At 36.4% G+C, this 72,089-nt stretch overlaps 2 protein-coding genes across 2 annotated transcripts; one reads left to right on the forward strand and one right to left on the reverse strand.

The window, feature by feature from the left end:
• The first annotated feature begins 16,623 nt into the window (after positions 1-16,623).
• Positions 16,624-53,282, forward strand: LOC131144859 (mannosyl-oligosaccharide 1,2-alpha-mannosidase MNS3). Its single transcript, XM_058093770.1, has 6 exons — positions 16,624-16,932; positions 33,701-34,659; positions 43,694-43,955; positions 51,876-52,073; positions 52,243-52,391; positions 52,499-53,282. Exons 1-6 carry the CDS (start codon positions 16,855-16,857, stop codon positions 52,794-52,796), a joined length of 1,944 nt encoding a protein of 647 aa, XP_057949753.1. The 5' UTR covers positions 16,624-16,854; the 3' UTR covers positions 52,797-53,282.
• On the reverse strand, positions 53,220-57,461 carry LOC131144858 (potassium channel KAT3-like). The gene is made up of 11 exons (XM_058093769.1): positions 56,935-57,461; positions 56,640-56,855; positions 56,376-56,531; positions 56,217-56,274; positions 55,802-56,119; positions 55,244-55,483; positions 54,918-55,016; positions 54,807-54,839; positions 54,544-54,729; positions 53,671-54,418; positions 53,220-53,454 (listed from the first exon to the last, which is right to left on the reverse strand). The coding sequence occupies exons 1-11, from the start codon at positions 57,111-57,113 to the stop codon at positions 53,300-53,302; spliced, it is 2,388 nt and encodes a 795-aa protein (XP_057949752.1). The 5' UTR covers positions 57,114-57,461; the 3' UTR covers positions 53,220-53,299.
• Between the last annotated feature and the right edge of the window lie 14,628 nt (positions 57,462-72,089).

The following is a 72,089-nucleotide window of genomic DNA, read 5'->3' on the forward strand; positions in this document are numbered from 1 at the left end:
AGCTAGATGAGCATATCAGGCTCGAAGATAGAGGGGATATTTATACTACCCTGTCAAAAGGGTAAGTGTATACTAAGAGATACATTTTGTGTAAATACTATATGATCTAGTTGTGAGGACTGGAGTGATATATATGTTTATATATGTGTGTTTTGGGAAGATACTGAATTCTGGTATTGTAATTATGGTTATATGATTTTATGTTTTCCGCTATATAGGTGTGTGATTTTATGAATAGGTATTCCTCAGTGCCCACTTTGGGTTTGAGATGTTATTGTTGATGTTATCAGGGGTATTAGAGTAATATAGTTTATAGCTATAAAAAAAAAAAGTTAGTATGAATTTTTGGGTCGTTACACTCTTGGTGAGCGAAATGGATTTGTTCACGGTTGTAAAGGCTTCTCCACCGGTGAAAAAGCTTATAGTGAATTGTGGAATCCTTGAGTGTGTCTCAAGATGTGGACATAGGCAAGAGGCCGAACCATGTTAAACATCGATGTTAAGCTTCTTTTCCCTATAATCTTTAATTTACATCTTGTGCATAATTTACATTTTATTTATTGGGATATAATTTCTTGTATCTTGCCAAGAATTATATTTTGTAGAGAAAAGCCTAAATATGCCAAAGAGTCCATTCACCCCCCACTCTAGACTCTACTCAATATTCAACAAGTGGTATCAGAGTCAAACGCTTAACTTTTTGGAGTAAATTCCAGAGAAGAAAGATTAGTGGCGTATATGGTGAACACCTCTTCTTCCCTAGGATGATCCATATATCAATCACTGAAGTGCGAAGGCACTAACTACCTCTCGTGGAAAAATTAAATGACCATTTTCATTGAATCATATGACTTAGATTTATGGGAGATCATCTCAAATGGAGACTTCTCTTTCACAAAGAAAAATGACAAGAATAAGGATATTCCGAAGACTATAATGGAGCTATCAATGAGCGAAAAGAGGTTAGTACAACTCAATTTTAAAGCAAGACATTGTCTTAACTGTGCTTCAAATGATGTTGAATATAGTTGTATTTGCGGATGCGAAACCGCAAAAGAAATGTGGGATATGCTTCAAAACACATATGAAGGTCCATCTCAAAATAAACAATAAAAAATATGCATGCTAGTTAAAGAATATGAGATGTTTAAGATAAATGATGGTGAAACAATTTCATCTATGATCACTCAGTTCACACACCTCATAAACAACTTAAAAGCACTCGGTAGAACTATTCATTGGAAGAAATTCAAAAGTTCTCCAAATTTTACTTGAGTCATCAAAAACCATTGAAGAAGCAAAAAGTTTAGAGAAGCCTAAGAAAAAAAATAGGTATTGCCCCAAAATCATCAAGTTCTACTCACAAAGACATAATAAAAGAAGATGAAGATAGTGAGGATGATGTAGAATTTTTCACAAGGAAACTTAAGAAACTCTTGGTTAAGAAACAACAACTTAGTAAGAAATTTTGATGAGAAGGGTCGAGCAATTGTGATCGCATTAAATGCTACAATTGCAATAAGACTGGGCAAGAAATGATAAATTGCCCCCTAAACCAAAACAAAGGGAATTTTCAAAAAGGAAAATACAATGCCATAAATGCTGCTACTTAGGATGAAATCGACGGATTATTCACTAATGATGAGATAGAGAAAGAAGCATATTCTTGCTTCATGGCTAACGAACAAGAGGAGGTAAGTTATGATGATGATAATTATGCTCCTTCTCATGATGAATTAAGGATCACCTGTACTATAATATATAATAAATTAACCGTGATCAAAAGAAAGATAAAAAATCTTGAGAAAGAACTTGATTTAATTAAACAAAGGGAATCATCCTTAAATGAAGAAAATATCTCCCTTAAAATTAAGATTGAGGAGCTTACTTCAAATACTCAAAAAGACCATGAAAAGTTTCAAATAGAAGTAGGAAATTTGAAAAAACAGATGGAAAATATTTTAAAATGAAATACTCTTTTGGAAAAGAAAAATGAAGATCATAGTAAAACTATTGAAAAATTCACAAGAGAAAAAGAAAACCACAATAAATTCTTAGGAATAAGAAGAAATCACCTTTACAAAAAGAATTTAAGTTTCTCTTATAAATCACATGGTTATGTCTCATCAAGCAAAAATAAGGTAAATAAAAAAAAATCCTTCACATGTAAACAAGACTTGTTTGTATTGTGAACGAAGGGACACATTTGTTATTCTTGCCCCTTTAGAGGTGCTAGAGGCAAGGAAAGGAAGCTGGTATCGGTAGTTAAGAAGACAAACCCCTTGGAACCCAAGGAAGAATGGGTACCAAAACAAATTACATGATTTTTAGAACATTACTTCCTTAGAACCTAGGATTAGTAAATAGGATTTAGGTAGATTTAACCATACCTAGGTAAAAATGGATTGTGATGACTAAGTGAATTTATATAGTACAAAATTAGAGACACTTACCATAATTGTGCTCAAGGTATAAAATCCCAGATTATGCATAATAATTTCTTGATTACTATGTTGGGGACTTTAGAAAAATAAGTCAATATAATGAGTTCAAATGATAAATCCAATATGATATTTTAATTGTGTTTATCCTTATTGATTGGTTAATTTCTATTTAAAGTATTGACTATAGCTTATGGGATAAAGTAGCATGGACACCCTCACAAGTTATATACTTAGGTTTGTTCTTTAGGACTAGAAAGGAGTGAAACAATATTTGCTTTCGTGAGACATTAGATATCATTCCTCTAAAATGTACAAGGACTCAGCTTGTAATGCCTTAACCCTCTAAGTGGGCCCGAAGTGCTACTAATCCATTCATTTACTTGATAATTCACATTCTAATATCATGTACGCAGCTGAAAACATAAATATAATCTCCAAAAATATAATACTAAAGTTTACTATTTCTATCTATAAGCCAAAATAACTATTCATCACCTGTATTCTCATATATACACATATCTCCAAAAACATTCAATATTCACAAACACTAGTATGTTTCACAACCATCCAAATCTCAGAAGACTTAAAACATAAAACATAAAACATAATTTATATACAACCCAAAATATTAGCTAAGTATATACCCTTTCTTTTCTATATCCCAAAAATGCTACAAACACCTCAAGCTCTCAAAGCTCAATCTTGTGTAGGTCCTGAAAAAGATAAGTTCATGTTCAGGTGAGACACATCTCAATAAGGGAAGAAACAATATATTAAAACAGTGTGTGGCTAACATGAGATTACTTAAGGATAGAGGCGAATACCCGTCCATACAAGTAGCACCCCTCTACTCTAATACATTAGGCAACCCAAAGGTCACAACTGAAGCATACCAGGGCACTCACCTTACTCAGTAAGCCCTCAAGTGATAGACTAATCTCGTACTCATATAGTTCATACAAAACTTTACCAACGAAGGCCCCGAGAAAAGGGAAATCTACCTGCCCATACAAGTAGTTTCTCTCTGCCCTAGTACGTTATGCAACCTACTACTACACTTGATACTTACCAGTGCACTCGCCTTTCTCAACAAGCCCTCGGGCGAAGAGTTTGCCCCGCCCAAACGTAACATGTTCTACTAGCATAAATATTGATAATATCATAATACATTATTTTGTCGATCATTATTCTATAATTCTCATCTATTTATGTTCTCAACTTGACATTTCGTAGCGTTTCACTTTAGGTGGCTCTTTCCCATTTTGCATCATTCACATTTCACATTTCATACCATTTCATTCATTTTTATTTCATACTCATTTTTCATTTCTTTTCATTTCATAACCAGCATCTTTTCAGTCGTTGTTAATTAATCTCGACATCTTTTCAGTTGTGGTTAGTTAGCTTTGGCATCTTTCAGCCATGGTCAACATCTTTTCAATCATGGTTGGTTAGCTTCGGCATCCTTTCAGCCGTGATCAACATCTTTTCAGCCATGGTTGGTTAGCTTCCGCATCCTTTCAGCCTTAGTCGACATCTTTTCAGCCATGGTTGGTTAACTTCGACATCCTTTCAGCCGTGGTTGACATCTTTTCAGCCTTGGTTGGTTAGCTTCGGCATCCTTTCAGTTGTGGTCGACATCTTTTTAGCCGTGGTTGGTTAGTTTCAACATCCTTTAAGTCGTGGTCGACATCTTTTCAGTCATTGTTGTTTCCATGGTTGAGTTAACACTCATATGCAACATATTTCATATATCATTTTCATATTCAGTTCATTTTTTGTATATCTTGCATCTCATATATATAACATAATTCCACACAAAATTCTATTTTACTCATGCCACACAATTTAGCAGTAAAATTTATACATATATTTCCTGTAAAATAAGTCAACCCACATTTAACATTTGTATGCTGAAAATATACCTTTCATTTCTTATATAATTATCCTAAAAATATATTTCACTTTCATCAATTCATTTTCTCATATACATATCTAATAAACAGCCCTAAGTTTGGAAAACATAATTTAAATGGTTGGCATTTTAAACCCATACCGAAACATATACACATGTATATAACATAATTCATTTTCCATTAAATTCATAAAAATTCTGGTTTAATATATATTTTTCCCCTTACCTGGTTTCTTGAACTACGCCAACAGGGACCCTGAAAAGATGCCTGCGGCGCTCACCTGAACCCTGATTCAATAATCCTAGTTCAATTAAATTAATCCTAAATAAAATACTATTTTAATAATTCCTAGGTCCTTAAATTCCAAATAAATAATTATACCCTCAAATATAACAAATTCACTTATTTCCCCAAATTCCACTCTCGCTTTGGAGTGGTGCCTAGGATACCCAAATTGAAATTTTACTCCAGCCAAAATGACAACGATCATAACTAGGACCCCGTGGTGGTGTCTGATTGTCGATTTGGCTGAAGATCTAAGGAGAAATTGAGAAAATAGGGAAAGATTACCTTACCCTAGGAATGGTGCCTACGCTACTCCTACGACAAATCCGCTCCAGTAGAAATGTCAGTGGTGAGTTAGGAACCCAACAGTACATTCCGCTTTCCGATCGCTCGAATATCGCTAAGAAATTGAGGAGAGAGAGGAGGAGGACGAAGGAGACGACGAGAGATTGAGAGAACGCTGGAGGGGGGGGGGCTCTATCTGTTTCCAATTGAAGTTATGGATTTTAATTTGAAATCCAAAGAAGCTTCTAGCTTTCTTTTTCTTTTTTTCTTTTTACTTTATTATATATGATAATAATATTATATATATATATATATATATATATATATAACTTATCCTTATATATTTAGGCATATTTATCTATAACCATCATATTACTTAACTTAATTAATTCAATTTAATAATAATAATAATAATTAATTAATTGATTAACAATGAATAATTTTAATTTAATTTAATAATGTATAATTAATTAATTGATAAATTATATATATATGTATTATTATTATTATTATTATTATTATTATTATTATTATTATTATTATTATATATATATTTTCCCGGGTTACTACATAGCTAATCTATTTTTGGGTGAAAGTAGAAACTTTGTATTTGTAATATGAATTACTTAGGTCTTGACTAAATTTTTAGAAGCATGTTGTAGTAAGAAAACCCATCTCTTATGGACCAGAGATGACTTCCTTAGTTATATAATTTTTGATGATATATGCTTAAATTTGGATACTAGTGAGTATATCTAAGGTATAACATATTTTATCCCTTGCATAGGATTGAGTTCTTGGGAGAGTATTTCATGACATCATAGGTACTACGTGCCATCCAACCCTAAACTCGTCTCAGAGTATTGACATTGAATACTTGATCCAAATTCAAGGGCATTCATAATGAAAATTCAAGTCATCACAAATAATATAGCAAAACCCTACTAGTAAAAATTTTCTAACAATAATCTACTAGTGCTTACCAAAAGATTTCCCATTAGGATCATTTAGAAGTATCTACTAGGGATTCTTAGCTATATTGACTCAAGATAGAGTATTCCCTTTATGCTTGACCTATGGGAAAATTCCTAACCATTGTTAATGAAAAAACATTCTCTTACATATGAAATAACGAATCACAATCAATTTGATCTCTTCATAGTATTATATTCTTGCTCAAAATTATAAGTATATACTTAGTTTATGGTACTTTCCCATTAGTGGCTAATTGGGAGAATATATCTCCTATCACCAAGAGCATTGTTCAAAAAGGCATCGTATACTTCAGAATGCTCATTGCCAAAGAGTACGAACATACTTATCATGCTTAAATCAGGAGCATGAAATCTTTATGGAAAATATCCACTTATGATTACTTTGGAATTATGTACTGAATTGGCAAAATAGCTATCGAGCTATACTCAAATCTAATAAGCATCCCCTGCTAAGAAATATATGACTCATTATTTTGATGTTGATCTGGAAGAAATACCAAAGTAATTTAAGAAAAGGTTATTTTAACATAGGTTTAATCTGCCAAAAATTCACTTTAATTAAATAAAGTGTAGCTTTAAGAATCAAATAAGAAACTTCATAGGATGAAAAGAAACATTTTAGATCCTTATACTCATTCATGCCAAACATTAAATAGATTCATCTTATCAAAATCTCAAAGCAATAATAGGTTATCTAAATAAACATTCATGATTGATCAAGAACCTATTTACCCACACTCAACCATGAGCATCAATGTGTTTGTGCAATGCGATTAGTTGTCGAGTATGCATTGACTTATGGTTGATTAAAAAAGAAGAAAAATTTCTTCTTCTACTCTTATTTATTCATTATTGAAGATACCATGTAAGAGTGTCTATTCCACACTACCGTTAAAAGCTCCACTCATAAGTATTTAATTAATCCTTAATTAATCATTTAGAATCGTATAATCCTTATTCTTCTAATTGTTGTAAGATTATCATAAAGTATGGAAATAATCATTAAAGCCAATCTAGTACTATAAATGGTTTGGTTCTGCACAACACGATCGACGGCTTCAAAGAAAACCATCAACGAAAATCAACTAAGGCAGGTTGACATTTTGGTTCAGCATATACTCGCTTCACCAACATAGAAACTGGTCTTAATAAGCTTTTAGTGCATTTTAAGCTAAAGTAATAGTTCCTCTCTTTTTGATGATGATCAAAGGGGGAGAAGTAGGTTGGTGTTAGTTGGTGTTGTAGATTGGTGCATTAGGTGCTGTAGATTGGTGTATTAAGAACAAATCTGGAGTGTTGCTTAAATGATTATACATGAAAGTTCAAATTTGTTGTTTAAAATTATTTCTTAATGAAAGTTCAATTTGACTTTTAGATTACAATTCTGTATGAATGGAATGAGTCTTTTAAATTGCAATTCTATGATGAAAGGAAAGAACTTTCTAATTTTTGTATTGCATGTTGTATAGCTCTAATGAATATGAAATATATAGTTGAATAATTTAATTGTGCCTTAGAACTTTTTTTCTCGATCAAGACCTTTCACACATGATAATTCGCTAATATCAAGTTAATTATTGACACATTATCATGTGGGAATTGGATGCCTTCTAGGTCTGCCTCAGTAAAGGTGACCTCTTACCCCCATTTCCTCCTCGGTGTAGGTGGCTTATTATTGACCTAAAAAATTTGTTGGGCATACCTTTTTTTAGCTGAGCGTCTCTCTCATTCATTCATTGTTTTTCCAAATATCACAAAAATCTCCCCTGAAAGTCAAGGTGTAGCCCCAAGAGGGGGGTGAATTGTGTTGACTTTTTGAGTCTGATCTCTGGTTTTGATTATGACAAACTGCATATTACTAATGTGTGTGCCTAGTACTTGAACAAGTCATTAATTCAGTGCACACACATGAAAAAGGATTGGTGGAAGCCTGAAAGACTTAAAGATCATACTCCTAGAATATTCAATGGGAAAATGAGGGGCAAAAGAAGAAGACCTGCTTATGCTTCATTTGTAATGCATTTATTATATTTAGGTCTATAATAATTTATATCGGTCTGTAATAATCTCTAAATTTCATGCATGTAGGTAATTGTAAGCTCAACATGACCATAGATTGACCATAGGAAACCAAATGTCATTAGGGCACCCTTAGGTTGACCGATGCCAGGTTTTTAGGCTCAATTGAAAAGCCCAGACCGTAGACGGACTATAGGTCCCTGCACAAACACATAAAATAGTCCCCATTATCACTTACATTATTAAGGGAAATAATTGAAGTAAATAGGACTTAATAGGCAGAATAGTGAGAGGTTGGGCGATTGAACCCTTAGTGTTCAAAACACTTCGGACGACTGAACCATTGACCGATCAGAATGTTGACTTGGTCTTGGGCAGCCGAACTTAAATGAACGCATCATCCTCGGGCGACCGAACCATAACTCTGACCTTTCCCACTAACTCGGCAGCCTGAACTTCAAGTTCAAAATAGCCTTGGGTGACCAAACACATGAGTTTGGTTAACTGAACTCTAAACCGGGAGACTGAAACAGGAACAGAATGGAAATCGCCTTAGTTTAGCAAACCGAGCCCAAATTTGGGCACCCGAATGTTCAAAAATGACTTTTTCTACTGAGTCTATTTGGGCGATCGAACATTGGATTGGGCACCTGAAAGCTCTCGGGTTGTTTTATTTTCACCGAGGTTAATAATGGTTAAACAAGGTTATTGTAAGAAACCAACCCGAGATATGTAGATTGAATAAATGAAAAAGGGTAAAAAGGTAAATTTTGCAGGCTTCGTCAACGAAGCCATTGTTCTCGTCGATGAAGGCACTCATACTCTTCGTTGTTGAAATTCAGAGCCTCATCGACGAAGAGATACCAAACATGTTGTAAAATACCGGAATAAGGTTTGTCGCCGAAGGAGCCGGTTCGTCAACGAAATGTATGGATGATTAATCAACGAAGGCGCTAACTCATTGACAAAGTTGGTTGGGTCAAAGGGGCTATAAATATCCATTTCTCTTACTTAGTTGCTAAGAAACCTCAAACACACACACACACACTCTCTCTCTTTCTCTAGAACCAGCGAGATCTCTCTCTCTCTTTGATTCTTCGCTGTTCGTCGCCTAATTCAACGATCCGATGTTATTGTGTAGATCAGGGGAGGAATCTTTTTGAGAATAGTGGATTGAAAATTCGTTTCGAGGATTTTCGAGTTTTGACCCAAAACCGAGGTAAGGGTTCAATTTCAATTTCTTTTCGAAATATGTGTAGTCGTAAGAATTATAGTGAAGTATAGTTCTTCATTGTTTAGGTTTTGGTGACTCGATTCATAGTTTTGGAGACATAGAGTTCATGTTTTAATATTCGGGAAAGGTAAGGGGATTTTGTTTATATCAATTTATTTTTGAAATTGGGATCAATAAACCTGTAGTTTACGATTGTATGTATGTTTTGGTTACTTATTTAGGAAAATCTATTAGATGAAAATGCGAAATTTTTGGGTTACAGTTTTTTGGAAAATTTGGGGGTTTCGGGTATCATCTTTATTTTTTTGGGGAATCGTATGTTGTATTAAAATTGTAGTATTGAGATGACCGTACCCATATTTATATTAAATTGTATTCTTGAACTGAAAAATGATATGATTTGTTGTATACTCAAATAAGTGTGGAATGAAATGTTGTATGTAAAATGTTCCAGGTTTTGTAAAAACAGCTAGGGGTGGCTAATTATCGTACGCTGATGAATATAGGGACATGAGTTCCAAAATTGTTTCAGGTTTTGTAAATCAACTAGGGGCGGCTAATTATCGTACACTGAATCAGTTAGGGGTGGCTAATTACTATACGCTGATGCCATGTCTCAGCTAATTACCATGGGCGAGAGTGTCCGGCTCTAAATCCGAGGGTGTGAAATATTGCTTGTTCTTTTCAGCTAGTCACCAATGGGTGTGCGCTACATCGTAGTGGCAATGATATCACTGTGAGGCTTTGGTTATTGCAAGTTGTTAGGTGCTCTTATTGGCAACATTATCGCTGTGAGACTTCGGTTATCGCAAGGTGATTGGGTGCTTAGTGTGACGACACTAACCATATGTTTGGGTATCGTATGTACTGGAACTGAATTGTGAAAATACTAAAACTATATTGAACTATATCGTACTGTATTATATTGTGTTATGTTTTATGCTGAAATAACACTCGTATGCCACATATTGATATAACCTGCTTTCTTTCTTACTAAGAGGTGTCTCACCCCGAATATACAAATGTTTTTCAAGTCCTTTGAGTAGCCGAAACTAGCATCCTAGCATCTGGAAGCGGGGGTGTTAGTTAGTTGCATTTAGTACCTGTGTAAGTACAAGTTTTGTAACCGGGTTGTCATCATTGGGTTTTGTAGACACCCAGAGTATGTATTATATTGTGGGAACATATATTCTAGTTTTGTATAGACTCTGGTATGGCATGATGTATTTATAGAAAGAACATTTTTCGCTACGTATTTGATGAGTATGGATATGTATGTGGATGTGTATAGGATTTACGTGTACCCCACGGGGTCAGACCCTCATTTAGTATTGTATCATGTATGTTTTAATTGATACAGAGACAGGTTAGATTACTATATTCACACTTGGGACCCATTTGCGAGTTCGGGGCATGACAGTTATTTTCCCTGCATGGTTTTAAAACAACTTTAATAATGACTTATATGTCCTTAACGGTTATAATTTGACCCACTTCTATATATAGGGGCTCATTTGTGAAAATTAAGGAGAGATTAGCAAGATTATTAAGCAAAAAGTCTTTTAAATATTCCAAACCTATTTTGCCTATACCACTTCCAAATACTCTTATACACTCTTTTCTTCTATCATCCAAGCATTGTGAGAGTTCTTATTGTGCTAGTGCTCTATTGTAAATTGCATAAAAATCTCATTTGTGCTATTGTGATCGTGTTTGATTTTGGAGAGTTAAGCAAAAGTTAACCCACAAATTTAACTTGATAAATCTTGTGTTGGGAAAATTCATTAGCTTGAGGATCTTAGCATTGTCATTGCAAGATTCCTTAAGCAATAATTTTTGTGTGCAAAGAATTTTACAAACTTTATTTCAAACTATTCTTGTGCTTATTTCATTGAGAAAAATCTTTTGAGTTAGTTTGAATATTTTTATCAGCATCTTTGAAACCCTAATCTAATATTGAGATTTGTTATATTTTGTTTCAAAGAATAGCTTGTTTGAATACTCTTGAGCATATTTAAGACTATACATTACTGTTTGTTTGTTTGCACAAAATCACATCACTGAGCTTACAATTCCTATACTGTTGATGTGTGGTTGATTGATTATCATTGGTTGTATCTGCTTGATTGAGAAGCATAATCACTATACTTAGTTTGTATTGTGAAATATTGTTGTATTCCAGGCGTGGGTCTGAAGAGGGAGACTAGTCCTATGGAATAGTCCCGGATTGGCTTAGACCTAGTTAGGAAAGTTAGGTACACAATCCTGGTAAGGTGTAGGTTAAGGTTAGTCTCGTGAATTGACCTAATTGTAACCGGTGCCGCTCCACACTTTAAGTGAGCCTATAGTGTAATCCTTGTGCTTGTGAGTCAAGGCGAGGACGTAGGCAATTTATCGAACCTCGATAACATTTTTAGTGTCGTCTCTATTTACTGTTTTATTGTGCATGCTTAATTAGGCTACTTGTGAAGTTAAATTTGCACTGAATATATATTGGTTTATTTTATATGCACTAGATTAACCTTAGGCTTGTGTAATTGCTAGTTGATTGACTTAGGAGATTAATTTTTAAAATACCAATTCACCCCCCCCCTCTTGGGAATACACCAATTACAAAAAATTGAGTTATTAAAATTTTTTTTTAATTCTTTTTAAGAATCTTTAACTTCTTGTTAATTCAGCAAGTACACAGCAAAAGCTTAGTTATTTAATCAATCAACAACCACACTTAATCTTAACACAAGTAAACAATAATCAAACAATTCAATCAAACACAATATACTCAATCAAAAATAAGATGTAGCACTTTTTAGCTTTAGCAAGAACTCAAGGTAGAGTTTGTTTGTAGCCCTACTTGTTTCAAGCCCTGTAATGAATGAAATTTGCTTGCCCTATCTCAACTAAGATTTCCACAAACGATTAAACAATGTACTCCCTTATGGGTTTCCGCAAAAGTTTAATCAAACGTACTTTCTTAAGTTAAGAGTCTTCTTAATCTTGATTTTTAATTTTCAGCAGCCTGTACTTTGCATTCACACAACACAATGTATATATATGCTGAAAGTAAAGAGAAGGGTAAGAGTAAGACCGAGATTTTTACAAGATTCGACTTATCCCCATCCTATGTCCTCGTCTTAGGCCAATACCACCTAAGGATTCCACTATAGCAATCCTTTCTGGGCAGAGCAAATCTTTACAAATCCCTCCTTAAGGGTAGAGCCCCCTCTTCAAGTGATACCCCACGCTTGGTCTAACGATCCAAACAATCCTTGAATCATCAACAACTACAAGAAAGACAATAGATAATCTGGTGTACAATGGCACTCTCAAAAGAGCAGATTAGTATAATTGAAAGCACTATATACTTCAATACAAAATATCAAAGGAAATAGAATTGAAGCTCAATAGTGATTTCACCAAATTTCTTCTTTAGATGAGAATCAACGATTCAGAAGTTTAGAACTCAGAAAAGGATGATTCAGTACTTCAGAATTCTGCAGCAATTCAAAGTTGCAAGAGTGAGCAAGAGAGATCTTTAAGAGAGCAAGAGGGCTTTCGGCTTTAAAATAGATTTTCAATTTCCTGGTCTAGTTTGATTTGCTAAAACATGTATTTATAGGCTCATAAAGGTATTTTCATGTTGCCCAAGATTACTTGGAGTATTTCCTAAGTTTTTATGAAATTTAGGGTACAAGAAACTTAAATTTGAATTTTAAAACATTTAAAAATTATAGCCATTAACAGTGTTCAGTAGACTGAAGTATCAGGTTCAGTCTTCTGAAATTCTTTAAAACACTGAAAAACTAACTAGAAACAGGGTCAGTCGACTGGGCTAACATGGTTCAGTCTTCTGAGGCTATGATGCCTCTTTAGGATTTCAACAAGAAATTCTTCAGTAGACTGAACTTAATCTTCAGTCGTCTAAGGAAATTCTTTAGTCTTCTGAAATTACACTTCAGTCGTCTAGGCAATTAAAAAAATGCTGATTTTTCAGCTTGGTTTTTCAAAAACTTTTTGCCCTCTTGCTTTGATTTTTTATAAAAAAATTTTTTGGGGTTTTTAAAATAAAGTTTCTAAGTCACAATAGCCCCTAAAGAGCTTCAACATATCTTCATGTGATATTTCAACATGAAGTACTTACATCATTTTTCTTAAAGCCTAAAACACTCTAAGCTTGAAGTCTTCCTTGGTATTTTTGCTTTGGATCCCCTTTGACTTGAGCTTGAGTCAACTTTAGATTTCCACATACTTTAATCATCTTGGTGTTGCTTGAGCTACCTTTGAATCACTTTAACTATGAATATGGCTTTCAGTGATCTTTGAACTCTCATTGCTATTCTTTCTTTTGAACTTTGTCTTTAAGCATTCCTGAAACATCATAACTTTAACAATATATGTTAAATCAACTTTTATTTGTTATCATCAAAACAAGATTTGAAAGCCATGTTAGGCCAACATCCTCTGCTAAGCTTTCCTCCATTGTTTGCACCATTTGTTGTCTAGTTAATCCCGAGGTGCTTCTTCTTCTTTATTCATATAACTTTCTAAATAATCTCTTTGCACCAGGTTTTTTAGAAATATTTTAAGATGGATACAATCTTTGATATCATACTTATGGTCTCTATGGTAGCTATAGATCTTTGATCGATCTGATCATTCTAGAGGAGCTTTTATTAGGGTTGGCAACTGAATAAAATTTGCATTTGATCTGCATCAACACCTGTGTTTAAGCATATTTAGAGGAGTAAAATTTGAACTTATACTTGTGGGAGGTTTGTGCTTCTTGCTTTTCTCCTCTCGAATATCCCCTCACCTCTTTAAATTGCTTTGCACGGCATTTTGACTATTTGACTTCCTCCTTTTTTGTTCCTCCCTTTTCTTTTCTCATTAACATCATCTATTTTAAATTTATGTATTTCTACATCTTCATGATGAGTTCTCCCATAGGTACAAGTGTTATCTTTCCCAATGATAGGGGAATTCAACCTGGATTTAGAGCATTGATGAGTTCTGCGAAGGAAACTCTGAAAATCTAGGTTTCTTACCTCCAATGCTGTCGCAGTGCAGTGCTTCGTGAAGTCTTTTAGGTTCTTTCCATCTCCTTGAGCAAGATTCATAAGACTAGTAGAGGTTCTCGTCATCTTCTTGCTGCTATTGAAGTGGACTGCAAACTTCTTGCTAAAATCAATGAAATTACTGATTGTGTGAGGTTTAAGGCTTTGATACCATGACTATGTAGAACCCTTCAAAGTTGTTGTAAAGGCTCTACACATGATTGGATCTAGGGCGCCTTGGAGGAGCTTGAGCGACCTAAAGGTATTGAGGTGATCAATAAGGTCTCTGGTTCCATCATACGACTTTGTTTGTGGCATCTTAAACTTTGCAAGCATTGGAGCTTCTCAAATTACAGTGTTGAGCGCCAAATTTTTTTGCTCCACACCTAACAACTCCTATTGTTCTTTCCCTTGTCTCATCTTCTTTGCCATCTCTTCGAAGTGTTCATTCATCTCTTTGAACTTTTAATTGATGGTTGAAAATTAACCTCCTGCCATGCTCGTTTTATTTAAAGGCTTTTCCATTGGAGCAGTAGCCACTTTAGGAATTGGGCTAGTTGATAGTTCTTCTTCTCAGGAGCTATAGTGTCCGCATGATGTGTTGGCAGTAATGCTTGCTGGTTTTGTAGAATCTCCTTGAGGATCCCTTAATCCTCATTTGGAATGAGGTGAATTGGTCATGGGTCATTGGTTAGATGATGTAGGTCGTAGAAGACCACTTGCCCTTTGACTTTGAGTGATTCAGCCAAAGGGCTAGTTTGCTTCTTCGAAAGTGACTTTCTTCGACTTTGTTAACAACATATCTAAGGTTGTAGGGTTGACTATGTCAGTCCTTAGGGAAGTTTGCCAATTTTGTTGATACTTGAAAATAAATCTATGCTTTAGAGGTTGATTAGGTAGAAAGTTGGTGAAGAATCTTTTCTCTCTTTTGATATGCAAAATCAAGAATGGTCTCTTAGGAGGTCCCAATGGCCTCTATAGGATCTCTTCGATGCCTAACTTAGCCAATTGCTATCATATCAAAGTATGAAAAAGAGAAAAAAAAATTGAGAGAATGGAGAGAGTGAAAAAAAAATCCCCTTCCTCATGAGCTTTCCTTACCTTTCGTCCTTCGGCCTCTTTCCCCCTAACTACCTTCGCTACGTGACCCTCCCTCCTTATTTGGACATTGTTAACTCCCTCCTTCCATTGCGGGGATGTGAGTCTCTAGTAAGAGTGAGTTGATTAACAGTTACTATTGTGAGTACGCAGGTTCCTTTATTAGGCAGCGAGAGTGATTGATGTATTGGATAGATGAGATCAACCAAGGATTGGTTAGTTTGAGTGGTGGCCCCATGAGAAGGTCAATTTGGGGAGAGGTGAGGTAGCTCGGTTGGTGGGCCCCATTAGTAGGTTAGTTTGGGGAGAGGTGAGGCAGCACAGTTGGTGGGCCCCATGAGCAGGCTAATTTTGGGAGCTTGGGAGGGCAGCTCGATTTTGGGAGCCTAGAAGAGTAGATTTTGGGAGTGTAGGAGAGCAGCTCGATTTTTGGAGCCTAGGAGAGCACCTCAGTTTTGCGAGCTTAGAAGAGTAGCTTGGTCTCTATTTGATACCTCTACAATTTTTTTTGAAGTAAATAAAAATTAACTTAAACAAAAAAGTAACAAAGTAAGCCACGTTATCATTATTTGATGGTAAGCTTCCAATCAATTTCTTTGATATTACTTCTGTTATATTTTTCTTACTTTAGTAAAATAAAAATAACTTTTTAACTACTAGCCAACATGAAAATGTTAGGAGCTGTGTGGTATCATTGTCAAAATTTATGAAAATAAAAAATAGAAACGAAATCTAAAAATTAAAATAGAAATTAGAAATAAAAAATTAGTTACCTATTTGGTAAATATTTGTAAAACTAAAAGAAACTAAGAATGCTCATTTTTATTTTTTATTCAAATAATAAAATTAAAAAATAATACAAATTAATAATTTTATAATAAAAAATTTATATAATTATGTTACCTTAACAATATTTTAAAGTTCACTTTATAACAACAATCTTTGCACATGATAATTAAAAAAAAAAAAATTTATAATTATATTATATTTTATTTTTTAAAATATTTATGAATATTTTATGGACATTTTTATTTTAATTTTATTTTAAATTCATATGATTTTTTTATTTTAATTTTTAGTTAATAAGTATGTATAAAAAATAAATTATTTAATTAAATAAAATTATAAATTTTAAAATTTTTAAAAATAAATTATCAAAATAATCGAAAGTCATAAAATTCAATTTTTTATTTTTTTTCATAAGCTAAAAATTAGCGATAAAAATAAAAAATTAACAATATAAATATAAATGTTTTTATAATATATATATTTTTATCGTAAAAAACAAAAAGTAAAACAGAAAACAGAAACCGGCATTAGATTTTAACCAGACATTGGTCTCGCTCGTCACCTCTGCGCAGAGAACCAGTACCCGACACGGCATCTCTCCTCTCGCTCTCTACAAATCCAGCTGACTTTGTTTTAGGGTCTTCTATGACTTTCTTCTCCATTTACTAGTCTCTCTCCCTGCTTGAGTCTTTCAGCGGACCCAACCCCAAACCCTAGCTCGTCGCTCGATCGAGCATGTCGAAATCGCTGCCATACTCCATGAAAGATGTTCACTACGACAATGCCAAATTCCGCCATCGATCCCTCGTCAAGGTAAGGACCGCTTAGATCGCTTGCTTTTTTCGCATTTCCTGCATTGAATTATTTTGTGATGATTGATGACTGATTTTTGTAGACAATGCTGCTTGGTTTTGAATTTATTTATATTACGCGAAGGAATTATGATTTGTGCGTGAACGTTTTAAATGCGCGTGTTGGAGTGAAGTAGAGATCTTTGTCCTGAATCGCAGGGAACCATGTAGAAGCTTTGCTCGTGTGCTTTTTTCTCTCAATATAATGAAATTGGTTTACAATTTTGTAAATTTGTCATACAGTTTTTCATTCCATTCCACTCTAATACATTCCATTCAAGTGCACCAAACATAGGGTAAGTTCTCTGCACGAGTTGTGCCAGGGGCTGATGTTTTGAGCAGAATGGTATAAAGGGTTGTGCATAGAGGTTTAGTGAAAGACCTTAAAATGGGTGGGGAGGAGATCAAGGTGTTGCACCTTCAGTTTGCAGATGATACTATCTTTTTTCTAGAGGATCATGAGCCCTATTTCATTAATATTTGGGGCTCCTTAAAATCTCTGAAAAGGTTTCGGGGCTTAAGATTAACTTAGGTAAGACCGTGAGAGTGGTATTGCAGCTATTAACATGCATGCAGAGCGCGTTAGGGATTTAGCCATGGAAGTTGGGTGCGTTGAGCTGGGTTGGCCGTTATCCTATCTAGGGATTCCTTTGGAAGGTAATCCTAGATCATCTAGTGTTTGGAATCCTGTGGTGGAGAGACTGTCCAAGCGTTTAGATGGGTGGAAGGGAGCCCTTTTTTCTTTGGGAGGGAGGAGGTTTGTCTTTCTAGTATTATGTTATATTTTCTTTCTATTTTTAAAATTTTAGGAGTCGCTAGTAGGATTGAGAGAATTATTAGAGATTTTCTTTGGTAAGGGATAGCGGGTTCTAGGAATCATTTGGTGAGTTGGGAGGTAGTTTGTAGGAATAAGAGGGAGGGTGGTTTGGATCTTGGAAATTTGGTGTCTAGAAACACGATTCTTCTGGCTAAGTGGCTCTGGTAGTTCTTGCTAGAGGTTTCTTCATTGTGGCATAGAATTATCTGAAGTAAATTTGGACTTGATGGGAGTGGACGGGATACTTATTTGGGTTTTAGATGCTCCTCGGGAAGTTTGTGGAAAGCTATATCTTAGATTTACCCTCTCTTTATTCCCCATACCAAATTTGGTTTGGGTAAGGATTGTGATACCCGTTTTTGGGAATACCTATGGATGGGGAATATTGTTTTGTCCACTTCGTTTCCTCACCTTTTTCAATTGATCTTAGGGCAAAATGATACCATTTCTTTGTTTAGAGTAGACTCGAGTGGTCCTTTACCCTCTTGGGATTTCCATTTCAGGAGAGCCTTAAATGATAGGGAAACTATTGAATTGTCTTCTTTATTGATTATGTTGAATAATTTTAGGGTATCCTCCGAAAATGATAGCTGAAATTGGTTGTTGGATTCTTCGGGAGTCTATTCTTATAAATCTTTCTTTGAATTCTTGTTTCGGACAAATTCCTCTTTTCCTCTTTACAAGGTTATATGGAAGGTCAAAATTTCCCCCAAAATCATAGCATTTCTTTGGTTGCTAGTGCTTAATTGGATAAATACTATTGACTTGTTGCAGATTAGGAGACCTTTGAAGGCTCTCCTTTCTGATATTTTTATGCTGTGCTTTAATTGTTTAGAGTCTGTTTCACACCTTTTCCTGCCCTGCGATTATGCATGGAAGGTCTGGAACAAGTTATTCAATTACTTTGAAGAAAGCTAGGTTTGTTCTAGAATAATGGGGGAGTTCTTGGCAATTTCTTTTGTGGGGTTTGGGAGGAAGAAGGAAGGAATTGCATTATGGGATTGTGCTATATTTGCAGTGTTTTGGGGCTTGTGGAAGGAATGTAATGTGTGCATATTTGCAGGGAAGAAGTTACCATATTGGTTGGTGTGGGAAAAGATTTTGTTTATGGCCTCTTTATGGTGAATGGGCTGCGTTTCAGAAGTTCAGTGCGATTGGAAGTCTCTTATAAGGGCGTCTTGAGTTTTTGTCATTGTGTATTTTTGCAATTTTCTTTTTGGTTGTCTTGAGGATTATCCGACTTTGTTTAGAAATGTCCTCTGTCCTGCTTGTAAATTCTTTCTTTCTCTAATGAATTTCTTTTGCTATCAAAAAAAGAAAAAGGATGCATTATCCCAAGCCTCATCAACTCTATTCATTTTTTTAATTTTTAGTTATTAAATTTGAAAGGTTTTTTGGGTATTTATTATTAATTCTAACAGGGAAGGTTCAGTTTAGAATGGTGTGCTGTCCAACGGAGGTTTACCATCCTTGTTACTGAAATTTAATATTACTTTATATATATATATATATATATATATATATATTATTCTTTAAGAAATTGCTAGTATTGCCATCTCTTTTAGAATTTGTGTGTTGAGGTGGAAAACAAATGAGGTTGTAAAATTGTAAACATACTTAGGTTGTATTATTTTGATAATAGAAGAGATTTATTGAGAAGACGAGAAGAATTGAGAAAGCACACCAAAGACACATGGAAAAACAAATTAATGAAATTAAGACCTCCAGTCTCTTTTCATATCCTTCAAAGATGCTCCTCTAAAGAGACCAGCAGCGGAGCAGAAAATTGAAGTAGGAAAACTATCCTATTCTGCCGAAGATTGGAAGACATCCCTTGTTATTTGTGAAAATCCTGATTTTGGAATTCCAACTCTATTGATTCTGAAAATCCTGCTTTTGCAGTGGAATTGTTCTTGTATGTTTGAGGTGTATGTCATTTAGTATTGATTTTCATTTCCAATACCAATGCCTTATCCGTGCAACTAAGAACAACTTGTCCTTAATTTATGAAGAATAACATAAGCTGACTTAGGCCTGTCTTTTTGTAAGGAAGAATAAAAAAAGGCAAAACAAGGGGCAAAAGAGGTCCTCTAGTAGGAAAGGAAAATTACTAGAGGTCACCCTCAATGCCTTTGAAAAACTTTCAAAAAAATATCCTTAGACACAATGGAAGCTGGAGTCTGCACTGAATTTAAGAAAACCGCTATATTTGAAAGCAAATCAAAAGCATAATTTGGTCCTTAAAGGTTCATTTGTTCCTTTCCTTCCATAAAATTCAAAGGACAAAAAAGCAAGTAGGCAAGTACATTGCGATAATACCCCTTTTTTACAAGAATTCCAAACCTTCAGCTATAATTCACCCACATCTGTTGAAAAATTGGCAAATAGACACCCAATGGCAAAGGGCTTGGGCCTTTCTAATAGAGAAGAAATGGGTTGTTTTAGCAGCTAGGGTGTTTGTTGGGGGTGGGGGTTACTGACGTTTCTCTCGTTCAGATTTTAGAAGATGATATGAAGGGAGGTGGGCTTGTTGATTAGCATCGGGATTGCTTGCAGCAAAAGGAAGTGAGTTCCTCCATTGGAGAAACATCTTATAATAGACAAAACTTATTTCTGTCAGTAACATCTTTTCTCCTTGATTTTTTGATTTGAGGGAGGATCAGGGGGATATGGAAGATGGAGAACCAGAGGAGGTCTCATCATCTCTTGATTTGGAAGATGATCTGAGCAACTTTTTTGATTTTGAGAAGGTTTTGTTGGTCGATCATTTAGAGCTGAATATGACTTCAAGGGGACGATTGTGCGTCATAACTACGAGGGTGGTTTCGAAACAAAATCTGAGCCACGATTGGAGCGGAATGATACTTTCTTAAAGAAAATAAAATAGCTTGGGAATGATTGTCCTAATTTGATCTCTGAAACTACACAAGTGGGTGAAGATTATACTAAGCACAATTTTGACTAGACAAGAGCATTGATTGATGGGGGATCTTTGTCCTTTGTTCCTAACCCCATTTTTAATTTGGTTGACATCTTGGGTGTTTCTTCTTTTGTTGGGAGGGAAAATGCTGAAGAGGTAGATATTCTATTAGAGGATCTGAGTACTTCTAAGCCTGAAAAAGGTATTCGTCCTTTTTCTGAACAATCCATTCCTTCTTCTTATGTTCTATGCCAATGGGAGGGCCTTTTTGGGGGACTTGCATTTGGGTTTAGCTTGGCAGGAAGTGAGAGAGACTATAGAGACCTATGAGACCTTTTTGTGCTCGTAGAAGTGAAGATGCGTGGCTTAGTGGTGGGTTTCTTTTGTGTTGTCCTTTTAGACCAACTCTTAGGAGTTCTTTTTGGGATGATATTTATTTTTCTTTTGGTTTTTGCTCCCCTAATTAGATTGTGGGTGGTGATTTTAGTTCTATTAGGTTTCTCGGGGTGAGAAAGAAGAGTAGCATCTTTGACGCACTTATTAGGGAGTGTGGTTTGAGAGATCTCCCCTTGGGAATGTCAGTTTTTCTTGTTTTGTCGGTGGAGCAAGGGTGGTCGCTAGTAGGCTGGATAGGTTTTTTTTTTTTTTTTTGGTAGTGAGTGAGAGGACTAGTTTCAACCTCTCTCAAACTGTTTTTCCTAGATCTATGTCAGATCATTTTCCTATTTTGCCGGATCTTAGCAAGGTTTCTTGGGGTATTACTCCCTTTAGGTTTGAAAATATGTGGTTGGATCATTATTCATTTTAGTTGGTGGTTAGGAATTCTTGGAGAGAGGATGTGGAGAGAGGTTGGGAAGGGTTCAGGTTTGTGAGGAAGCTTAAGTGGTTGAAAAAGAAGTTAAAAAGTGGAATAGGAAAGATGTTTGGAGATATAAGGATTAAAAACGCTATATTTTAGGTGTGTGTTGGACTTTTTAGATAGAAAGAAAGAAGATATTAGTCTCTTTTAGAGTGAGGAGGTGAAAAGGGCCTTGTTGAAAAATGAATTAGAAGATTTGATTTTCAAGGAAGTGAGAAGTTGGAGACACAAGACTAAGTTGAAATTGGTTAAAGAAGGTGATTGCAACCATAGGCTAGCGAATGGGAAAATGAGGAAGAATTTGATTAGGGAATTGGATGCAGGCATGGGGAGATTATTTCAAATCCTAGTCGAATTGCTTCTGAGATCACCAATTTCTATTTTAACTAGTATACTGAGGACGATGCCTCTAGATCGATGATTGAGGTTTTATAGTGGGATCCCATTTGTGGAGATTAGATGTCTTGGTTGGAGAGACCTTTTGAGGAGGAGGAAGTTGGGGGTACAATTAGATGATATTAATTGGCCTTTTTTCAAGATTGCTGGGAAGTGATTAAGGGAGAATTGCTTGAGGTTTTTGATGAATTTTATAGGCATCATATTCGGTGTAAGAGTATTAATTCCAATTTGGTTACTTTGTTGCCAAAGAAGAGTAGAAATATCAAGATTGCAAACCACTGACGTATTAGTCTAATTTCTAGTTTTTATAAGACTATCGTTCTAGTACTAGCTAATAGATTGAGTGTGGTGCTTGATAAGACCATTTCTAAGGCTCAAAGTGCATTATGGGGGTGGACAGATCATGGATGCCATTTTGATTGCTAAAGAGGTTGTAGAGGATATTTGAAGGAGAAAGAAGTGGCTCATTTTTAAATTGGATTTTGAGAAAGCTTATGACAAAGTTAGTTGGAATTCATTAAATAAGAATTTTGTTGGGAAGGGGTTTGGAGAGAGATGGTGTTGTTGGATGAGGGGTTGCACGTCTAGCGTGTTCTTGCTTATTATAGTGAATGGTGAACCTAAATCTTGGTTTATTGCCTCAAGGAGTATTAGACAAGGTGACCCACTCCCCCATCCCTTTTTTACCCCCTTGTTTTCATGGCTAATGTTTTGAGTATGCTAGTTGATAGGGCAGTGGACGGGGTTTGGTGAAAGGTTTGGAAGTGGGGATGGAATGTGTGGCGGTTTCTCATCTTTAAATTGCTAATGAGACTATTTTCTTATTAGATAACCGTAGTCCTTTTATGAATATTTTGGCTGCTCACCATACTTTTGAGAGGGCTGTCGCGACGTCCCGGGAGCACGTGTGCCCCGGGCGGCGAAATAAAAATTAGTTTTAAATTTTCAAGGAAAATATGGGAATATCGGAGTCGCTACTAACCTTTTAGTGTGGTTAGAACACGTGATTACTACCCCGTTAGGGGTAGAATGGGTCTACGTTACCAGAGTTAGGTTTGGGAGTTCGGTTACGCGAGGGGAAGGTACAAGCACCCCCTACGCGCCCGTTCTTACGAACGGTACCTAATTAATTTGAAATTATCCCTAAGTTAATCTAATAAGTCTTTAAATTACTCCTTTTTATGAATTTATAAATACACATAAAAAATAAATAAATAAATAAATACAATATATACATATATATTCCCTCAGAGCTTAGGGTACGTGATGCCCGAAGGCTCATACCCCCCCATTAAAATCATAGGGATAAAATCGAAAATAATGTACAAAATACACTCCCAAAATTTGGAAATATTATAGAGTTTTTCTAAGTATGAAAATACTAGCTTGGGAGGTTTGGATCCTATTTGGGATGAAAAATTAAAAAAAAATGATTTTCATGCCCCAAAATATTTTTCCAGATTTTTCTATTTTATTTTACATTTTTGTATATATCCCGAATTTTGAACAATTAAATAACGAAAGGACAAATAATGAAAGTCAAGTCAAAAATATTTTTTCAAATTTTTTCTAATTTCCTCTTTTTTGTTCTTTTCATAGTTTTTTTTTTTGGAAAAAAAAAATAAATAATAAATAAAATAGTATAAAAATAAATAAAGAAAATAATACAATACCCATAACATTTTATAATACTACTAAAGTAATAACATTACCAATATGTATATATATATCATTGCACATAACTACTAATAATAAATACTGCTAGAATAATAACGAGTATACATCATAATTAATAAAAATACAAGCCCTATACAACTTTAATCCGATCATAAACAATAATAACAATAATAAGGAAGTAATCAAACCTTAAAAAGAAATCAATGTGTAACAAAATGGAAACAATAAATACAGATATGGGATAATATAGAAATAGCCGAACTAGGGAAACCAATATGTGGCAAAATGGAAACCCTAAAAATCCAAATAAGGAAACCCCAAAGATTAATATGAAATTTAATACTAAATACAACAAAAATATAAACTTATACATTAAAACAAATTTTATTATACTTTTAAAAATCCTACAACTATATTATAGACATTTTAATGTATAACATAAGAGTTAACATGTAAACTAAATATGTATTACACTAAATAAAACATTACAAGGAGAAAACTCAAAATATACCTGCATAAACAAAAACAACAAAAAAAAAAACCCAAATATTATATATTGATACAAACCAAAACCAGCACAGAAACAGAAAAAAAGAAATAAAACGAAATAAAATAAAATGGAATCACGTGTCCGTGTGTGTGTGTTCACGTGTCTGCATGCAGAGGGGTAGAAGACTCACCATCGGGACTGAGTATGGATCGCCGGAGTCTTCTATGACGCCGTGGTTGTCGAATGGCCGCTGGGTTTGTCGATGTTGGCGCTGCCGATGGTGGTTGCTGGTGTGGATAGTTCGGGCGACAGCGACGGTGAGAGGCGTAGACGACGGCGACGGCGACAACGTGCTGGGAGCCGCTACGGAGATCTGGTGGCCGCTGGTGGTGCTCACGGTGGTTGGAGGCGGAGCTTTGGTCGTTGGTATTGGGCGTCTCGGCCGTGACTGGTGCTGTCGGGTCTGGCGCTGCCGATGGTGGTGGCTTCGTTGCAGCGGGGCCGTGCTCTGCTAGCAGTGGGGTGGACGGAGATCGCCTCTGCAGTAGGGAAGACTTGGGATAGCTGTGGGTGTCCTCGACGGTTTTGGCTGAGATGGCTGGTATGCTGGAGTTGCAGGAGTAGCCGAGGAGGTTGCAGAGGGATGGATTACAGCAGGCTGGGTGGTGGCCCGAGTGGGAGTTATGGCTGGGTGTGGGCGAAGAAGAAGGAGAAGCTCCCGGCTGTCCTCTCCTGTGCGTTGCGCCCCCTCTTTATAAAATTTTCAACCCTAAAAAATCCTTCTTTTCTTTTCCTTTTTCATTGTTATTCTCTTCATACTTTTATGGTAATAATATATTCAATAATAATGATAATAATAATAATAATAATAATAATAATAATAATAATAATAATAATAATAGTGGTAATAACAATGAAAAATAATAATAATCATAAATAATAAAAATAATGGGGCAATAATAATAATAATAAATTAAATATAATAATAATAATAATAATAATTATAATAATAATAATAATAATAGTGGTAGAATAATAATAACTAATATTTGAAAATAAATAATAATAATAATAGTAAATATGATAATAGTAAAATGGTAATAAAATAATAATAAATGAAATTTAAAAAAAATAGCAAAGATAATAAAATAGTAATATAATAATAATAACAATAGCAAGATAATAAAGTGATAATAATAATATTTTAAAAATAATAAAAATAATAATATTAAAAATAATAATAAAATCAAAATAATATTAATAATAATAATATAATAAAATAAAGATAATAAAAACACTAATAATAATAATAATAATAATAGTAATAAAAATAATAATAATATTAAAAATAATAATAATAATATTGGGCCTGGGTAAAAATGGGGTGTCTATAAGGGTTTTTGGGCTTAAGATTAACGTGGGGAAGAGTGGTCTTGCTGCTATTAATGTGTCTACTAATCAAGTTAGGGAGTTGTCCCTTACAATAGGGTGTGATACGATGGATTGGCCCTTGTCCTACCCAGGGGTCCCATCGGGGTGAAATCCTTGGTCTATGATCTTTTGGGATCCGTTTGTGGTGAGGGTGTCCAAGGTGGTCGGAAGGGGGATTTGTTTTCTCTTGAGGGTAGAATTACTCTTATTTATGTTTGTCTTGCTAGTATGCTGTTGTGTTGTTTGTCTATTTTTAAGTTTCTGTCGATTGCTAGTAAGATTGACAGAAGTATGGGAGGCTTTCTATGGTCCATGGGGGGTTACAGCAGATGTCATCCGTAGGTCGAAATTAAAAGGGTGGTTGGGTCTTAGAAATTTGGTGTCTAAAAACACTTGTGTCCTGGATAAATGGCTTTTGTGGCTCCCCTTCGAGGATTCTTCCATTTCGTATAGTCATTAGAAGTAAGTTTTGTCTGAATGAGGACAATGGGATACCAATTTGGTATCTAGATGTTCTTCATAAAATCCCATGGAGATCTATCTCTCAAATTTATCTCCCTTTCATCCCCCCCCCCTCTTTTTTTTAAATCAGCAAGGAGAAATTATGTTAAAAGAGGCATCAAGGGATGCCACCCAAGTAGAAAAGGAACAATGAGAGAGAAAATAGCAAGAGAATGAGGGAGATAGATATTCTTCGTTTCTTATTAGATTTGATCCCTTTCCAAGCCCAGAGTTTCACCTCCCCTGTAGCTACAGTGACCTATGTCTGATTTACAATGGAGATGGCTAAGTTCCTCAATTTCTTGGTCCAGGAGCAATGCAGAAGGACATGATCGACTGATTCCTCCTGCTCTAGACATATAAAAACATCTATTGACAAGAGGGAAACCTTTTTTCTAAAGTTTCCAAAGGATCAACTGATTACTCCTGCTCTTTGAAGGGGCTGTCATTTTCCAAATCAGCTTCCAAGGGAAGTTTGTGCTGCTTCTAGTCGGGGACTAAGGTGTTTGTAGAAAGAGCTGACCGTGAAATTCCCATCTTTCCTAAAAACCCATTTGGGCTCATTGGAATTGGCCTGACAATGAGTCTTATAGACACTGCTGAAAAAATCTGTTGGAGTATCAAGTTCCCAATTGAAAGCATTTATATTCGAAGGAATATCCCAAACAATCCCTTGATTGGTGAACTACATGTGTTGGCTAAAAAGTGCATCTTTGTTGCTTGCAAGTTTGAAGATGGGAGGGAAATAGGAGTTGAGTTGGGAATTACTGCATCAAGCCACCAAATATCATGCCATAAGAACACATCATCTCCATTCCCCACATGGAAGTTGTTGAGAAGGAAGAAATTCGTCCATCCCCTTCTAATATATTTCCAAACTCCTATATTGTGAGCTTCCTTTGAAACTTTAGAGGTCCACCATTATGATGGAGACCATACTTGACAGCAATGGCATCCCTCCAGAGGTGATTTTTCTCAGTCATGAATCTCCAAAGCCATGTCCCCAAAAGGTCCTTGTTAAAGATAATAAGGTTACGTTTGGTTTGTGGAGACTACTCCTAGAAATAGATTAGTTATAATAAGTTAGTTACAATTAGTTATACAAGAATTTATGTTGTTATCATTAAGCAAATAGAAATGTGAAACTTTTAATGAGTCCATAATGAGGAATAGACAATGAATACATATTCCCCAATTTCACTATGGAATGTATATTCCTTTCTTATTACATGTTGAATGAAATAATGAGGACTATACAAAGGAATAGCTATTCCCTCTATTCTCAAATTTTACATTATATTTCATCATATTCCAAAGAATAACTATTCCATTGAACCAAACGAGCCGTAAGGGATCTGAGGCCAAGGCCGCTTTTTTTGTAGAGGTTGTCTAATCACTCCCCATTTAACAATATGATATTTGAAAACCTCACTTGTATTCTCCCAAAGGAATCTTCTTTGGATACCCTCCATTCTCTTGGCAACTGCAATAGGGATAGGGAAAAGAGACCTGAAGTAAACCGGCTAATTGGACAGAGTACTCCTAATGAGAGTGAGTTCAGCCTTTTGACAAAAGTTCCTTTTCCCACTAGCGAGTTTCTTTTCAAGCCTGTCAATAGTGAGATCCCAATTACCTTTCCTTAAACTTTGCTCCGAAGGGAGGCCAAAATAGGTAATAGCGAGGCACCGAGTTTACAACCAATGATACTTGCAAGCAAAGGATCATGGTCGCAAGTCTTCAATGGAATGATTTCACTTCTGTGCAGATTCACTTTTAAGCCTGAAACCACTTTGACATCGAGGAGGATGCATCTAAGATTAAGGATTTGCTTCGGCTCATCCTCACTAACGATGATAGTCTACAAATAGGAGGTGGATGATTTCCATAGGGTAATTGTTCCTTTCAATGTTAAGACCCTTTAGAAGGCCACCTTCATTCGCCCTAGTTATCATAAGACTCAAAACTTCCATGACCATGATAAATAGAAAAGTGGAAGGGGGGTCACCTTGCCTTAGACCATAAGACAATGTGAAGAAAGGGCAGCCATTAACCAGGACCAAAAAGATGGTGTTGAAATACACTGCTGGATCTATCTAACCAAGATTCCCCAAAACCCATTCTTTTGAGAATGTACTGCAGAAAACTCCAATTAAGATGGTCAAAAGCCTTCTCCATATCCAGCTTGCACACCGCTCCTCTTTCCCACCCTTAATGTAAGCATCAACAACTTCATTGGCTATCAGAACAGCATTCATGATTTGCCTACTTGCAATGAAGGCATGCTGGTGCTATCTGACAACTTCTGAGATTGCATGCCTAAATGCCAGGACTTTGGATAGGGTTTTGTAGAAGCTGCCAACCAAGCTGATCGAGCGAAAATCTTTGATGTTAGAAGCTCTCGGTTTCTTAGGAATCAAGGAGATAAAGGTTGAGTTGATACTGGATAAGAAATTGCTGGTTCTGTGGAAGTCTTTGAAAACTCCAATAATGTTCTGCTTGAGAAGATCCCAGTTCCCTTGGAAGAAAGCCATATTAAAGCCATCTGGATTGGGCGCTTTATGCCCGTTGCAACTCTTAAGAGCTCGAGCAATTTCTGTCCCTTCATTCCCCATAGTATAAGTTGGGAAGGGGTTCTGTATTCGTTTTCAGAAATACATTTGGTTGGAGAGAGTGGTTTTGTCCACCTCTTTTCTTCATCTCTTATCATTTGAGCTGAGGGCAGGATAGTGTTATTTCTTCTTTTTTTGTTCATTCATTTGGGCAGTCCTTTGCCTTCTCAGGTTTTTCATTTTTGGAGATCTTTTAATGATAGGGAGATGGATGAGCTTTTCTCTTGCTGATTTTGTTGAACAACTGTCATATCTCTTTGGGTGTGGATAGTTGTTCTTGGTCCAAAGACCCATTGGGGTTGTATTTGTGCAAATCCTTTTGTTATTTCTTGTCCTGTTCAAGATATTCTTTTCCTCTTTATAATACTATTTGGAAGGCCAAAATCCCTCCAAGAGCAAGGTTTTTATCTGGTTGATTGTGCTTATAAAATCAATACCAATAACATGTCACAGAGTAGGAGACTGATGAAGGCACTTTCTCCAGATATCTGTTTTCTGTGTCATAATAGCTCAGAAACGGCATCTCATTTATTTGTGCGTTGTTATTTTGCCTGGAAAGCGTGGAATAACTTATTTGGTTTAATGAGAGAGTTTTTGGTTACAGTGGAGGATTTTTTGGTGGTTCCCTTTGTTGGTTTTGGAAGAAGAAAGGATCAAGCAGTACTTAGAAAGAATGTGCTTTCTTTGCAGCGCTGTGGGGGTTTATGGTTGGATCAAAAGAATGTGCTTTCTTTGCAGTGCTGTGGGGGTTTATGGTTGGATCATTTATTCATATAATTTTTCGGGAAAGAAGTTGAATTTCTTGCTGGTTCAGGAGAAGATTCATTACATGGTGTCACTTTGCTGTGTTGGCTATGACTACTTTAAAGGAGTGAGCTTCTCATATATTCAACTAGATAGGTGTTATTGGCTGGTTTGATTTTGTGTGCTGTATGTTTTTGTTTGTTTCTTTTTCTTTCTTGTTTTTTTTTATTTATTTCCTATCTGGTTTTATCCAGAATCTTTCTAGGGAGATGTCCTATTCTCCTTTTTGTATATTCCTAATGTTTTAATGAATTTTCTTCTTTTTCTATAATTTTTTTTTTAATATTGGAATATCAATAGTAATTGGAAAGTTTTCTAATACAATTTATGAGACCTTCTTTTCCAAAAGATTTTAAATATCAAATTTGTGGGAATTAACAATAATTTTTTATTTCAATAACAGGGGAATATTGATGGAAGTTTGTGCTACAATGTTGAAATTTTAACCACCGTTGGGAAATGTTGATACATGATTTGAAATGAAAATTTTGTAAATAGTAGGTTATAGGATACGTATTTACTTTGTAGATTATATTAATTGCATGCGACGTTGAATATCCAAGAATATGAATAATTATGATGTCACACCCCATTTTGGCCACACGCTATCAAGCTTATTTTCTCGGTGTGCATTGAACCCAAATGTTTAAAATTGAGCGATTTGGGTAGCCCATGGTCAAATTGCATGGATTTTAAGCCTAAACCCAATTGGTACCTCCTCTAATTGAATTAATGTTGTGAATATATTTTGGATGTAGAATAAGTAAAAAAGCCCATTTTAAAGTTAATTCTTGAATGGAGTTGCGCAGGGGAGGCATGGAATTTGGGATAGACACAAAATGCAATCAAAAATGGGAAAAAGGGATGCCAGCCAAACCAAACTCGAGCGAGGGTGTTCACTGCAAATACTAGCTTGGTTCATTATTGTTGAGATAATGGCTTGTGTCTTCATATCTGTCGTGTAATGCTTGCTATTATTGATAGATATAAGAATCATGAGAGTTTTCCAAAAATAATATTTTTTTAATAGAATATTTAAAAAGAATATTATTTATACTTTATTTCTAAAATTGATGCGTATGGAAATCTCACTGGATGGAAATGCAAGACATAACCAAATCTCGCTGGAGCATCTACAAGATTTGGTCCCACTCCAATTTTCAAGTCTCTAGCGAACTTGATGCCAGGGCCAAAATTGGACATCCGACCCACTCATATCCCTTGATACCGAGGCAGGGGATGGTGGCGGTGTTGTTCACCAGCAACAGGATCTTCTCCTCACCCCCTGCTGTATTGGTAGGTTGACCTTGCAAAACCCCAAGCTCCAGATCAACCCATTTTTGGGGTTGCCAGTGAAGGGCTAGCAAGCATCTCCACTGCTGAAGAAGAAGAGATGGAGAAAATGAGGGGATGGAGATTTGTTGGTGGGAAGTGGTGCGTGGGAATGGAAGGAGGGGGAGGGGGAGGGGGAGGGGGAGAGGGGGGATGGCTTCAGAGTGGAGGCCAGCATAGAGGATGGCTGGGCAGTGGCGGATGAGGAACCTGATGTGGCTGACGAGTAGGTCTTGGACTCTAAGCAGGGAGGGGTACCGGGAGGGTAGTTTGCAGCGGCAAAGTCACCGGAGATATCAGCCAGAAAATCTCTCTAGATGGTCCTGTGAGATTTAACGAAATCTTGCAGGACCATCTAGAAAGATTTCTGCACACATCAATTTTAGAAATAAAATTGAGATATTATTATTTTAAAATATTTTCTATTAAAATAATATTATTTTCGGAAACACTCTTTAAGAATCATGGTATACAACTGTACAAGCTAAAGCCGTATGCTGTGTCTTGTGGGGATCATATGATTGGGTAAACTTTTAAAGGGGAAAGAGATCACTTTGGGTTTTGGTGTGCACTACTGGTGCAAAGCCGACAGAAAAAGTGAGCTCCTTGCAGTGCTCTAGGTTTGTTACTTTGCGTGGTTTACTCCACTTTTTTTTATTTTTATTTTTGCCTCTTTTCGGGAGCATTAGTGAGAGCAAAGTACAATTGATGTGAGAGTGCAAAGCACCAATAGTCAAGCTCAGAATTGTAAAGCTAGAAGCCATTAAATTGGTTAGATTTTTTCTTGCTTTTCTTTTTATATAGATCAGAAGTATGCAATAAAGTGTTCGGGATTTTTAATTAATATATTCGGTTAATGTGTAGAATGGTATAAGCATGATTAGGATTTATATTTTCTTGTTGATTGTAACCATGCTATGATTCTATTCATTTTGATATGATTTGATTGGATGATAGATTCATGTTCTTTTGATGTTGTTTGTGCATGTTTGATGGTTGGTCACTTGGTCTTCTCTTTGTATGAGATTATGAATGGCTATCAGTTTTGTTCCCTTTCAAGGTGGAGATAAATAGGCAGCTTCAGGTTTTATCCCAAGTGCTAATTTGCGGCCAAAACACATTTATGTATTTTTAGATTAGTATTTTGATTTTTCATTTTGGATTGTAGGAAGTTGGTATTTCATGGTTGTTTTAAGTCTTCTATATAGACCTGGGAGTGCAGTCAGATTGTTTATTCATTTAGTGTGGAGTCATGTTTCACTGAAGAGATATATGTTGAATTTGTGACCATACCATTTCAAGGTTAGGATAGAAATTTTATAATTTACTTCTAAGTTATACAATTTACTGTAAGGTTAGGGTATAATTTTACTATGAGCTCATTATTTGATTCAACCTTTAGATTATTTCTTGGATTTTGTAGTTTCTTAAGCTTGTCTCCTCTCCTTTTTTTACTTTGTTGGCATTTTCGTGCCTTTTCAAGTATAATGATATATATTTTTTAATTTTCGTTTAGAAAAAAAACATGTTGTTTGTGGTTATCTTTTTCCTCAACCCAAATGCATTTCTTGAAATTTTTGGTAATTTAAGATTAAACTTTTTTAAGTAACCCAACCATAGAGAAAATATATGAAAATGTGAAATATGTAACAGCTACATTCTCACAAGGCTTTACTAGGTAACCTAGCATGCAATTTGAATTTTAAGGGCTACTAAGCAAACACAATTTAGTTTTATTCTTGTATGTCTCGGAGAAAATCCGTGTTGTTTGAAGATTGAAAGTTATGAAGAATTATAACCTTTGCAAGGCTTAAACTGTTGTGTGCTTTCAAACCCCATGCCAACAACATAATATAATTTTGTGGGGCTAATGAATTTATTTTATCTTTATGCATCTCAGTAAAATTCTTCTTGTTTGAGGATTGGAAATTTTAGAGTGCCATGAACTCTGCAAGGCTTAAGCTAGTATGTGCGTTCAAACCCCCATGCAGATAATGTAATATAGATCAGTATGTCTAATGAAAATAAACTATCAGTATCTCTAATGAAAATAAACTAAGTTCCTAGTATTAGAATTAGTGAATATGTGGAAGAGAAGAGACAAGCTTAAGAATAAGCTAGTAATATGAACTCAAAGCCCCATGCAGATAATGTTATATCATATAATGTCCAAATAGTGAATATGGGGAAGAGAAATAACACAAGAAATAATGCACAAAGGAAATGATATAATTTTACGTATTCATGACTTTTAAATTTAGATGACGTGATATGATGGTAGATTGTGCAAAAAGAGTGTGGTTTGTATCCACATTTTTGGTGTCACTGGTGTGTATTGGTTTAGACTTTAGAGTTTTCCAAATACTGGATTTTGAGCCAAACCCTTTCTCATGTTGATGGTGTTGAGCATATGCATATCTTTGTATTAATGCCATTGTTTGTGCTTTTAAAATGTTGATATTAGTTATGTAATTGATTCCGTGTATTTGATTTTTGGTATTTTTTTGAGTTAGGTAAGGGTATATCAGTTGTATTCGCGCAAGACTTGTTTGTCATTAATATTGGCATGAAATTTAATTGCTTGTTCTACTCAAACAATAAATAGCTTGTGTAATTTGAATTTCATTTTTGAATTTTTCCTGATCTGGCTAACTTAGGCCTGTTAAATTTGGTGGTGCAATGCCACAAAGAACTGGGTTTTCTAATATTTTTGTCAGCCTTAAATATCTAATCCAAATATAACATTCATTGCTCTTTTGTCTGCTTCACGTCCTTTAGGAAACTCTTCTGCCATTCTGAACTCTTACATGGCACTCATTGCCTCTCTCTATTAGTTTGAGATTACATATTTTTCTTGGGATTTATTCTTTTAATTTTGTCTCTTTCTCTAGGTCATTAATCGGATCTTGCTCACAAGTAGTATGAAACATGAATGTATGAGATGTAGTACGGGGAAGTTTTTGGTGTTGTTAATGATTGGTGGTTTGGCATATCTTTTGCTAATGCATACAAGTCCTGTCCATTCTGTTTCTAATGGGGTAGCTAAAGGTATTAGGACTGTGGATGAAGAAAAGTTGACCATGAATGGCAGCAGCAGCAGATTTCGAAACTTTTGGAGAAAACCTCCAAGGCTTCCTCCTCGATTATCGCCTGATGAAAAGGGTAGTAACAGTTCTGTTCCTCAGCCTGAAAAGCTAGAGGCAGCATCGAGATGGATAGCTAGGCAAAGAAGGGTCAAGGAGGCGTTTATTCATGCATGGTCTGGCTATAAAAACTATGCAATGGGTTATGATGAACTCATGCCGTTGAGCCAGAGGGGCATTGATGGCTTGGGAGGTCTAGGTGCTACTATTGTCGATGCTTTAGATACAGCGATGATAATGGGTGTTGATGAAGTCGTTATTGAAGCAGGTTCATGGATTGAAACACACCTTTCAGAAAGGATTAATCAGAAAGGCCAAGTTAATTTATTTGAAACTACTATACGTGTTTTGGGTGGTCTTCTGAGTGCTTATCATTTAAGTGGAGCAAGTGCAATGAAATCAATGCATAAAGGGCCTAAACCAATTGTTTATCTAGAAACTGCCAGGAACTTGGCTGATCGTCTGCTAAATGCTTTTACTTCCAGTCCTACTTCTATTCCATTTAGCGATGTTGTTCTGCATGATCGCTCAGCACATGCAGCTCCTGATGGATTGAGTAGTACTTCAGAAGTTTCCACCATACAGCTTGAGTTCAATTATCTTAGTTCTGTTTCCGGTGATCCAAAGTACAGCACAGAGGCCATGAAAGTCTTGGAACATATGAAGACTCTGCCAAAGGTGGAAGGACTAGTTCCTATCTACATAAGGTATTTACCATGCATTTAAAAATATTGGACCTGCATAAGTATGATTTACAATCTATTCATTTACATTAGAAGTGTTCTGGGCTGTTAACTTTATAGGTGATTTTTCTTGTCTTACGGTGTGTTTACCACTTGACCTCATTTATTGCTATTTGAAATGGCGTATTAATTGTTTTACATGATCATAAATATTACTTGTATAATTTTGATTTTGGATCCACCTTTCAATGGTGAAAGTGCCTTAGACGAGTGATGTGATGTATTAGAGATCAGAGAGCAATGTGTGCTTTGATAGCCTTAAAGAAAATATGAGTTGGTTGTTCCTCTATCATGTTCTCTTCTATGACTTGAATTTGAAGCCATAATGGTGCATGTTTACAAAATTTAACAAAATCTAGGACTATGATTAATTTATTCATGTCTCATTTATATGAAGAAATCTATATGTGAATTACTTAGTATAATTTAATTATCTGTAAGTTTATTTTTGACTTCTCCATGGACAAATTAGTTTGTCTTTGAAATTAAGGAAAGTAGGAAACTAAAAAAAGCCAAATATTAAAATGGATTTATCGACACGTCCCGGGACCGGTCGACTCGGATGGTGAACTGAGAGAGTGATTTGGTTTGAGATTAAGGGGTCTTAAAAAAAATACAACAGAGTTGCCACTAACATGTTATTTTCTGGGTGTGGTTAGATTACCTAAACACTATAGATTTCTTGGTCTCTAAACTAGACCTAGGCCAAGGAAATTCTGTAGCCTTGGTCTGCGTACCCAGAGTAGGGTTCAAGAGTATGGTTATGTCAGGGGAAGATATTAGCACCCTGTGTACACCCGTCCTAATGGACAGTACCTAATTCGCTTATGATTACCAAATTTAATTATCAATCAAGACTCATTATTATTTCACATTTGTTATTTACCGATCCTTTAAATATTGGATAAATCCCCACCATTGAAGGGTCTAGAATCTCGAAAGGATGCCATTGCCCCCCTTTCGGGTTCTGTCATTGGATTATTTAAATCATTATTTTCAATAAAGTGATACAAACAAAATGCATCGTGTAAAGGATGTCAAGGCACCCTCCTCTCAAGCATGTAAGAGAACGACATTTCCCCATCTCTTATGGACATTTTCCAATCACTAGGGTAATACACACACATCCACATGCGCATGCAAAAAAAAAAAAAAAAAAAAAATGCCATGCCAAGCACACAAAAATTCTTACCTTTTTGAAACTATGTTGAGCACTTTTGTGGGATTTTGAAAATAAAGGTAATGATAAACATTTTTGTTTTGCAAAGCAAAATTAAAACACTAACAATTTTCAAGAGATAATCAAAACAATTTTTTTCAAGAGATAATCAAAACACTTACAATGATAATCACCTAGTACTATAATATGCTTAGGCATGCAAACAACACATACATATGCACATATTCACATAATGTATATTATTATTTTATTAATTATGTCCAAACACTCGTGCTTTCATATAAACACATGCATACTTTCTAATAATAATAATAATAATAATAACCAATGCACACATCAACACACACTAACGCACACTAATACTGCTTAACTTTCTCACACACTTAATTGCTGGTAAATAATCTCTAATATATAATAACCTAGACCACTCACAACACACTTAAACTTGTACAACCATGTAAATTATTAATGCTATTTAAAAACTCATGGATACATTGTTTCAATTCTTTGCAGATTTCATCCATCCACATGCATGCATTTGTGTGCCTTTTGCATGCATTTTTCCATGCATCTTCACTTTGCACACACCCCACCAACATGCACATTTAGCCTTTACACTCCCACTATGACTTAGGAGAGCATTTTCACTCCAACACTTGGCCATATAATACTTAATTCATGCACATAATTTTTACTACCTACTGCCACCTCACACCAAGCATGCAAGCATACCATGCACACCTATACTGAGGCTACACCTGCTCACCTGCATATATTGCTGCTAGCCTACTCACATTCTACTCTGCGGATGCATGAAATTCAGTATATGCATTTGCATGCATGGCCGCACCACATGTATAGATTTTTTTTCATGTCTAAATCATTTGAATTTGTACACCAAACACCCGTATGCACCCAAGCACCCGTATATACCAGCTCAGGATTTCATGAAGCCACTCGTGCATCCTTAAATTCTGCCAAGCAAATCACATTTTTGGCATATCAGAGAGGAAGAGAAAGGAAAGGACATATGGGATATACCTGAGAAAATGCAGGAGAGGACTTGCAGGTTAATGGCTGGAAATAAAGAGACCTACGACGTCTTCACTCAGTCATGGATTCGTGCGGCCTTCCCGTATTCTGTGTAGGTAGTAGAGGTAAAGGTTACTAGATCTCCATGCTTAAGTCATCTGGGGAAGGCAGGATGGAGGGAGAATGCGGGAATTTTTATCCTGACTTGTTGGAAAATGGAGAGATGGCTGGAGACGGAAGTGGGAATTCTCCTCGAGGGTGTGTTGGTTCTTTCCTCCGTCCTCCCTTCAAAATGGGGGTAAGGGCGAGCTTTTGAGTTTGAAAATGGGTATTAACCAAGGGAAAGGCTATGGGCCAATGGACAAAAGGATGAACTACAGAGGTCCACCATTCCCAGTGAGGTTAAACCTTGACTGGCCTGGCATTTTCATGGGTTAGGACGTCTTGGAGATGGGGAGAAAAAGGAGGAATACCATATTCTTTGGGTATTGGCATGGCAGAGGCTCTGCCAGAGCTGGCAGTGTGTCAGGCGCTGAGAAAAAGCCTGCAACAGCAAGTGGCATGTGCAGCAGAAAGGAAGACGATGATGGGGCCTTGGTTATTATTTATTATTTCTTTCTTTCTTCCAAAATTCATTTCCAAATTTTGAAAATTCAGTTTTCCTCATCTTAAATTAAAAAAAAAAAAAAAACTCATTTTTAAATTTTCAAAATTCATTTTTCATTTTTTAGATATTAAAAATTCATCTTTCTTTTTAAATTTTCAAAATTCATTTTTCTTATTATTTTGAAAAGCATTTTCCTATTTGATCCTTGGACAAAAACGGGTGTCAATAGGATTATTTCATTAATTTTTAAAATATGATGAACGGTAGTTTTAACTGGTCTTAGTAAAATATAATTGATTATATGCATCGAGTACCTTACCTTTGAACTTAATTGATTAAATGATCTCTATATCTTGGTAGTTCCATAAAGGTCTAAGAGCTGTAAAATTCCGAGCTTCTTCTACCTTTAGATTTTTACCCTAATGTTCTAATTTTTTCTAATCAAGCCATTGAACTTGTTAATTCATACCAATTTGATCATATCACTAATGTTGCCTCTAAAATATTAAAAATGTCATTAAATTTAATGCTGGGGCTCATTTTTTTGATGGTGTGGCCAACTACAGTTTATATGACCTAGTCTAATTCGTGTGAGCTACCCTCTATTATAGAGCATGCAAGGTCACATTTTGTACCACAATCATTTTTATGGAGAACCAAAGATGGACACTTTTTTATGTTCGTATTGTATCTAGGTTTTTATATTTTAGTATGGGAAAAATCTTGTTGTTTTAGAAGTTTAGTCAATTTTGGTTTATTTTGTGTATTTAAGTACTTTGGGAGTTATTTTGTAATTTCTTATTTTATTGGGGCTTTTATGTAAATATATATTTTAGTTAGTAGTGGGTAATGGGTATAAGCGCTCAACATGTAAGTTATTGGACAGTTATTGTTTGAATTCAGACTACTGCAGTTTCCCTCTAGTTCTCTCTCTCTCTCTTGCCCCCAGGGTCCAGCATTCTTGCTCTTCCTACTTCCTTCTATATCTTCTTCCTCTCTCATCTGTTTTCTGTTCTCTTCTAATTCTACTTCTCTTCTCTGCTGTTCTGTCTTCCTCCTCCTGCTGCTACTTCTCTTCATATTTATTCTTATTCTTCTTCTAGTTCTCTCAATTCTCTCACTATATATAAATTCTAATACTTGTCCTATATCACATGCTTAATTAATGTGGGCTGCTATAATTTATTTATAATATGGAGTAGTTGCAAATTAATGACAAAGGCGATAATTTGTGCAAATCCTAGATTTTTCTCTGAAAACTCAACTGTAGGCCTGAGCACGGGTGGCCCGCTGGTCTAACTAGGTCAAAAAATGAGTGGGATTCAGTGGGTCCCACCTAAGTACCTAACTATGTTAGGGTGGACTACAGGACAAATTCGAATTTCAAGCCTGTTACAGATAATGGGATTCAGAAGATAAACTCTGCAAACAAATCAAGAGAAAACCAGATAAAAGGAAATTCAGGATATTAACACTTTTATGCAGTCCAACTGTGTTAGATTTTTATATTTTTAAACAATGGGCTTTGGCTAACCTTGCCATAGCGTTCTGGTCCAATCTGACCGACCCAAATACTCGAGGTGGAATATGGCCAGAAGGAATGCTCAACTCAGAAGCTATGTAGGGATTTGACTTGATTATAAAAGCTCTACTTGGCCACGTCGTTAAAAAATGTCACATCATGAAATTTATTGGTTCTAGAAATACTGCTATTAGTAGGATAAAAACTAGTATGGTTTTAACTAACTGAATGAATTGATTGGAAAAATTAGAAGTTGAGGATAAAAACCAAAATGCAGTACGGTTCAGGGTTTCAGGGACTAGTAACTTTCTTTAATTGAAGAAAGTAAGAGAGACAAGAAGGGGGAGAAAGTTGCAAGAGTGTTGCATTGATAAGCATGTATTTCTGTCTATGTTGAAACTGCTTAAATTATGCAGAAACCAACAGTGATTTGTACAATTTATCATGAAACTCATGATAAGTATTGCTTATCAAGAGTCAAGACAGTGATTAAAATATGTTTTTGGAGTATTTTGCCAAAAAAAAAAAATTATGTATCTGTTTGAAATGTTGATTATTGATGATGATTAATTTTTGATGCGTCATTAAATATGTTGATTTATTATTATCTCATATGCATAATCCGGTTAAAGCTTAGAAGTGCTTGCCCTTCTCTTTTCTTGGAAAAGAGATATTTTATTAACAAAAACAGAGTGGAATTACAATGAACGGAGGACAAGATGAACTCAAAAGACCAAAAGACAAAATAAAATGTGCGATCAATATGAACAAACTAGGCTAGATCTGCCCTCCAATCTCTTCAGGTGAGGCAGAGACAGCCCCCAGAGAAAACCAAAAGAAAGGGCCCACAAAGACGCAAATAAACCACTCTATCCAACAAACACAGCCCTTTTCTTTTATTTCACTTGAGTTACAAAATGGTAAATAGCACAAGAATCTATTGTTCTAAATTTTAAAAATGGCTGTTGTTAAAGTTTTCGGAAATAAGGCTTCTTCCCTAACATTGCTGTTTTGGTTGGATTCATTGTTACATGGAACTATGGTAATTGTTAGGTTTCATAAGAAATGGGAACTGGATGTACAAGACCATATTCCTTGGGTTTTAATGGGTTAATTATGAAGTCACCCGTCTATGTGGGGGAGCACATATAATGTGTTTTGAGTGCTTTAATAGATCCATCAGACAAGAACACATATTTGACCCTCATTTAGAGGTGGAAAGCTACATGTGCTTGATCAAGAGCAGTTGTTAGTGGCCAAATTAATATAATACAATCTACATAAAGCCATTTTATGTATTTAGGAGTGCTTTGGTTTGCATTGCTTCTGTTTTTGTCCATTTTTAAAAGCTGGATCACATGAAACAAATTTGACATTACATTTTTGTTCCCATAATGTGGAACATCTTTTCGCCAAAGAATTTTGTGGCAATGTTTTATCTTTTTACAGAAAGGAAAAAAATAAAAATCAAAGCATGAAACAGAAACAACACAGGCTGAAACATTTCCAAATGCACAAAACCATTTCTCCATTTAGTTTTAGCAAAGAATTTTGTGGCAATGTTTTATCTTTTTACAGAAAGGAAAAAAATAAAAATCAAAGCATGAAACAGAAACAACACAGGCTGAAACATTTCCAAATGCACAAAACCATTTCTCCATTTAGTTTTAGCTGCTGATTTCACTTATTGATTATAAGTCTGCAGAAAGGCTGTCTTCTGTTGATGCAGGCTTTTGCAGTGATCAAATTGGTTAGGGCCTTTGTTTTTTATCATATATTTTGAAAGAGAAAATATGATTTTAGTTTGTGCATCTACTTATATTTTATGCGAAAGTGAAGTATTCACTGATCACTGATAAAGCATGTATAGGTGCATATTGTGGAGTGGTTGATGCTTATACTGTTTCTCTCTTTGTAGAAGTGAGATTACCCATGGGACTGTTTAGGACATTGATTGTAGCCTTTAATAAATTAAATTAATTTTGAATGGAGCCCCCAATAAATTAAATTAGTTTATTTTAGGAACAAATCCTAGAACAGATGTAACAATAAATCGGATAAATGAAACAAAGGAAGACAACACAGTACGAACATGAAGAGTTGTGTGGTTTGGTTTATTAGCCTGTGCTGTTGGGCTGAGGAGGAGAGAATTTTCATTAGAATTGAACAAGGGTCTAGCGAAATTTATTATATTTGAGATTTTACATGGGATCGCCGGAAGGGTTAGCAAGATCAGATTCTAAGATTGGATCGAGTATCATAAGATCACTGGAGTAAACAATGCATTCATGAGTTATTTTTTTCATAAATTTGAATACTATAAACCTAAAAAATTGTCTAGTATGTGTTCAAGACCAGGAAAATGACAACTGATATAACTTATATGATAGAACTCTCATGTAACATAAAAATTGAGTATTCAAATTGTTGCATTCCTATCCCAATCAAACTGGCTTGTAATGAAAAAGGAGTAAACTCCTATAGAAAAAGAAAAAAAACTAAAATTTTAACACAAATTAGTAACAAACAACTGTACAACATGAATATCTAAAGTATAAAAAGATAAAAAAACAAATATTTTTTTGATAGTACAAGAAGATATATTAAGAAGGAGAATGTACAATCAAAGCAAGGATACTAATTCCTAAAAAAGAAAAAGGGAAAGCAGAAACAAAGAACAAAAATAAAAAATAAAGAATAAAAATAAAAAGAAGAAATTATCCAAGAAAGCCCCTCTTTGATCCCTTGCTATCATAGTTCACTGAACACTTCAAATTAGCTAATTCCCTCTAACCCTTCTTGCCTTAGATTTACCCCCATCAAGCCTAACTTCATTTCCTCCATGATCAGACAACATGAGGCCCAAGCTACTCAACGAATTCGTGAGTTTGAATGTCTTTCTTAACAGATTCCTAAACTGGAGTGGGCACAATTCCATCTTTTACCTTCATTTCTCCTTTAGAAGCATCATCCTCAAAATATTCATTCCATTCCATCTAAATGTTCTAGAGGAGAAGGTGGCACATAAGAGAGAAAAAGAAAACTAATAACGAAATCCAAACAATCATCCAAGCCACTATTTAGTTCACGAGTACCACCTAGATCTTTATGGGTGACTTCATCAAGCCTGCCATTATAATCATTGTCACCATCATCAATATTATCAAATGATCAAATGCATATATCTTCTTAACCTAAACATTGATGTTTGAAGTTGAACAACCTAAATGAGCATCAATCCAGAAACAAAACTTCAGACCCATAATTTTGTTAGTGTTAGATAAATCAAATCACTTTTGGAAGTTGTCCGTTCCTTGTATAAGTTATATAGGACTAACACCAAGCCTATAGTACAGTTAATTTAGTAAAAATTTGGCAGTAGAATGTATGTAGGATCTTTTATTACTACAACAATCTGACTGTGGTCCCACTCAAATCCTACTTCAATCCTACCCATTTATGAGTTCATTTAGGATCAGGATTATTTTGGTAAAGTATGGATCCTACAATTCAGATTGTGATTTTAACAACCATGGGCACAATGAAGATTAGAATTGCCTGAACTTCATGTAGAGAATGAAAAATCTGTATGTATGTATGTATGACCCAACTAGGTGTAAGGATTCAAGACATAATCAACATATTATACCATGGATTTAGCAATAAATACTGCATGACCTATTTTGGTACTGAACAAGGTATATCTTGAACAAATGAGTAGGTTTTATCTGTCTCTATTTATTACCTTTCTTATTCATTATGTTGCTACATCTTAAGAGATGTGTGTACTTGCACAGATTTGAAAGGTGTTCTATGAAATCAGGGTCTAATTTATATCACCACATATAAAATAAGTTAGATTTATGTAAGATGTGATTACTTAATTCCTAGGTATCCTGTTCTGGAAATGTATATGTCCATCTATATAATTTAAAGATTCTTCTCTTCATTTGACACTCCTTTCTCTCAATCTCGTTGTGTGTGTGGTCATGGGGTCTTTAAATTTCAATTTTGACTAAAATTTGAGGAAATATGGAAATTTTGATGCAATTTGAATCTCGATTTCAATTTTGATTTAAAAAGTGATGCAAATTAGAAGTAAAACATGGAATTTTTTTTATGGATCTTCATAAACTTAATAAACATAATAATGCAATATTGAAAATTTAAAAAATTGCAAATAAGAAACATTAGTGACTAGTTTGTGGTGTGTAAGGTGCAATGTCTGTAAAGCAACAATCATATTACCAGTCAATTAATATGAATGAAATTCTTAAATTAGAAAAATATTAGTTATGATGCAAATGCAACTTTTTGATATAAAAAGGCCAAATAAAATGTTGTAGCTAATATTTAAGTTCAATTTTGCATAAATTTGAAATTTTTTTGATAGTAATAATTCATATCCTTCTTGTAGTGGTCTTTATTTTCTACAAATAAAAGATATACTAAAAGAGAAATTTCAGTTTAGGGTTCTGAGTCTCAAATTTCAATTTTGAGTTAATCTTTCTCCATTGTCAAATTTTGAATTTCTTTTATTTATTCGTGTTTTTTATTTGCACAAAAATAGACGTTATTATCTCTGTTTGTTTGATTATTATAGCTGTAGATATATAACCAATACTTTCATCTTGTTTTGATCTTCTTGTATCTGCAGTCCTTACTCTGGTGAATTTAGTGGAGAAAATATTAGATTGGGATCTCGTGGTGATAGCTACTATGAATACCTGATAAAAATATGGCTTCAGCAGAGAACCAGTCGAGATAATAATATAACATACTTACATGAAATGTATGAGGAAGCAATGAAGGGTGTTAGACATCTTCTTGTACGGAAAACTATCCCAAATGGATTGTCTTTTGTGGGGGAATTGCCTTATGGATCTAAAAGTGCTTTTAGTCCCAAAATGGATCACTTGGTAAGTTCTACTTCTTGACTTGACTTGTCTTCACCAGTCTAAATAAATTACCATATATCCTTTGGTTGTTTGATATAGTCAAGATATTAAAATTTGCTTTCCACTAAAATTCTGAGGCTTCAAAAGTACAAAAATTTTATGGAAATGTTGATTTAAAATTTGATTTTAAAAAATGATGGAAATTAGTAGTAAAGCATGAATTTCTTTACTGAACTTCAGAAACTATTAGTAGACAATACTGAATGCTAAATTATTATACAGAAAACACATCAGAGCAGATATGTGGGGTATGAGGTGCAACAACTGTCGTATAGTATTCATTGTAAACATATTTGTTAATATAAATGAAATTCAAAAATCAATGATCTATTACAAAAATACAGATAATTTAGACATAACAGGTCAAAAAAAAATTCGTAGATAATATCTCAGTTGAGTTTTCATAATTAAGTCTGAATTCTATAATTCATATGCTTCTTGTAATAATCTTTTTTTTCGATAGAAAAGAACAGAAATTACAATTAGGTTTTGAATCTCAAATTTGAATTTGAAGGTAATTTCATCCTATGGTTAAAAACTCAAAACATTTCACTGAAATTTTGTAAAACGGAACTCATTTCAATTTTGAGGGTGATGGGAAGCAGTAATTTCAATGGAAATTTGGATTTCGTGGAAATTTAAAGATCGTTGATATAATCTTCTTATTCTTCTTCTTCTTTTTAATTCTTTTATAAAATCAGAAAATAGAAAAAATCAATAAAGGGCAACAAGGGGGTGCAGCCCAAATACGAACGAAAAGGGATTGAGCTTTTCATATAATTAAGTCTGAATGCTATAATTCATATGCTTCTTTTAATAATCTTTGTTTTCGATAGAAAAGGAGAGAAATTACAATTAGGTTTTGAATCTCAAATTTGAATTTCAAGGAAATTTCATCCCAAGTTAAAAATTTGAAACATTTCACATAGATTTTGTGAAATGGAATTCAATTCCATTTCAATTTTGAGGGTGATGGGAAGCGAAAATTTCAACTGAAATTTGGATAATTTTGTGGAAATTTAAGACCATAGATATAATCTTCTTTTTCTTTCTAAATTAAAAAAAAAATAAAAAATCAGCAAATAGTAATTTCTTTAAAGGACATTAAGGGGGTACAGCCCAATGCGAACAAAAAGGGACCAATGGAAATGAAAAGAGAATACAAGGTATCATCTATGTGACAGGTATCCAAAAAGCAAAGAATTATGTATCCAAAAGTATACAATCCTTTAAACCCGCTACCACATGAGATAAGCCATCTAAGTATCCTAAAGTATACAATCTGCTAACCAGCTTATATATGAGATAAGCCCTCTATCCTTAATAACTTCAAAAGATGCAGCTGTTTCTTCGGAGGCTCTTTTGTTCCTCTCACTGCACATAACCCAAAAAATGGTGAGGGGATCGAGGTGAAAGGGTTTTTTATTTCTCATTATTTTTTATTTGAATGTCTTTCCAAGCCCATTGTTTTTCTCCATTGTCTCAGCTGTAACCTAATGGTGGCCAACCAGAGCAGTAGCCAAATTCTAGAGATTTCTAGTTGAAAGGCAGTGTGACAGGATGCGATCCGTGGATTCAGCATATTCTGCATACAAAAGCATCCATTCACCATGATTTTCCACATTTTCTGTTAACCATCAATGGTAAGGATTCTTCTCAAAGTTGCTTCACCCCATTAAAGAAAAAAAAGCAACTTTATGTGGGTCTTGAGTCTTCCAAATTACCTTCTGCAGGAAGTTAGCACTGCCAGCATCCATGCTTGAGTTGTTCAAATCCAGTTTCTTATAGGAACAGTGGGCTATGAAGCAGCCATTTTTTGCTTGTGTCCACTTAGGTTCATTCGGAACTATTCTGGTTGTAATTCCCTCAACTTGCAACCAGTAATGCCAGACAAGAATCCACCATCAACCTTATCCCCAATAGGAATGAGCTCACTCTTTCCCAAATTAACTTTTAAACCAAAAATTTCTTTTTTAGCAGAGAAAGATGCACCTCGAGTTAATGATTTGATTTTCCTCTGCCTCACAAAAGATAATATTGTCATCTGGAAAGAGAAAATGTGAAACTTCAGTTTCCCTTCAACATCTTCCAACAATAGGTCCCTTGATAAGCCCTTCCATTGCAGTAGGAGATTGAGATTTCCATCACAATGATGAAAAACATGGAAGATGCAGGGTTGTCTCCTTGCCGCAAACCTCAAGTAGTCTCCTTGCCGCAAACCTCAAGTAGATTGAAAATAGCCTGAGGGACAGCCACTTGTAAGAATGGAGGACTGTGTAGTGATACATTGTGGTTCAATACATTTGCACCATAAGTTTCCAAAATCCATTCTTTCCCCCCCTTTTTTCAAACATGCAAAGGAGGAAATTCCAACATACATGATCAAACACTTTCTTCATATCAAGTTTGCAGACAGCTTTTCTTCTGACTCGGTATATTGGGTATCCACAATTTCTGAAGCAGAAAGGAGCTAGTTGGGAGTCCATAAATTGTTTCCCTTCAACAAAGGCATGCCCGTGCTACCTAACAACTTCCTGGATTGCCTTTTTGAAGTCATATTTAAGGAGCTCCGACTTAACTTGAAAAAATCATGGTAAAACCCTTTTTGCTTGGAAAAACTCTACCTCAGTTTTTCAGGGAAAAAAGCATTTCTTCCTCACTGAAGGGACTTTCAAGCTGCAAAGCAGTAGAGTTTTCAATATGACTGAAAGTTGTACCCTCAACCTGCAGTCTCCAAGCTGGGAAATTGGCGTAAAGATACGAATAAAAATCGTAAATTCTTTCCTTAATATCTGTATCCTCTCTAGGGGTTTTGAAAATTAGATTTGAAAAGTATGATTTGAGTAAACCCTCTTTTTGTACTTTGTAGAAAGCATCCTTAAGCCGCATGCACTATGCAGTGTAGGCATTTTTTTCCCCCCTCACAGGTTTCTTAATTAACATGAAACTTAGTTTCTGAATTTCAAGTCCATTTCTTGTCCTCACTCTGAATCAATTGTATGGACTGATGTGAATATGCTTTTCAGTTGGTGAAGCAGAATTCCTTTACCTATTTTTGAATTTTTTTAAGTGCATACTTGTAGTTATATTGTTCTCAACAGTGACATGCACATACATACTAGTTTTCATGCCGATTTATTATTTTTTTTCCATGTCACTCTGAAGCAATTGTATTGACTGATGTGAAGATTGAGGACATAAATTTTGATTTAGGTGGAAATCTTGATGGTCTCAGACTCTCAGTTTATAGAAATTCTGATTTCAATATAAATTTTTGATTTTGATTAAAGATGCTTAAGAAACTTATAGTAACTTATGGAAATTAGGAATGAAAATATAGGAAATGTTAACTTTGATGATTCTAAATATTTAGAACCAAACTGAAAAGCATCAATTTTGTTCTTTTTCTCTTTTAATATAAAAAACCAAATTTTGGTTGATGTTTCTGAAATCATGGGCAAGGAATTGAAAAAATGGAAAGTTATATGCTGTATCCAGTTTGAACCCTCCTGAAATCTGAGTGAAACTATGGCCAAATTATGAATCAAATACTTAGAAAGGCTATTCAATTGGTGCAGCAAAATTTTTCTCCACCCCCCCCCCCCTTTTTTTTTTTTTCAATTTTGATCAGAAAATTATAATTTTAGACCAAAAATGATATGTACCAGGACTCTGGGCAAACCCAGGAAGGGAGCCCAAAGCTCACACACAACCAAAGAACAGCAAATACAACTCAACTTGGGTACCCCAGGGGCACACAGGCCTCAAGAAAAAAGCACCAACTACTACTCAAAAAACATCAAAACCTGGGCATACCCAGGGGTGCAAGCACCAGAAACTACAACTCAAATACAAAGAGAGGGAAATTTATCATATACTATTCAAAAAGTGTGTGTCTGAACCACTTTTATAATAGCCTCCGGCTGAGTAACAATGCCTTCGAATCTCCTCTTGTTTCGAAAGAGCCACAAACAGTAAACTGTGATGGCCAAACAAACTCTCTTAGCCACTGCTTGAACCCCCAGTGTCTTTGCCTGCCTTGTGGAGTCATTTAAGGCTAGCCTTAATAGTAGTCATAGCCCTAGTCACACTCAGCCAACTCCTGATGGAATTCTAGACTATAGAAGAAAATCTGCATTCAAAAAACAGATGGTCCAGTCTTTCTATCTCAGAACCACAGAACACACAGGTTTTATCAATCCCCTCCCCCTAGATTTTGTCACTAGTCAACAGCTTCCCTCTTGCAGCCAACCAGAGAACAAAGGAGTGTTTAGGAGCACAAACATTCTTCCATATCACCTTCTGTCACAGGGCATTCCACCCCTTCCATCTCCAGAAATTATATGCCATAGAGCACTGAAAATTTCCATCCATAGCCCACTGCTTTAGCTTAGCTTCTGCCAAGCTTCTACCATTGCACTGCATTATCAGCATTTCTTTAATCTGAACCAGTTTCTTAAACAAGGGAGAGTCTTCATGCTTTGCTGAAGCCTCCCACAAATTACCTCCTCTCAAGTGCACATGGCTCACCCATCTTGACCATAGGGAATCCTTTTTGCTTTGAAGATTCCACAGGGTTTTTGAAAGGAGAGCAGTGTTCCAGCTTTTGAGGTCCAAGACCCCCAGCCCACCCTCCTTTGGCAAGCACACATCTTTCCAAGCAACAAGAGGCCTTCTCCTACCTCCCCACAGGAAAGCCCTTCACAGCTTAACCACATGAGCCAACACTGAACTGGGAATGGGGAAAATAGATAGCCAGAAGCACTCCATCCCTTGCACCACTGAATTTATAAGCTCCAGCTTTCCAGCATAGGATAAAGAGTGACCTGGCCAAGAGCCTATCTGGTTATCAATTTTGTTTAGCAGAGGGGAAAAATGCATTGTGTTCAATCTTGTTGAAGCCAATGGAATACCATGATATCTAAGAGGGAACTCCCCAGTAGAAAACCCAGTTAGCCTTTCAATATCTTCCAGAGCACTGCCAAAAACACCTGCACAGTAAAGGTTGGATTTCAATATACTTGCTCTCAAAGCTGAGCATTCAGAGAACATCTCCAGGCACTCCATCACCTTCTAAACTGAAGAGACATCACCCCTTTCAAAAAGAATTAAGTCATCTGCAAAGGTCAAGTGGGTAATCTTGAGGACTCCACACTTTGGGTGAAATATGAACTCAGGGCAGCCCTCTAGGGATTTCAGCAACCAAGACAGATACTCCATACAAATCACAAACAAAATAGGGGGAAGGGGGTCACCTTGCCTGAGCCCCTTCTTGCCATCAAACAGACCAAACAGACCTCCATTTATAGACTAGGAAAAGGAAGTAGTGCTTACATATTGCATCACCCACGCCACCATGGCTTTAGGAAAATTGAGGTGAACCAGCATACTCAGAAACTGTGAGGAAACTGAATCATAGGTCTTTTTAAGGTCTATTTTGAGCATGCATCTTGGAAGACTCTCTTCCTTGCATACTTCCTAACCAGCTCCTGCACCAGGTATATATTCTCAATCATGTACCTCTGCTTAATGAAAGCAGATTGGGCTTTGTTAACCAGCACCTCCGGCCAAGGTTTTATCCTGTTAGCTAAAATTTTTGCAATTACTTTGTACATCACATTGCAACATGATTTAGGCCTAAAATCTTGTACAGTGTTGGCATGCTGAGACTTGGGAATTAAACAGATAACTGTTCTGTTCAGCTGTCTAAGGAGCTTCCCTTTAACAAAAAATTCCTTGATTGCCAATGTGAACTCCTTTCCAATAATGTTCCAAGCATTCTTAAAGAAGAAATAGGTGAAACCATCAGGTCCTGGGGATTTGTCCTCCCCAATAGAAAACAGAGCCTCTTTAATTTCTTCATCTGAGACTTCCTCCACCATCACCTTTGCCTGGTCCTCCTCCAGGATAGGGCCATGATTCACTACCAGGGGATCAACAGGACAGCACACCTCTTCAGACCCCAACAGCTTCTTGTAAAAAATCAAGAACTCAGTCACCTGCTTATGAGACGTGGTACTCTCCCCATTCTCTTTGGTTTTCTTTCCATTTTTGTTTTTGTGTGTAGTTGTAAATGTGCGTGCACAAAAAATACATACAATACCCTCATATAAATATATATATATATATATATATATATATATGCATACATATGTATGTGTATGTACACAATTTTTCATTTCTTATTTTGTTTTGGTTTCTTGGTTTTGTTATGTTTTATTTTGTTGTAAATGTGCATGCACGAAAAATACATACAATACCCTCATATATATATATATGTGTGTGTGTGTGTGTGTATGTACACAATTTTTCATTTCTTATTTTGTTTTGGTTTCTTGGTTTTGTTATGTTTTATTTTTTTCTAGTTTTTTTTTTTTTTGGGTGGGGTGGGGGTGGGTTGGAGCACTAGGCATCCATGCCTTAAGAATAAACATAACACAGTCCAGGTTTCATTAATTGAACTTTAATTTAATTTTTGATCGTTCCAAGATATTTTATTTATAGAACTGTATACACAGGCTGAGAACTGTCTTAAAACAAATCTAAGCAATACAGAAACCAAGACTGAAGTTCTTTATTGACTTGCAAGCCAAGAAAATTTGTATACTTTAGGAACTAAAGTAAAAGAAAACTGCTCTGAGAAAGTTTACTAAGATTAGAGACATCCTAAAGTAAGGAATTTCTTGCAAAAGACTTGCAAATTTGAAATAAAGTACAACTAAACCAGACAAATCCTTTGACCTAATGACTACTAACACTATTTCCAAACTATTGATATCTAAAATTTCAAAATACCCTTGCATGTTACACAATAATCCATATGCACAGAATGAATGAGTAATATCTTGAATAAGCCCAAAGATTTTTTTCTTTTCTTCAAAAACATTCTCCTGTGTTGGGAAAAACTCATCCTTGAAATTTATAATGTTGAAATGTATGAATGCTTGTGCTTTGAGCTTGTATCCATAAGCTTGTAGTTGATGCAGTCTTGTCTTCTTGGACTATTTCCTTGCCTATTGGATGAGCTGTAACAGTCCTCAACATGGCTTTCATCTCATGAGAGAGGCTTTGTGATGGCTTTGGTATAACCTTATAGGAAATCATCAATTTGAAAGAATCTGCTTTTGCGTGTGTGTGTGTATTTTATTTTATTTTAGTTTTTTGGGGTTGGAAAAATTAGAACTTTGGGGAACAAAAACGTTGAATTCATGAGAAAGGGTTTAAGATGATGGATGAGCTGGAGGATATAATAGCTTGGTATGAGTGGACAAAAGAAAGTAGAGGAAGAGGGAAAAAGAGAGACTAAATGGGCACAAGAAGAGAAGAAATGAGAAAGAAAAATAGTGGATTCAGCATCCTTGTCTCAACAAATAAACGTATTCAGGTTATGTTTGGTTTGCAGGATTCCTATTCCTTGGAATAGCTTAGTTATAATAGGTTAGTTATAACTAGTTATATAAGAAATTATGTTGTTACCATAAAGCAAATAGCAGTGTGATACTTTTTATGAATCCATGACAAGGAAGAGATAAAGAATACCTATTTCCAAATTTTACAACAGGAATTTCTATTCCTTTTTTGTTACATATTGGATAAAATAATGAGTATACAAGGAATAACTATTACCTATATTCCCAGTTTTTCATCGTACTTCATCTTATTCCAAGGAATAGCTATTCAGCAAACCCAACGTAACATCAGGATTTCATAAATTAAGTGTTATTTTGGTTTAGTATGGGAGGACTTGTATTCTAAACCTCCAATTCTTGCCTTCACCAGTGAGAAACGGAGTGTGCGCATGCATGCATGTTTTGCAGCAAGAGTGTCTGTAAGTTTAAGTACTAGATGAGGATTTATGAAGTATTTTACTGCTCTGTTTAGGTGTGTTTCCTTCCTGGTACGCTTGCACTTGGTGCCACTAAAGGCATTACGAAGGAAAAAGCTATGAAAGATAATCTGCTCACCTTCGATGATCTGGAGAATTTGAAGCTTGCAGAAGATTTGGCTAAGACATGCTTTGAGATGTATTCTGTAACCTCAACTGGTCTTGCTCCAGAAATTGCTTACTTCCATACAGAGGTTGGTTAGATTTTTCTGACCTTTTTATTCCAATCTGTATACTGTACTATGCAGTAGATGCTTGCTGAGCCAAAGTGGGTTATTGTGCCATATATTTATTTCGATAGCAAGCTGTGTTTTTCATTTGATGATTTATGCTCAGAAATTGGATATGTTGTTCTTTGAGCAGGAATTTAATGAAGAAGGTCTTGATGGTGGAAACAAGACTTCAGAATACATGAATGACATAATAATCAAGCCTGCTGATCGTCACAATCTTTTGCGTCCTGAAACTGTTGAATCATTGTTTACCCTGTATCGAATCACAGAAGACTCCAAGTATGCTCTAGTTTACAGGCTTTTGATTTTCATGCATAATACAATTGATGTATATAGTTAGTTTTTTTCCCTCCACTTCTTTGCCCAACCATTGTGTACTTGCACAGATACCGTGAATGGGGTTGGCAGATCTTTGAAGCATTTGAGAAATACTCAAAGATTGATTCTGGAGGATACAGTTCTCTGGATGATGTCACTACTCTTCCCCCTCGAAGAAGAGATAAGATGGAGACGTTCTTCATGGGCGAGACTCTGAAGTACTTATACTTGCTTTTTGCGGACAACTCTCTTATTCCATTAGATAAATACGTTTTTAACTCAGAAGCCCATCCTTTTCCAATTCAAGACACCATTAAGAATTTAAGGGGGGATGATAATTCCAGTGGAGCTGAAGCATTCATGTGAAATGAAGGATTGTAGGACTTCTGAATTCTTTTGAAGCATTCGGAGACTTGAATAGTCTCATGTACTCACTGCTGCATCTTTCATGCCATTCTGTTGGCACAACATTTACATGGTTCAACTGTCTTATCTGGTACCAGAGGGCATTCAGATGGCAGGATACTTGAGAGTTACAGAAGTTGGCTGAACTTGCTTATGCTTTGGATCTGTGGCTGACTTGATATACATCCATCTACACCATATGCAGAAGTGTATAGGAAGGCAAAGTTTTCCCTCCAAAAGTATCATGAGATGTACTTGCTGTAATAAATGTTATAAGGAACATAAGTGATCCGGGGTTTTCCATTTGAAAGTAATGATCTGTGAGCAACCATTGGTCATTGATTTCCCTAATTTTCCAGAATTATTGCTGGCTTTACTCAATTTAATTAACTGCTGTAATCTATATTACTTGTTAATACATTGCCTAAGAGTTACAAGCTTTCTGCATGTGTACGCCTTATCCTTTACAATAATTGTTGGGACATATTGCACTCTGTAGTTCCACACTCATTTTGAAGGAGAAATAAGTGGTCCCCATCTCGAATTACACGTATATCATCTATTTCTGCATTCTCTGCATTAACGACTTTTGTAGGATTGTGGCCTTCAAACTTCTGACCTGCAGTTTCAAAAGGTGTGGGATGAAAAATGGATAAATATTAAAAAAATTGCTGCTTTTCAAGAAAATAAGTTGATAATTTTTGAATTTTTATATTACCTTCATTTTCACAGATATTTGAATCTGCTTAGATTTGATTAAACTAATGCTTTTGACTAATTTTCAGGTTTTATGCAAATGCATGCTTTTGAATTCAAGCAATGAAGCAAATCTTACCAGCAATCTTGAGTAGCTCTTCTATTGAATCAGGTAGGACTATTAGTTTCCCATGGTGCTTCTGTGATGTACTACTGTTTTGAAACTGCATATGGATAGTGACTCTCCTTTTGGTTAATTTCATAACGTCTCTGTCACTGGGATAGCTAGAACTGCTTGGGTTGGAGTTCATTTGTACCTTTTTAATATTAAATTTGGGAAAATTGGGGCTCATATTTTCTCTATGTTTGCTTTGACTATTCCTACTTTGATTGGCTGATTCTGGGCCAATAAATTCTATTTTATGTTCATCTGGTATCCTTCTATTTTCGTTACTTACTAGAAGCTCATATATGCTTCTGTCTCCTTCCTTCTCTGTTGGAGCTTTAGGTGCCCATGCTCTAGCACCTGGTTTATTCACTGTTGCTCCTCCTTCCTGCAGATCCTTGACCATTTCAAGATTCCCGTTGCAAACAGCAATGTGAACTGCAGCTTGTTCATGCTCCACTATGGAATTTACATCCCTTTCCCACATCGTATAATCCTGACCTTTGCCTGTTACAGTCATCTCTGAATTGTCCAATCTCAGCAAATCTCTGTTGCTCATTTTACACATTAATGGTTCTGTATATGAATGCTCTTGACATCCAGCATGAGAACAGCTTCCTCCTATTGGTCTTCCACCGAGCCATTTGGTGAGAATGGCTTCCTCCCATTCTGGATATTCATGTGGGTTGGCAAAGCCCACATTTTCTATTCCTTTCAGTTTCTGTAAATGGGTAGAACGAAAAGTTATTTTTTGTTTCTTTTAAAAATTAATATTGTTATTTTGGAAAAGATTGGTAAAACTAATTACAAATCTCACTGGCAAGGCTTGTCTAGTTTGATACATACCAGGAAAAGATTGTTCATAATAATTCGTGCGTCTTCCTTATTTGCTTGAAATGTGTTCATCAGTGAAGTTCTGTTCAGCCGTAGTATTTGAGAAAGTGTATTTGTCCGAACTGTGAATGGCTGTGGCCTGTGACATAAAACCCCTACTTCACCAAACATTTCTCCTGCTACTGCCTTTCCTAGAACCTGCAGGCTCATGGACAGTAAAATCAGATTCACCACATGTTCTTTTAGTTCAAATGTGCCAGTGTTTAAATATATACCTGATCATGCCCTTCTGTATATGCTATGAAATCCTGCAAGCACAAGATGTCATAATAGTCAGTTTTGAATATTTACAGATTCTATATGAGATGATTACTATGATTACTCACCACTGCTCCTGAGACTAGTATATAAAGATCGAATGGAGCCTCATTCTGCAGAATTACATCTTCCTTGGGCGGAAAATACTCGGCATCCATTTCTGAAACCTTTTATGAAAGAGCAGCTGCTTAAGCATTTTACTATTTTTGAAATGTCAAGAAATAATTTATGCTCATTAATTTTATAAAAAGGCATCATAACTCAAATTCGCTCCATTGTCTTTTTGAATTGTCATTAAAGAAAGCAGGATACATTTTGTAGTTTTCAAACAGAAGATTTAGAAGGGGTAAATGAAGAATTATATATGAAATTAATGACCTAGGTGAATTTATACCAATTGGAAAAGGAAGTCATTAGAAACCCCTTGAAAAAGATAGGCTGTTTGAACGATTGGAAAGAAGAGATAGTGCGTGATGCTTGAGCGGATGGCTTTTGGCAGATCAATCAATGTCTCTTGCTGTTTCAATCCTTCTGTTTTGAATTTGAGACAAATGTGTGATAACATTTGATCCTGTATGCGCGGTGGCAATTGATTTCGTGTTGCAAATTCTGAAGCAGCTCTGACTCTATCCCTCTGTATTTGTCCAAAGCAGGTTTCTCGATTAGAACATCAGGGCTATAATACTTTGTTTGCCTACATTATATTGTATGTATGAAAAAAATCAACTTATTTTGGAGAAATATTGGTACACTTGAGGCATGTATGAAATAGAGGATTGCTTGCAAAATAAAAATATTTAATTTTGTCTTAGTAGGTGGGACTATTAGCAGTACTGTTAATTAATATATCCTGTTAAATCTGGTCTATTTGGAGGCTAATAATCTGTCCAGTTTTTTTTAGCAGGTGAAGTATCTCTATGGAATAGTCGTGCTATTAGTGAAGAAGGCATACAAAATTTCTGGTGCGGCTGGTGCAGTGAACTACTAGGTTTGTCATGTTCCCGATAAGGTATGAAGTTAATCCCAAGTTGAACAGCATGTAAAAGATATCAAAGAGCATCTCCCTTGGGTTCTCGGCATGCAAGTCCCCATAGCCAGTGGTAGTTAGTGTCGTAATGGACCAGTAAATTGTGGTTATGTATCTGTCCCAAAGACTCTCTTCTTTGAAATTTGGGTTTACTGCACCAATCCAGGTTCTCTTTGGATCAGGATATTTATCTGCAATCAAGTAGTTAAAGCATCCCGCGCAGTGTACTGCAAAAAGAGTAACCTGAGAACAAACAGCGAGGAAAGCAGCTAAATTGTAACGGCATGACCTTGATATATTCATTTTGATTGAGGAAACAAGTTTAAGTTTAATTGCTTACAGAAATGAGTTTTGTGCATCTAGTCCAGAAATAGTTGAACCGGATGTCCTTCTCTAGCCTGAAGGAGGTAAGACTGGCTTAGTGATTATTGTGAGGCTTTGAGCATTACAATTAAAAATTTGAAGAAAACCCAAAGGCATGGTTTTGAATATGGCGGACCTTGCAAACAAGGAGCTGACTCGTCTGAGACGCCACAACCTGAGCATGTTAAGCACTTTGAAGCCTAGACCGCTGCTTTGATTTGTGAACAAGAGGCTGAGAGATTGAAATGGAGCTGTTGAACAGACATCGAAAATAAACCAGGTAGATATGTACCTGTAAGTAGGATGGTATTACATATAGACTGCTTAGTGATTGCTCTGCAAGAAGAGAAATTCACGCTTTTTATCCAGTTAAATGATGTGAGCAAAGATGCCTTATGACCTGATTGCTATGTTCTTGGGATCATCAATGAGAAGATACGATTGGCTGTCCAGATATGCAACAAAGAAGGTGAGAACAATATCAATGGCAAAGAATCCATTGACAATGTTGTCGACGATGAAAAGTGCATCTTGCTTGTAAGTTAGAAATGCAAACTCGAATGGGCAGATCCAGGCTGAATAGATGACTAGGACAACCAGCAACATCTCCCAACTCCTGATATGCAATGCAAGGCATTAGCAGCATCAATTTTAAATTGCAGGGAGTCTCTAAACAAGGGAGTAAGGACCATCACCTGTAGCGGGGATTGTAAGGGGAAATTATATATCTCTGAAGCTTAGTTGTCTGGTTGATTCTGGCTCCAAGGGATGGCAGGAGATCACTTGAGAAGAAGCTGTCCTGGTTTGCACTCTCCATCTGGAATTCATTGATGCAGAACCGTTGCAAGAAGTTTCTTGTGCAGGAAAATGGCATCTTGGGTGCTTGAAATCTCTATGCTGCAGTGGAGGCAGTTGAATGTTGGGGCGTTAACCCTTGATAACGGCTATAAATAGCTTAGCTAGTAGCTGGTGACACGGGTTAAAAGACCTTTTAATCTGCCTTGATTTGATTTGCATTGAACATTTTTAGAACTTTTGTGCATCTAGTGTGTCATAAAGAAAAGGAAGAGATGGAAGAAAAAGGTTGTAGGCCAATTTTCCATATGCTTGAACAAGGAAAGTAGGAAGATTCGGGTGGAAAATGGGTCCAGATGGGGGTGGTGGAGCACGCGAGAAGTGGCAGACATGAGGCTCTCTGGACTGCAGTTGCAGAGATGAGTTCTCTGAGAGAGAAATAGAGGTAGAGAGGTTGGGGGAGGTGGGGGAGGGAGGGGGGGGGGGGGGGTGGGGGAATAGAAAGAGAGAGAGAGAGAGAGAGTACTGAGGATGGTAATGATGCTGGTGGTGGTGGTGGGAGCTCCATCATCGAAGAAATGTGGAGTTGTGAATCATATATAGGCGCAAGGTTTTTGCAGGACAGATTTGAGTGAAAACATATTGGTGTTTTCATTTCAGAATCCAGAAATGGACGAGGCAGCCGTAATCGAATTGGGAAGGAGTTTTGAGTTATGGATGCCACGTGGACCAATAAGAATTCCATTCAAAATTGCCATCCCTTGCAGGACCCATTGATCCCCCAAGTTCAATCTTCAATTTTTTTCCCCCTCTAGTTCTTTCCTCCTCCGTAGTTACCCCCAAGGTGGTTTGTTTATGCAGCGCAATCAGAACCAGACGTGTGAAATCGCTCCTTGCCATATATCCAACCCAACCCAACTCCTCTCTCTCTCTCTCAACTTTATTTCTAATCAACCGACGCTATATTGTTATTCATGCTCACCCACTGATTGATGCCCACTGGCATGTGATTTTCCTGATGATAATCCGTGCTCAGACAGTTAGGATTAATGTATGGCGAGGGCTGTTAATTGATGTGATCAGGTGGGGCTGCATCTTGTCATCTCTCCGAAGAAGTTTCAAGATTAGATTGAATCATGTGAGCTTAGTGAGGATTTTTTTTTAAAAAAATTTTATAATTTAATTTAAGAAGAAAATGGATAGGATTGCTGAATATTCGTAATTGGCGTTGGTTGGCAAATTTAACTGCATCCATCCCTTGTGGAAAAGTTTCTGATACCCAGAGTGTCCAAAGGCAGCCTTAAGATTTTGTCCTTGTGGATGGATCATAACAGGCCAGATTCTACTTCTATCCCACATGCAATTTTGTTTTTCTCTCAAATAATGATAATAATGTAAAGAAATTGAGCTGAGTGATATGAATGGTGCCATTTTAATGGTGGGACAGTTGGCGTAGTGTCTATTTGCTTTTGCACCATCGGTAGACTGCATGGTGTGAAAGGAAAACTGATTAGATTATAGAAGAAAATTGTGACTAGCTCGGCTCTGCGAATGAAACTATGATATTATTGAAAAACATGCGACAGATGGCGACTAGGGAACTCCACTGAACTAGGAGGAACTTTGCTTTTTAATTAATTAATCAATATAAAATTCTTATTATTTTATACAAAATAATAATTAATTCCAATTAAAGGAGTAGCTATAGATTGATCGTAGTTGCATACTTGCATATTGAAAGTAATTCATCTATAATTTTATACTTCGACAAATCCTTCAGTCTCTTAAAATTGGTTATACAGCGTCCCAATTGTTTTCAAATAATAATAAATCTTATTTAAAATTGTTTCATGAATATTTAGAATAGGTAACAGGTAATATTAGTTCTTATTTACTACTGATCCAGATGGAAAGAGGGATCATCGACAACTGCAGCTGTGCTCGAGGAGGATGATCAACTTGAGGGGGGGACGTGCGATGCACGTGCAACGAGCAGAGCTTGGTTTGGGTCCCTTACCTTTTTCGAGGAGGGGCTCAGGGGCGTATAGAGTGTCCAGTTGGGCTTTGGTAGGGTCTGCTCAGGAGCCCCGTGAGTCGTCCTGCACTTTTGGATAGTTAAACTGAGAGAGACCTCTCTCTCTCTCTCTCTCTCTCTCTCTCTCTCTCTCTCTCTCTCTCTCTGCGCGTGTGTGGCTGCTTTGAGTCATGAAAGCTGTTTAAACGTGGCAATATTCAGGTGATGCAACCCCTCGCTTTACATGGTTTGATGAATAAATTAACGAGCTCTCTCTTTTCTTCTATTTCTTTTCTTCTTTTGTTCTTTTCGTTTTTATTATTGTTATTTCTAAGAGGAATTAATCCTTGTTTCACGGACTATGCGCCTACTCGTTTTTTCTTGCGAAAATATTTGTCCACACATTTGGAGAAGTTTAGGATCATACAATTAACAAGCTGCTCTATGGATAGGTTGGGCATTAGGATTTAAGGTGGCAAAATAGGCGAGTCTATGGAATTTTAGTGAGAGTATATTTAGAGAGGAACTTTGGATTTAAAAATTGATCCTTTACAAATGGATGGACGAAATAAATTTTTGTCTTTATCCAATTAACTAAATCAATTATAATACTAACAAATTATAAATAAATATATTTTACATATATATATATTAATGTCTCTCTCTCTCTCTCTCTCTCTCTCTCTCTCTCTCTCAAAATATAGGTAAGACAACCTAAACCTATTTCACTCTTCATCTGGGTTGGGTTTCACTATACCTTATTTTGCATTGGTCATTACTTGCCAAACTCAAACCTGTCTTATATGCATGAATTTTGAATCATTCATTAGGCAGACTACCAACAATAATTATTATGACACCCCTTTTATGTCTTGTATACTATAAACTTATTGAATTTCTTTATATCATCAACTTTTTTGTTTTTACTGATTTCCTTCAACAGAAAAATAATATACAATACCAGCCCCTCCATTACAAGGAAAATACCCTTTCAATGAAGACAAGAATATAAGTTAAATATAAAAATTGTCACAAGTATCATTAGTGATATTTTTTTTGTTATTATTTGTTGTCACTAATACGCAATGGAATGTATCCTATCTCCTATGTCATTGTTGTAGCTGGAGACAAGAGATATAGCTAGAGCCTGAGTTGGAAACACGGTTTGCATTTATCTCCATTTGTCTTGATAAATGTAACTTCCCATTTGTGATTTATTGTAATAAGTTGTAAATTAATTATCATTCCTATAAATAGAGAGTTGTGGAGGGTTGTAAGATGCACAAGTGAGGCATAGAGTGTTGGGCTTTTGTGGAGCCTAGTTGTGTCTTAATTTGGATGACGACCCGACCTCTGTTTAATTAGAGATTTCTATTCTAAGGCTTAGTCCATGGAGCGAAGGCTTGGGCCGGGAAAATTTTTGGAGCCCATTCGGAACAGAACCCTAGGCGCAACATATAAAAATGGTGCTTTTGGGTGATTAGGGTTTGTGTGGTTGTATCCGTGAGAGAGAGCGAGAGCGAGAGAATTGTATCGCCGCACTCTCTGTGCTTTCTTCCTGATAATATTGAAATCCCTGCAACTCCGTGGACGTAGGCAAAATCGCCGAACCACGTAAATATTGTCTTGTGCGTGTGATTGAATTTTTCTTTGGCGTTATTCTTTCTCTATTTGTTTCTCACAGGTTTCAGGAATTTGTTCGTATATTCCTAACAACTGGTATCAGAGCCTAGGGTTAGGTTCGAGTGGGAGCAATGGCAGAGGAAGTAGGAAGGGCGTCTGGAATAGAAAAGTTTGATGGCACAGACTTTGGATTCTGGAGGATGCAGATCGAGGATTATCTCTATGGGAAGAAGTTACATCTTCCGCTTCTAGGAGAAAAACCTGCTACTATGAAGGACGAGGAATGGACTCTCCTTGACAGACAGGTACTGGGAGTTATAAGATTAACTCTGTCTAGGTTTGTTGCACACAACGTCGTGAAGGAGAAAACTACAGCAGATTTGATGAAGGCTCTATCTGGTATGTATGAAAAACCATCAGTAAATAACAAGGTACATCTGATGAAGAAATTATTTAATTTAAAGATGACAGAAAACGCATCTGTAGCACAACATCTGAATGAGTTCAATACTATCACAAATCAATTATCGTCGGTAGAAATTGATTTTGATGATGAGATTCGTGCACTGATCGTTTTGGCTTCGTTGCCAAACAGTTGGGAGGCAATGAGGATGGCAGTAAGCAATTCTACTGGAAAGGGAAAACTGAAATATAATGATATACGGGATTTAATTCTGGCTGAGGAGATTCGCAGAAGAGATGCAGGCGAAACCTCAGGATTCGGCTCTGCCCTAAATCTTGAGACCAGAGGCAGAGGTAATGACCGAAATTCAGATCGGGGTAGATCAAAATCTAGAAACTATAATCGAAACAGAAGTAAGTCTAGACCTGGCCAAAAGGGACAATGCTAGAACTGCGGGAAAACATGTCACTTTAGGAGACAATGCAAAAGTCTTAAGAAGAAGAGTGAGGATGATTCCGCTAATGCTGTAACAGAAGAGGTACAGGATGCACTACTTCTTGCAGTAGACAGTCCACTTGATGATTGGGTTTTGGACTCAGGAGCTTCATTTCATACTACTTCACACCATGAAATCATACAGAATTATATAGCAGGAGATTTTGGTAAGGTATATTTGGCTGATGGTACAGCCTTGGATGTTGTGGGTATGGGAAACGTCCGGATGTCACTGCCAAATGGGTCTGTTTGGTTACTAGAGAAGGTACGACATATTCCTGACCTGAGAAGGAATTTGATTTCTGTCGGACAGCTTGATGATGAAGGGCATGCGATGTTGTTTGCTGGTGGCACTTGGAAGGTTACAAAGGGAGCCAGAGTATTGGCTCGTGGAAAGAAATCTGGTACTTTATACATGACGTCAAGTCCAAGAGATACAATTACAGTTGCTGAAGCAAATACTGATACAAGCTTATGGCACCGCAGACTTGGTCACATGAGTGAGAAGGGGATGAAGATGCTACTGTCAAGAGGGAAACTGCCGGAATTAAAGTCTGTTGATTTTGAATTGTGTGAAAGCTGCATCTTAGGAAAGCAGAAAAGGGTGAGTTTCTTGAAAAGTGGCAGAACACCGAAGGCTGAAAAATTGGAGTTAGTGCACACAGATTTATGGGGTCCTTCTCCTGTTGCATCCCTTGGGGGTTCAAGGTACTACGTTACTTTCATTGATGACTCAACCAGAAAGGTATGGGTTTATTTTCTGAGAAATAAATATGATGTATTTGAAACTTTTAAGAAGTGGAAGGCTATGGTTGAGACTGAGACAGGTTTGAAAGTAAAGTGTTTGAGGTCGGATAATGGAGGAGAGTACATAGATGGAGGGTTCAGAGAGTATTGTGCTGCACATGGAATCAAAATGGAAAAGACCATTCCTGGGACACCACAGCAGAATGGTGTGGCTGAGCGCATGAACAGAACTCTCAACGAGCGTGCCAGGAGTATGAGGCTACATGATGGATTACCAAAATTTTTTTGGGCTGATGCTATCAGTACTGCAGCTTATCTGATAAACCGAGGACCTTCAGTTCCCATGGAGTTTAGACTTCCTGAAGAGGTTTGGAGCAATAAAGAGGTAAATTTTTCTTACTTAAAAGTTTTTGGTTGTGTTTCTTATGTTTATGTTGATTCTGATGCTCGTAGTAAACTTGATGCAAAGTCCAAAATATGCTATTTCATTGGCTATGGTGATGAGAAATTTGGCTATCGGTTTTGGGATGAACAAAATAGGAAAATCATCAGAAGTAGAAATGTGATATTTAACGAACAGGTTATGTACAAGGACAGGTCAACTGTAGTGTCAGATGTCACAGCGATAGATCAGAAAAATTCTGAGTTTATTAACTTAGATGAGTTGATTGAAAATACTGTCCTGGAAAGGGGTGAAGATAATAGGGAGAATGTAGAATCGCAAGAAATTCAAATTACACCTGTAGCTGCGGTCCGTAGATCTTCCAGGGCCACTAGACCTCCACAGCGTTATTCACCTGCTTTAAATTATCTTCTGCTAACTGATGGTGGTGAGCCAGAGTGTTATGATGAACCCTTGCAGGACAAGAGTTCAAGCAAGTGGGAGTTAGCCATGAAGGATGAGATGGACTCCTTGTTGGGGAATCAGACATGGGAACTAACTGAATTGCCAATAGGGAAGAAGGCTCTGCACAACAAGTGGGTATACAGAATAAAGAACGAACATGATGGTAGCAAGCGCTACAAAGTCAGATTAGTTGTCAAAGGGTTTCAGCAAAAGGAAGGCATTGACTTTACAGAAATATTTTCTCCAGTTGTGAAGATATCAACAATTAGACTGGTACTGGGAATGGTAGCTGCAGAAAATCTACATCTTGAGCAGTTAGATGTGAAAACGGCATTCCTTCACGGTGACTTGGAGGAAGACATCTACATGATTCAGCCAGAAGGGTTCATTGTCCAGGGACAAGAGAATTTAGTCTGCAAACTGAAAAAGAACTTGTATGGTCTAAAACAAGCTCCAAGACAGTGGTATAAGAAGTTTGATAGCTTTATGCATAAAATTGAGTTCAAGAGATGTGAAGCTGATCACTGTTGTTATGTTAAGTTCTTTGACAATTCTTATATCATTTTACTGCTATATGTAGATGATATGCTTATTGCAGGGTCTAGCATTGAGGAGATTAATAATCTGAAGAAGCAATTGTCAGAACAGTTTGCAATGAAGGATTTGGGAGCTGCAAAGCAAATCCTTGGAATGAGAATTATTAGAGACAAGGCTACTGGTACATTAAAGCTTTCACAGTCAGAGTATGTGAAGAAAATTCTCAGCAAATTCAACATGAATGAATCTAAACCAGTGAGCACACCCTTGGGGAGTCATTTCAAACTAAGCAAGGAACAGTCACCGAAGACAGAAGAAGAAAGGGACCATATGAGCAAGGTGCCCTATGCTTCAGCTATTGGCAGCTTGATGTATGCTATGGTGTGTACAAGGCCAGACATTGCACATGCAGTGGGAGTTGTGAGCAGATTCATGAGTAGGCCAGGAAAGCAGCATTGGGAGGCAGTAAAGTGGATTCTGAGATATTTGAGGAGTTCATCAGATACATGTCTTTGCTTCACTGGTGCAAGTTTGAAACTGCAGGGTTATGTAGATGCTGATTTTGCTGGTGATAATGATAGTAGAAAGAGTACTACTGGATTTGTATTTACTTTGGGTGGTACAGCTATATCTTGGGCTTCTAATTTGCAAAAGATTGTTACTTTGTCTACTACAGAAGCTGAGTATGTTGTAGCAACTGAAGCTGGAAAGGAGATGATTTGGCTACATGGTTTCTTAGAGGAACTGGGTAAGAAGCAGAAGATGGGCATTCTACACAGTGACAGTCAGAGTGCAATTTTTCTTGCCAAAAATTCGGCTTTTCATTCAAAGTCGAAACACATACAAACAAAATACCACTTTATACGTTACCTTGTTGAAGATAAGCTAGTAATACTTGAAAAGATATGTGGATCTAAGAACCCAGCAGACATGTTGACTAAGGGTGTTACTATTGAGAAACTGAAGCTGTGTGCAGCTTCAGTTGGTCTTCTAGCTTAAGGAGAGGAGGTTGAGTTGCAAGGATGAGGGATTGTTTTTCAGGAGGATTGCAGTTGATATTGGTGATTGAACTAGTCTCCAAGTGGGAGATTTGTTGGGCTTTTGTGGAGCCTAGTTGTGTCTTAATTTGGATGACGACCCGACCTCTGTTTAATTAGAGATTTCTATCCTAAGGCTTAGTCCATGGAGCGAAGGCTTGGGCCGGGAAAATTTTTGGAGCCCATTCGGAATAGAACCCTAGGCGCAACATATAAAAAGGGTGCTTTTGGGTGATTAGGGTTTGTGTGGTTGTATCCACGAGAGAGAGCGAGAGCGAGAGAATTGTATCGCCGCACTCTCTGTGCTTTCTTCCTGATAATATTGAAATCCCTGCAACTCCGTGGACGTAGGCAAAATCGCCGAACCACGTAAATATTGTCTTGTGCGTGTGATTGAATTTTTCTTTGGCGTTATTCTTTCTCTATTTGTTTCTCACAGGTTTCGGGAATTTGTTCGTATATTCCTAACATATAGAGCAGAGAGAAGAAAGAGAGGAGGAATAGAGTGAGAGGAAGAAGAGAGTTGTATTTTTCCAGTGGTTTTAGTGAATTTGTGGTGTGCTTCGTGAACGTAGGTTGATCTTGACCGAAACCACGTAAATTTCCGGTGTTCATAATTTTCTGGTTGCTCATAGGGTCCTAACAAGTGGTATCAGAGCCCGGTTGGAGCAGAAAAGGCCAGATCGGAGTGGTACACCCAAAACAAAGCTCTGACCAGTGGCTCAAAACTGAGTTTTGAGGCCACCATCACCCTCACCTCGCCGAGACGAAGCTAACCGTGCAAGCCGGAGCTCGAAAGGAGCTCAGACGAAGCTATATGCGCCACCACGTGCCTCGTCGGAGTAGGACGCCTTGTCATGCGCCGGTGACCTACCGCTCACGCGCCACATGCGCATCCACGCGTCTTCCTCGCTCCAAACCATCTCATTCCGACTCGGAAACCTGACACCGACCCAGAAACCTGACTCGCACTCGCCCCCTGACCCGCTGCCTTAGAACCTGCCACGTCATCGGCATTGAGTCAGCCGCCACGTCAGTTGGGCCAACCACGTCAGCAGGTGCGCCCCAATGTCGTGGCAGCAGGTGGGTCCCAGTGCCACGTAAGCACCTACCACGTCAGCACTTGCCATGTCAGCATCTGCCACGTCATCGTTGACCATGTTTGACCTGAACTTTGACCGAGCTTTTAGAGTCATTTTGGGTCCGTTTTTGAACGACTTGAACCATTTCTAAGGTTTTCGACCGTTCTGGATCCAACCGTGTTGTCCATTTGAGCTAATTCCATCTCTAGATCAGCGAATCGAGATATCAAACGAAAAGAGCTCAAAAATCGAAATGTTCAATGGCAACAATTTCGGTTTCTGGAAGATGCAGATAGAAGATTATTTGTTTGAGAAGGAATTGCACTTACCATTGAAGGGTAAGCCAGCATCTATGAACAAGGACGAGTGAGAGTTTAATGATCGAAAAACTCTCGAAGCCATCAGAATGACGTTGTCAAAGTCTGTGACATTCAATATCAAACATATATCATCCACCAAGTTTCTAATGGATGCCCTCTCTAATATGTACGAGTAGCCTTCAGCCGCAAATAAGGTACATCTCATGAAAAGATTATTTACTATGAGCATGTCTGTAGGTGAAAGTTTTAGCAGACATTTGAATAATTTGAACGAGTTGTTGGATCAACTCGCCTCAATCAGGATGACATTTGATAATGAGATTCGTGCCCTACTAATTCTCAGTCAGTTGCCTGAAAGTTGAAATGGTGTTGTTACTGCAATTAGTAGCATTGCAGGGAAATCAAAACTTGTATACGATGAGGTCATCAACATGATTTTGATAGAGCAAATCAGAATGTAGTCAAACTATGATTCCACTTCGAGTTCAGCCTTGAACATGGAAAGTTAAGACAGAGGAAACAAGTATGGACGATCAAACAACCATGGCAGATCTAGGCCCATGCGGTCTAAATCCAAAAATCCCAGAGGTTCTCAAGACACAGGTTCCTAGAGCACAAAAATTATTTAGTGTTGGAACTGTGGAAAAACTGGTCATTATAAGAACCAATGCAGAAGTCAGAAGAAAGAATACGAGACGAGGGTAAAAATAGAAGCAAATATTGCTTCAGAAAATGATAATTTGTTGATCTGCTCTTTGGAGAGCAAAAAGGAGTCCTAGGTGTTGGACTCTGGAGCTTCATTCCATGCCACTTGCAGCAGAAATTGCTTAGAGGGGTATACATCAAGTAATTTCGGTAAAGTATATTTGGGCAATGATCAACCTTGCTACATTACCGGTAAGGGGACAGTGAAGATCAAAATGAATGGGTCAGTATGGAAACTGAGAGATGTCAAGTATATTCTAGACCTAAGGAAGAATTTGATTTCAGTCGGTCAATTGGCAGATGAAGGATATAACACATCTTTCATTGGTGATGAATGGAAGATTTCGAAAGGTGCATTGACAATTGCTCGAGGTAAGAAAAGTGGTACTCTTTATGTAAGTCCTGATGCATACATGCCTATTACAGTTGCTACAAGAAATGATGATAGCAACTTATGACATCAACGACTCGGACACCTAAATGAGAAGGGACTCATCGTGATGCACTCAAAGGGTAAGTTAAATGATTTACAGTCAGTGAAGATTGACACATATGAGGATTGCATATTTAGGAAACAGAAGAGAGTCAGTTTCCAGACAAACATTAGTACCCCGAAGAAGGAGAGACTTGAGCTAGTCCATTCAGATGTATGGGGACCAACAACTGTTTCTTCCACATGTGGAAAGCATTACTTCGTCACATTTATCAATGATCATTCACGGAAGGTATGCGTTTACTTCCTGAAGTATATATCTGATGTTTTTGATGCTTTTAAAATTTGGAAAGCGATGGTAGAAAATGAAACTGGTTTGAAAATCAAGAAGTTGAGAACAGATAACGGTGGTGAGTATGTTGACACTGAGTTCAAGAAATTCTGCTATGAGCATGGTATCAAAATGGAAATAACTGTGCTAGGTACGCCTCAACACAACGACGTAGCTGAGCAAATGAATAGAATGTTGACAGAAAAAGCCAGAAGCATGCGTATGCAGTCAGGCTTGCCAAAGATGTTTTGGGCAGAAGCAGTCAACACAACAGCTTATTTGATTAACATGAGTCCATCAATACCATTGGATTATAGTCTACCAGAAGAAGTTTGGAGAAACAAAGAGGTAAGACTTTCATATTTGAAAGTTTTTGGTTGTGTTGCATATATACATATCAATGATCATGTCAGGAATAAGCTGGATCCGAAATCCTGGAAATGCACTTTCATTGGTTATGGTGGAGATGAATATGGATATCGCATTTGGGATGATGAAAACAAAAAGGTGATCAGAAACAGAGATGTGATTTTTTATGAAAAGGTGATGTACAAAGATAGACACACAACATAATCTATAGAGTCTGTAACAACCTTTGTAGATGTGGATGATGTTTTAGAAGGTATAAGGACACATCAGCAGAACATCGAGAATCCTCAGCAGAATACCGAGAATCCTCAGGCAGAGGAACGTGTGGAGCAGATTATTGCACCACCACCTCCTACTCTAGCACCAGAGTTTAGGAGATATTCTTGGTAGCACGTACCAAATAGGAGGTATGTGAACCATTTACTTCTTACAGATGGAGGAGAACCTGAATGCTATGTTAAAGCATGTCATGTAGGAGATTTGAGCAAGTGGGAGCTTGCAATGAAAGACGAGATGAAATCTCTTAACTCCAACAAAATATGGGAACTAGTTAAGTTGCCCAATGGTAAGAAAGATCTTCACAACAAATGGATTTACATGATTAAAGAAGTGCATGACGGATCCAAGAGGTATAAAACTCGGTTAATAGTCAAAGGCTTCGAACAAAAGGAAGGAATTGACTACACTGATATTTTTGCACCAGTTGTCAAACTGACAACCATTAGATTTGTTTTAAGTATTGTTGCCTCAGAGGGTTTACATCTTGACCAATTGGACATGAAGACGACATTTCTTCACGGTGATCTTGATGAGGAAATTTATATGCAACAACGAGAAGATTTCTCAGTAAAAGGTAAAGAGAATCTTTTATGCAAATTGAAGAAGAGTTTGTATGGTCTCAAATAAGCTCCTAGAGAGTGGTACAAGAAATTTGACAGCTGTATGCATAGGAACAATTTTCAGAAGTACAATGTTGACCATTGTTGCTACTTCAAAAGGTATCGTGCTAGCTATATTATTCTACTGTTATATGTTGATGATATGCTAGTCATAGGATCAGATATAGAAGAGATCAGAAAATTGAAGCAGCAATTGTTAGAGGAATTTGATATGAAAAACTTGGGTCCTGCAAAGCAGATTCTTGGGATGCGGATCTCTAGAGATAAGCAACAAGGTACGTTGCAGTTATCTCAATCAGAGTACATCAGCCGTGTTTTATAGAGGTTCAACATGAGCAGCACCAAGGCTGTAAATACACCATTGGCAGGTCATATCCATCTCTCAAAGGATCAGTCTCCCCAGATAGATGAAGAGAAAGACTTCATGGTTAAGGTACCATACACCTCAACCGTTGGAAGTCTAATGTATGTTATGGTTAGTACCAGACCGGATATTGGCCAAGCAGTGAGAGCTGTTAGCAGGTATATGTCAAATCCAGGGAAGATTGTTGAGCACATCATTTATTCATGATATTGGTCGAGGAGGCGCCTCCGTCTCCAAGTGAGAGATTGTTGTAGTTGGAGACTGGAGATATAGCTAGAGCCTGAGTTGGAAATGCGGTTTGCATTTATCTCCATTTATCTTGATAAATGTAACTTTCCATTTGTGATTTATTGTAATAAGTTGTAAATTAATTATCAGCCCTATAAATAGAGAGCTATGGAGGGTTGTAAGATGCACAAGTGAGGCACAGAGAGCAGAAAGAAGAAAGAGAGGAGGAAGAGAGTGAGAGGAAGAAGAGAGTTGTATTTTTCCGGCGATTTTAGTGAATTTGTGGTGTGCTCTATGGAGGTAGGTCGATCTTGACCGAACCACGTAAATTTTCGGTGTTCATAATTTTCTAGTTGCTCACAGGATCCTAACAGTTATATCCTTTCCACCACCTTATAAAGTTAGAATTTATACCTCTAATGTTAGTTATTAAATAGGTGGGAACAGTATGACACAACTGAAATAAGAAATGAGAAAATAGGAATTGACACAAAAAATTTACGTGAAAAACCCCCAAACAAATCGAGGGAAAAACCATGGGCAAGAGTAGAAGGAATTCACTATAAAAAAGGGTGTTACAACTTCTCTCTAATTACAAGAAGAGAACAATGATATCTCTCTTTTGTATTAGGAGAAACTAGAAACACATGCTACAACAGGGATACTTTGCAGGAGAGTACTTGATTTCTCTCTCTAAAGGTGGATTTGAAGATACTTGGGATGGATTGGAACTCCTTGTAGGCATCTCTATTTATAGTAGAGAGTATTGCCCACCTTTATTGAATTCTCCTTTTTGGAACACACTTTTGTAAACTTAGGCAGCCACCTTTGTAGGCTTATGCAGCCACCAAATGAATAATGCAGCCACCATATAAATAGTACAACCACCATATGAATAGTATAACCCCTATGTTGGACTTTGAATGCTAGAAATGACTTTACAATTCAACATTCTCCCACTTAAAGTCATTTTCAAACCTTTTTTTCCCCATCCTTTCTAGTCTTGCCAATTCCATGCCACTTACGTTTCTGTTAGGCCATTAGAGGATCTACACTATACGAACTTGTTAGCGTTGATTGGTTTTGTCATAACATTTGATAGGTTATTTGTTGGCCTTTTGAGTCCGATCTCTATTTTGATGTTGACAAACACAAGTGTCTCATGTGTGTGTCTAGTATTTTGAACAGGTTCATTATTTGAAATGCACACACAAAAGAGGAAGATGGAAGCTAGAAAGAACTTAAAGCTCACATCATCCTAGTTGTTCCATGCAAACATGAAGAGCAGAAGAAGAAGACATAACAGTTCTATTTGTATTGCATTTAATTTTTATCTTTGGTCTGTAATAATGCATGCATCTACATGATATGGATTGATTGCTCAGAAAACCTTAGATTGACCCCAAGGACCAACACTTTTCACAGAAGAACTTTTTCTTAAATAACTAATTGGTTAGGGTAAAAAATTAGAGCTAAAATGGAGTTTGCAAAAATTTTGATCGACGCTGGATTTTTAGGCTTAATTAAAAAACCTAGGCCATAGTCCGACCTTAGGTTCCCAAACATTTCATGAAAAATCCCTTGAACTAAAATGCCATACCTATATGAACAAGGGAAACTTTTAATCAAGATCTGGATCTAAATTTACTTTGAAAGAGCTTCGGGTGACGGAACCTAGGAGGTTATAAATGCCTTGGTCGATTGAACTAGTAAGAAGTCAACAAGTTTACTAAGGCTCGGGCGATCGAACCTTAAAGTTAGCTTTTCCCACTATCCTTGGATGACCGAACTTGTAGTTTAAAATAGGTCCGGGTGATCGAATAGTGAAGTTGGGCAACCCGAAGCATGGACTAGGCGCCCAATGTCACGAAGGTTTGGAAAATCGCCTGACTTAGCTGACCGGTCGTTGCCCATGGTCAACCAAACCCAAAAAATCACTTTTACTCTTTGTGTCTGCTCGGGCGATTGACCCTAAGTACCGGGCGACCGAACCTCTTGGGTCGGGTTATTTTTTCAACACTAATCACATCTTAATTTTAATTAAACATTTTTTAAAATACCGAGCATGTCCACAGTGGTTATATTTTTAAGAAAAAACTATAAATACCCATTTCATTTGTTTAATTATTAACTTTGATTAACTTTAAAACTCTCTCAATATTTTTTTAATCAAAGTTCCCTAAATTTTATACTCTCCAAACTCTCTTTTGTTTATTTCTTGAAAATCATTTTTGTTGGCCTAACTGGACTTTTCAATCTTGTTTTGATGATAACAAAATGAAGGATGCGTTAACATGTGTTGTTAAATGGTTTTATTTCAGGTCTAAGTAAAAGGACACTCATGATTAATCATGAAAGTAAGCTAGAGATCAAAGTCAATTAAATGAAAGTCTTTTAGAACATTGAAGAAATAAAAGATATATAAATACCTTAAAGGCCAAGTAGACATTGAAGTAAAGACTGAACCTCAAGAGACTGCAAGACTTAGTGATTAAGGAGATCATGCTTAGAAGGATATTTGTAAGTACTTCAAGTCATCACTATTTAGATATGTGAAGCTCCTTAAGATACAAAAACTTAGACACCAACACTCCAAAAAAAAAAAAAAAAACTCTTGAACA

The sequence above is a fragment of the Malania oleifera genome, chromosome 12 (genome assembly GCF_029873635.1).
Source record: "Malania oleifera isolate guangnan ecotype guangnan chromosome 12, ASM2987363v1, whole genome shotgun sequence".
Classification (NCBI taxonomy): Eukaryota; Viridiplantae; Streptophyta; class Magnoliopsida; order Santalales; family Ximeniaceae; genus Malania; species Malania oleifera.

Bases quoted from the DNA above. Each gene is read 5' to 3' on its own strand.
- LOC131144859 (XM_058093770.1), top strand. From the start codon at position 16,855: ATGTCGAAATCGCTGCCATACTCCATGAAAGATGTTCACTACGACAAT. The intron at 34,660-43,693 runs GTATTTACCATG...TTGTATCTGCAG, and splicing joins CTAGTTCCTATCTACATAAG to TCCTTACTCTGGTGAATTTA. The intron at 52,074-52,242 runs GTTGGTTAGATT...TTCTTTGAGCAG, and splicing joins TTGCTTACTTCCATACAGAG to GAATTTAATGAAGAAGGTCT.
- LOC131144858 (XM_058093769.1), bottom strand. From the start codon at position 57,113: ATGCCATTTTCCTGCACAAGAAACTTCTTGCAACGGTTCTGCATCAAT. The intron at 56,532-56,639 runs GTCATAAGGCAT...TCCTACTTACAG, and splicing joins CCCAAGAACATAGCAATCAG to GTACATATCTACCTGGTTTA. The intron at 54,730-54,806 runs GTATATATTTAA...ATGAGCCTGCAG, and splicing joins ATACAGAAGGGCATGATCAG to GTTCTAGGAAAGGCAGTAGC.